We start from the raw sequence: 53,899 nt of genomic DNA on the forward strand, positions 1-53,899 counted from the left end.
CCTCTGGGCTTGCCTGCCCCGGCCCCCGGCTCCGTTCCCCTGTGCAGGGCTGGGCTCCGCGGCTGCTGCTCTGGCAGGACGGGCACAGCCCGCGTGGGACCTCGGCGCTGCCTCCGTCCGCGCACATTCTTGGCTCCTCCGAAAGCTCCTGCTCTGGCAGCTAACGAGGTTTTAAAAGTGAGATTTTTGCTGTTGTTGTGCCCTGTGCCAGGCTCTGGTTTTGCTGCGGCTCGGCGCCGAGGGTGAGCGAGCAGCTCCAGCCCGCGAGGTTTCCCGCTGAGCCCGTCCTCCGCAGCAGCACCACAAACCCTTGTTTCTGCAGCGCTGTTTCCAGGGATTAACCACAAAAGGTTTCTGTACAAAGGGCCCCCGGGCTCCTCTTTCAGTCAGCCTCAAGAGCCTCACGTTTTTAGCCAAAAAAGGAAATGACCCAGCTGCACGTAGCACTGGAACATCTGGATTTTATCCCTGTCATGAATGGGTCATGGCTACGCATGGCCCAGAGCCTGATTTACAGGAGGGGGAGGGTGATGTCATGCACAAACATCCCCCGAGACTCCCAGAGTGTGGGTCTAAAACAGTCATGAAAATATTATTAAGCACAGGCGAATGGTGTAGGGGGAGGGCAGGGCTGAGGCTGCGCAGGGAAACTCTCTGGGGGTGTAGAAAGAGCCCCTGGCATTAACCAAACGTGCCCGAGTTGCGCTGCCAGCCACTGCCTCGGGCTGGCGGGAGCTCAGCACGGGACCAGGATGGGCTTTACGGAACCAGGGACGGGTTTTATGGGACCAGGATGGGGTTTACAGGACAGCAGACAGGCTTTACAGCCCTGACAGGCAGAGCAGGTCTGAGCTGCTGCCTGTCCCGGCCCCGTGAAGTCCCAAAACGGCCGATTGCTCCAGGTCAGGGCAACTGCCGGCGGGAGAGCAGGGCCCTGCTGTGGGCTGGTGCAGCCACGGGGCTCGGGCAGGAATGGGGATGGCATGAGGACGGGACATGATGCTCCTTGGTGCCTGGGAGCAGCCCCGTGTCGCGGCCCAGGGCACCAGCTCCGCAGTGATGCCGGCTGCTCGCTGCTGGGCACGTGCCGGCCGTGTGCGTCCTGCCCTGGACACGGACCAGGTGCTCCCGGCTTGGGCTCACCGTGGGCAGCAGTTTCACTTCCAGGGGTTTGTCCTCTTTCCAGCCAGTTTCCCCGGCGGGGAGATGAGCCACTGCTGGGCTGGGTAGAGTTTGCGTGGCAGCAACGTCTTGTCTGAGCTCCCCAAACCGAGCACGGACCTGCCTTGGCTGCTCCTGTGTCCCCGGAGGGGACTGGGCGGTGGCTGAGAAGGGCTGGGGGAGGCGGGGGGCTCCGGCTCGGCCACACAGCAGCCACAAGCTCCTCTCCAGGGATCGCTGCAGTCCCAGGGCAGGTGTGAAGGGGTGAAGAGCTCTGCTTTGTCCCTGGTGTCAGGCGGTGGGGATGTGGTTACAGCCACACTGAACCCCACGGGTGTCCTGTGAATGCTCTCCCTGGTCTCTGTTGTTGTCCCTTTGTCCCCACCCTGCCCAGGAAGCAGTTGCAAAGGTCCCAGGGAGGTGGGGAGGGAACAGTAGCTCAGCTCAGGTGAGTTGCTGCCATCATCCCACCTTTCCTTCCAGGAGAACTGTGCCATGACCCCCCAGCTCCATCCATAGCTGCAGGCACAACGGCTGCTGTGGCACGAGGGGCTCCGGGGCAGAGCGGCACCTCCCGGAGCAACCGTCCCCAAAACCATCCCCAAACCATCCCCAAAACCATCCCCAAAACCATCCCCAAAATTGTCCCCAAAACCATCCCCAAACCGTCCTCCAAACCATCCCCAAACTGTCCCCAAAACTGTCCTCCAAACCATCCCCAAACCGTCCCCCAAACCATCCCCAAACTGTCCCCCAGTGCGCAGCCCCACGTGGGGAGCAGGGGACAGGAACACCGCAGGGACAGGGACACTGCGGGGACAGGGACACTGCGGGGACAGGGACACCACGGAGGCTTCTCTGTCCCAGCTCAGCTCTCCCAGCCCAGCAGCCCAAAATGAAGAGGCTGGAGGGGACACTGCTCCATCTCCACTCCTTCCCTTTCCAGGGATGAAGTTTCACGCAAAGGGAAATGGAAGAACACGACGTTCAGAGTCTTATCTCCGTTTTTATTTTTAGACGGGCATTTGCGAGGCAGAAATGACGTACTTTGGGGCAGCGTGTAGTGCAAGGGAGCAATTAAAGCCAGTGTTCTCACCATCCCACCACTGCGCTCTCCGCAGTGAAGCGGCTGTTCCCAAGGCAGGATCATGTTTGTCTGCCATAATTAAGCTCAATTTTGCTGTTGTTTCTTTTGGCTTAGTTTATCACGCATGGTAGAAAAATACGAACAATTTATTTACGAGATAAAATTTAATTATAGGCTTGCGCTTGGCCAAGTGGGGGCGAAGCGCCGGCGCGATCTCTGCTCGGCGCCCAGGGCGGGTCTGGAGAAGGGAATGGACGCCTGGGGAGCGGGGAGCGGCCGCCGCGGCTCCTGCGGGGGGATTCCCACGGGACGGGTCCCCCGGGCACGGCCACGGTGCTGCGAGCCCGTCAGCCCGGGGCAGCCGCGGAGCGAGCCGGGCGGTGACCCCGAGAACCGGGAGGAACCGGGAGGAACCGGGAGGAACCGAGGGGAACGGGCGCGGGCGGGCCCGGGGCCTTCCCGCAGGGCACCGGCGGAACCGGAACCTCCCGGCGGGCGCAAGCGGAACCGGAAGCGGGTAGCGGCGGCTTCCGGGCGGGCGCGGGAGGATGGAGACGATTCTGGAGCAGCAGCGGCGGTACCATGAGGAGCGGGAGCGGCTCATGGACGTGATGGTGAAGGAGATGCTCACCAAGAAGTCCACGGTGAGCCCGGGGCCGCGGGGCTGGGGGGCGGCCGGCCCGGGCCCGCGCTCATCGCGCTCCCCCCGCTTCTCTCCCCGCAGCTCCGCGACCAGATCAACTCGGACCACCGGACCCGGGCCATGCAGGACGTGAGTGCGGGGCGGGGACCGGGCCGCTGCCCGCTCATACCGGAGCGCCCGGGAGGGGGCGGCTCTTGGCCCTCGTAACGTCCTCGGGGGTATTTGGGGTTTTTTTTCTCTTTTTTCAGAGGTACATGGAAGTGAGCGGCAACCTGAGAGACCTGTACGACGACAAGGACGGGTGAGTGCTTGTGCAGACACCGCTGTGTGTGCCTGCACATCTGCGGGATGTGTCCTGCAGATGAATTCCAGGGCTCTTTTAAGTCAGTTGTAAATACATGAGCAGTAATGCTGGTATTTGGGACAGGAACCTAGTTTTGGAGACCAAACCTGCTGGAGCAGGACCCAGGCTTCACATTGGGTTTGCACACGTTTGGTTATTTTCTTGATTTAAGTCACCAGGGAAGCCGTGAGTTGGCTTGAAGGTTTGTAAGCAGAGGCCGCGACACCCAACGTGACTGTCTGAGGTTTGCAGTCGGTCTCACTGCAGCTGTACAGGATCAAAATGCAGCACTAGACCTGGAAAAAGATTCTATCAGGGTCAACGTGTTTTTCTTCCTACTTGTAATCTGTCCTTTTCCTTTAACTCGCAGTTTACGGAAAGAAGAGCTCAGCGCCATTTCAGGGCCAAATGAATTTGCAGAATTCTACAACAGACTGAAGCAAATTAAGGAATTTCATCGGAAGCATCCAAATGAGGTAAATAGTTACCTTCTTTTTTAGAACAGGTGATTTGTGGTCTGTTTGGCCTCATCCCTACAATAAACAGGGTTTTTTTTTCCAGTGTCATTGCATTAATATACAAGTATTAGGTACACTAAACCGTCACCTGAGATGATGTTCAAGGTTCAGAGTGCTGCAGGGGCAGCGTATGAGCTCTGGTGGGAGCAGTGAGGTAGGAGAGGGTGTGAGATGCTGATGTTGTTCTCTCCTTGCGGGGCGTCAGCTCCAGAGCATTCTGCAGATGAGCTGACAGTTGTTCCTGCCTTCCTCAGGCAGGCTAGAGTCAGACTTTTTTCCCTTGGTGCAAAAGTAATGGTGAAAAAATGTCTTGGGTAGCTTTTCAGTTAGCAGTTCTATTGTTTGCAACTTATTGTGATTTTATATTAATTATTCTGGGACATTAGCTGAAGTAATCATTCTTCTGTGCCTTCTGTCTGCTCTTGCAGATCTGTGTTCCGATGTCCGTGGAGTTTGAGGAACTGTTGAAGGCCAGAGACAACCCAAGTGAAGAAGCTCAGAGTAAGTTTGTAGCTTTTCTCTGAGGCCAGTTTAAGGGAAAATATGGTGCTGGCTTGAGAGGCATTATTTGATGAGTTGTTTGATCTGTTTTGTAGACCCCTTTTGTTAAATGACTTCTGAAAATTGTTCTTTTGTCATTTAAATTCTTCTGAACTGCAGCCCCTTGAATAATCTGCAGTAGCGGTGCAGTCAGGTGTCTGATCAGTGAGCATCCCACCTGCACTATGAACACCTTCCTTAAGCGTTAATTAGTCCACGGTTAATCCTTTTCAAGTTCTAAAGCATAGGCGTAATAAGTAGGGAAGATTAAGCACATCATAAAGCTCTTCACGATCTTTCCTGCAGATCTGGTGGAGTTCACCGATGAGGAAGGGTACGGCCGATACTTGGATCTGCACGATTGTTATCTCAAGTACATTAATCTAAAATCATCAGAGGTGAGTGGCTGCAGCTGCAGACTGGATGTTAATTTGGCTGCATGCGTGTAAAGTCTGACTCCAACTTTTTCTTTCTTAGAAACTGGATTATATCACTTACTTATCTACATTTGACCAACTCTTTGATATTCCCAAGGAGAGAAAAAACGCTGAATATAAAAGGTGAGCCTGTTTGCCTGCCTGCTGCTTTTATGACAGTTGATGAGAAGGAATTTGCTTCTTAGGTGTATAGCTGCTAAGAATATAATTAACAGTCAAGCTTAACTCATGTAAATTGGGTCACTGAGCTATAGTGACTCAGTCGTGTGTCTGAGCCCTGAGACAACGTGCAGTGCAGCAAAAATGTGGAAAGCCACATTCTACTCTGTGGAAGGACCTTTATCCTTGTAACTGCTGCATCTAGAAATTGTGTTGAAAACTGTCATCGTCTCGATGACTTCCCTGTGGAGCACGAGAGGGTAATTACTTCCCAAAGATGTGGTTAGAGAAACACGTTTGAGGCTGATACTGAACTACCTGTGCTCTTGGTTACTCTGCCAGGTACCTTGAGATGCTTCTCGAGTACTTGCAGGACTACACAGATCGAGTGAAACCATTGCTGGACCAGAATGAACTTTTTGGGAAAATTCAGACTGAATTTGAAAAGAAGTGGGAGAACGGGACGTTCCCTGGCTGGCCGGTGAGCAGTCGCTAAGCCCGTGTGGATGGGTCTGTGTTTGGGATGGGTTTTCTGTGAATCATTTCTGTAAAGTCATCACTGAGGTTGAGTCTAATAGCAAAATGTCACAAAGATGCAATTTAATGCTAACTCGAATTTGAAAACCAATGTAGCCAGCTTGAAACAAACCCATTTTTAAGGTTTGCTCCTTTTGTCTCTTTTCTATTGTTCTGGTGCTCAGTTTATTGAGATAATTTTTCTCTGTGAAATGAATGGCTTTTCTTGAGGTTAGAATATTAAATTGCATGAAGTGTAGGATGTCATAACGACCTTGCGTGTGTTTTTTCGTGGCAGAAAGAGACCAGCAGTGCCCTCACCCACGCTGGAGCTCACCTGGACCTCTCCGCGTTCTCCTCCTGGGAGGTGTGTTTTCACTGAGGAGTGGGGCACTCTTGACAGTCCTTTCTTGAATGCTTTTCATTGTTTGTTGTTTGTTTTTTTTTTTTTCTTCTTTAATGAGTTAAAATGGACATACATCCATATTGCGTTTGTTTGATAGCTTCTCTCTTATTGTGGTTTACTTTAATTGAACAGGAATTGGCCTCCCTGGGACTGGACAGATTAAAATCAGCTTTACTGGCCTTGGGACTAAAATGTGGCGGGTAAGGTGCAGTCTTTTTGTAGTTCTTTTTCAGTTTTCGAGGTGTTCCTGTCTTGCATTCCTTTATGGGATACTTGTTTTGTTGTCTCTTCTGTACAAGAATTACTTTAATGATGTTTGAAAGACAAAACATTGAGAACCAATCGGGCAATGCTGCGATCTGCTGGTTCGAAAAGTGTCCTGTACTGAAGTCTCTTGTGTAGAATAATTTGGCTTAAGGAATGAAGACAAAGATAACAGGAAATCTCATGAACTTTTAAAAGCTAAACTTAGAAATTTGTTGTATGAATTCGACTAGTTGTCAGGAAATGCGGAACTATGGTTTGGACTTGTCTCTTCCCTTCTCCACAGGACTCTGGAAGAACGTGCTCAGAGACTGTTTAGCACTAAAGGCAAATCCCTGGAATCACTCGATCCTTCATTGTTCGCAAAGAACCCAAAGACAAAAGGAAGCAAAAGGTGAGTTCTGAAGGTGGTTCTGAGGTCAGGGGTGTGAGGTGTTCTGTAGATGTCATCTTGTGTAGTCACCGCAAGAGGTTCTTGGAGTATTAGAAGCTTTTCACGTTGGACCAAGAGTCCTGAACCAAATGGAGGAAATCGGAGCTGGACTGTTCGTGTGCAGTTCAGCTCACATGAACTGTTTGGTGCTTGTTTCTGTTTTCTTGCTGTATACAAGTCACACGTCTTCAGGCGTTCAGTGTACACATGATGTTTGCAGTTCTGGAATGAACTCCCTAAAGTTTCTTTATATCTTTCCAGAGACACTGAAAGAAATAAAGATCTTGCGTTCCTGGAAGCTCAGATTTATGAGTACGTGGAAGTTCTTGGGGTAAGGATTTAATTTTGTCTTGGAGCTTTGTATTTCAGAACTGCTAAATAGTGACTGGAAGATCATCCACATCTTTACCTGATACTTTCATAGAAAGCATGCCCAGAATTATTTTCATGTCCAGAGTTGTTATGTTTTAAAGTGCATGTTAGCAGGTAGCTTTTTCTGTCAGTAAGTAGAATATGACGGATTAGACTTATTTTTCCGTTAGCTAATTATTTGATGGGCTTCTATGAACAGATCCAGATACAGAGGCTGCCTGTTCCCTTGAGGAAGCCATCAGCATCAATAATTTCTGTTTCATGCCTAAGTCACAGGGTGTTGCAAACCTTTATTTGTTCTGCCTCGATGCTCACCCAAGTCCTTGCTTCAGGTTGGGGTGGCTGTTGCTGTTGGCTTGTCCTGGAAGTGCTAATGGTAGTACAAGTTCTCATTCTTTGGAAGTAGGAAATGTTATACTAAAAACTTAAGTTGTTGGGTTAAATAAAATGAGAGTTCTGTGCTCCATACTAGTCTTCCATTCCCCTCCCTCCGTGCCCCGAGGAAGCATTTCACGCTGCCAGTTTGCCCTGATGTTGTTGCTGTCGTGTTGTGTGAACAATTCCTCCTCTTTTCTCACACTATAGGAACAGAGACACCTCACGCACGAGAATGTGCAGCGTAAGCAAGCACGGACAGGGGAAGAGCGGGAGGAGGAGGAGGAAGAGCAGATCAGTGAAAGTGAGAGTGAAGATGAAGAAAATGAAATAATTTATAATCCTAAAAACCTGCCTCTTGGTTGGGATGGCAAGGTAACTGAGATCGTCAGGTCTGGAGAAGTGGGAGGTGTTGCTGACCCCACACTACTCCTCTGGTTGAACCTGCCTTGTCGTTGGCCTGATCTTTGTTTCTCTTCCCTTGTCAGCCGATCCCCTACTGGTTATATAAATTACATGGTTTAAACATCAACTACAATTGTGAGATTTGTGGTAACTACACCTACCGAGGGCCCAAAGCCTTTCAGCGTCACTTTGCAGTAAGTAATGTTTTGCTACAAAACCATCAGTACTGTGTTCAGGTAATCTTTACAGTAAGTAACCAGGAAATCACTGGAATGCCCAAGTTGCACTTCTTCTGTTTCCAAAATGTGGGTCTGGGCTGGTGCTGCAGGGCCGTGCGACTGGGACTGTCGATTCCGTAGGGCACACTGAGATCTTTCTGCAAATTTCTGTTCTTGTTTGAGCACTAATTCTAGTATGCAGGTCTGATTGGTGCAGAGTGTCTGTTGGCTGCCAGTGTTTTGTTACTGTCTGAAATACAGAAAAAGTATTTTTATAAAGGTTTTTAGGACTGATAGATTTGTAGTTTGGTAGTATCTGTTTCACCCTGCCCAGATGTTAACATGTCCTTTAGTCCCTGGCCTTGCGGACGTTCCCTCTCCCCCCTGACCTCCTGCCTCTCCCCCAGGAGTGGCGACACGCTCACGGGATGCGCTGCCTGGGCATTCCCAACACCGCGCACTTTGCCAACGTCACGCAGATCGAGGACGCCGTCTCCTGTGAGTAGTGAAATGTGGCATAAGAACACTCATATCAGCTCCTGCCAAAAATGTGTCTTACCTATGACCAGAGACTAGTTTCAGGGAAGAGAGTAAGAAACATGGTGCGTGTGGGATGATCCTTCCCTGGGCCGTCCCTCCCGGTTCTCACAACGAGAGCGGCTTTTTTTCTGTGGGTACCTGTGAGTAGCCGCTTGCTGGGATTGCAGCAAAGTGTTCATTTGTTGCCAGCTGTTCTGTCTGTGATATGGATATTAGGTACATTCCTGGGCTGCTGAAGTGAGAGTGTTTAACAAGAAATTTAAAAAAAAAAAAAAAAAAGCTTGTGTATATTTTACTAGATTAAAACCTATTATCTCAAGGGAGGTGGCATCAGATCCTGAATGACTTTGTATTTACAGTGTGGGCAAAGCTGAAACAACAGAAGGCTTCAGAGAGATGGCAGCCCGATACAGAGGTGAGATGTTACACATCTGGGTGTCTCTAGTCCTGCGCACGTGGGAACCCCGTTTTACCATGTGTGAATTGTCTGGCTCTGTCAGGAGAATTTCTAAAGTCCCCTGCACGCTGGGGAGAGAAACTTCCCAGAGCCAGTGTCACCTTTGTTGTGTGAGAGGAGAAGGGAGCTGGCAGGACATCGTGCTCAGCAGGCACTGCCGCAGCTAAAATTCAAATGCTGTAGTACAGCCGGAGTCAGACTGTCCAGGTGTCCCTACACTGTTCATTTCATTCTAGGAGGAGTACGAGGATTCCAGTGGGAACGTGGTGAATAAAAAGACCTATGAAGACCTGAAACGCCAAGGGCTGCTGTAGCTTTTCCCAAGTGAAGGGTTTCACACCTGGAAAGCAAGTGGAGATGTGTCAGCAGCTCTGACTTTTATTCAGTTTCTGGATTTTCTATGTGCATGAATATAGATTTCAAGGATACTTTATAGAATCTCTTTCTAGTAAGCCCCTTGTGAAATGCAGACTTGTGATGTTATTTTATATTTAAAAAAAAAAAAAAAAGAAAAAAAAACTTGAAAAATAAACTGGTTTTAATTTAGGAAGTGCTGAGAAACTGGTCTCCTTTTGTATGCTGGAAGGAAGAGATTTCATTATGGTTATTTTTAAAATGCTTTTTACGCCGTTTGAATTGTTAGAAACAATTGCTTCTCTCTTATTCCTGTTCTGATTGAGATTTTTATGATGAGGATTGACTTTCTGTACAGCAAACAAGAACATTGCATGCTGACAGCAAGTAATGGTCCTGTACTATACCTCGCTGTAATGTCATTGCTTTCTTTGGGCTCCTTTGCAAAACAAATTTATTTGGCTTGTATTGCTGCTTTTACCTCAGGTCTGTCTCCCTGTGGAGGTTTGGCCGCTGGGATTTTTCCAGGGAGTTAATAACAGAGCTTGATTTACGTTGGGCTGTGCGGGCAGTTTGTGGGGATTTCTCCAGTGCTCTGGCAGCTCCTCGTGCCCCCTCCAGCCCCTCAGCTGGGGTTTCGTTTTGGTACGGAGTTGGCTGGTGTGACATCTCTGGCCTCGAACAACCCTTTTTCTCCTGTCGCTGCGCTGGTTGCATCTCCAGCTGCCACGGAGCAGCAGGTGACACCCCCCGGTGAGGGTTTGCGCAGCGGCTGTTGGCAGGGGTGGGGCTGGCAGCGGCTGTGAGCCCGTGCAGCAGGTACGGCGGCTGCAGTCTGTGCCCGGACACCTCATCGTGTGCCGGGGCTTCAGGGCGCAGCTGGACGGGGTGATTCTGGGTTCCTTCCCTGCCCTGGGGTGAGTTGTTCTCTTCGGGATGGGGTCGTGTCTGGTGGGTCCTCGTTCCTCGCCTGCCCTAGGGCTGGGCTGGGCTGGCACCCTGCGCAGTGAGGGTGTCCAAACCTGGCTGGGGTGATGGCTGCCCCGGTTTGGAAGGGGAGAGAGACCCTGGGCAAGAGACACATCTGGAAATGGGCATTTTTCACACCAGACTTGGTCCCTCCACAGCAAGAACTGTTACGGAGAGTCTCTCTTGCTGCTCTGAGGGCTGGTGGGTTTGGGTCCTGCCGTGGTGGGTGCTGCTGCCAGTGGGTCACATCTTCATTTGCAACAGCATCAGCAAACGGGTGCCAGGTGTCATCCGTAACCACCCTGCAGCTCTGCGTGCTCTGGGGAGGGTAACCACACCAACCGCAGCACCGGCTCCCGCGGGGCTCCCGCTCGCTGGCAGACGCGCTGTGCCCCTGGGCCCGTGTCCTGGGGGACTGTCCCCTCCTGCTGCCCAGCTCTGACCGCGGCTCTTCCTGCCAGGTGGTGGGTGAAGTTGCAGGTGGATGAAGATGGCCGGTCGCCCATGGCTCGTCCCCCCTGTTGAAGGTAACGGGGGTTCTGCTGCAGCATCCATCCTGGCGCGCCCGGCCACAGTGTCGGGGCTGTGCCAGCGGCTCCCTGGGGCTCTTGGTGGGTGGGGGGTCTTTCTGCAGCAGAGCTGGTCCCCTGGGTCCAGTGTGGGTCCCTGAGCTCAGGTGTGTCCGTGGGGCTCCCCACGGCCTCCCCAGGGGACGTGGCCACCACCTTGCTCCAGGGAGGCTGGCGGGGCTGGATTTGGTGTTTCGGGGATGAGCTGCTCCTGCTGCTGGGGAGCCTCTTTGGGCAGACGTGGTCTCAGCCATCCCCCTCTTTTCCAGGCCTGCTGCTTTGCATCTTTGCTCTGCACCTCTGCAGCCAGGACCCTCTTGCCACTGCAGGTGAGCTCTACGCCCCACGGGAAACTCGGGGCTCCTGTGGGGAGCGGGGTAAAGGCAGCATGGTGCAACAGGGACATTGTCCCTGTCCCCTCCAGGCTGTGTTCTGTAGGATGGAGCTGCACTGAGGAACCTTTTTTCAAGGTTTTGATCCCAGAAAAACCTGTTCTTCACATGCAGAGGGGCTGGAAGGGGGAGGGAGAAGCTGTTGTGACATCTGTCCATAGCGCTGCTGCAGTGACCTGTTGTCTCTGACGGGCTTGTTGGGCCGCCTGGTTGCTGGCTGCAAACGGACCTTGTTTTGGACATCCTGTCACTTAGTGCCATCCACATCCCAACCACAGTGTGACTGACGCTTCCTGCAGACGCCTTTGGACCGTGCAGAGGCTCAGGAGGCGATGCAGGGCTTGCTGGGAGTGAGGTTGGTGTTTCCTTCACCAAGGGGAAACTTTGTGTCTTCCAGAGCACAACACGGTCGCCAACGCCTCGGTGGTGGCCAACACCTCAGTGGTCGCCAACGCCTCGGTGGTGGCCAACGCCTCAGTGGTCACCAATGCTTCGATGGTCACCAGTGCTTCAGTGGCAGCCAACGCTTCGATGGTCATCAACGCTTCAGTGGTCACCAAGGCCCCGGTAGTCACCAATGCTTCAGTGGCAGCCAATGCCCTGGTGGTCACCAATGCCCTGGTGGTCACCAATGCCTTGGTAGTCACCAATGCCCCGGTGGTCACCAACACCCCAGTAGTCACCAATGCTTCAGTGGCAGCCAGTACTTTGGTCACCAACATTCCGGTAGTCACCAATGCTTCAGTGATCACCAATGCCCTGGTAGTTGCCAATGCTTCAGTGGCAACCAATACTTTGGTGGTCACCAACGCCCCAGTAGTCACCAACATCCCAGTAGTCTCCAATGCTTTGGTGGTCACCAGTACTGCAGTGGCAGCCAACACTTCGGTGGTCACTGTTGCCTCGGTGGCAGCCAGTGCTTCGGTGAATGGTACAGCAGAAACACCGGTAAGGAAAGGAGAGGCAATGGCTGTTGGCCGGGCTGTTACAGCCCCATGGACACAGTGTCTGGCCTGACTGGTGTCTTGTGGGAGCCTGGAGTCCCATGAGAGCATCTCCTGGGTGGGAGGGGAGCAGCTCGGGCAGGCTGCGCAGGGTCAGCCCCTCCAGACAGCGCGGCTGGGCTGGGCACGGCACCGCGGTGACACCTGGTGTGTTGTCCCTCCAGCTCACCTGCCAGAGCTTCCAGTGTTCCGGGGAGAGGTGCTACCAGGATGGAGCCCACGCCAACGAGACGGTGACCTGCCAGAATGAGACTCACTGCGAGGTACGGCGCTCACCGAGCTGGAGGCGCAGGGACTGTGACAGGGAAAGCCTTTTTTCCCTTTATATCAGGAATCCGTAGTGCTCTGCTCAGTCTGTGTCAGGCTCCTGTTTCCCCTCTCTCTGTTACACTCTGTCAGTTATTTTTGCTCCTTTGTCATGGAATGTCTTCACACTCCTAGTATGTTTTCCCTTGGCTCTGCTGTTGCAGCTTTACCGTTTCTCCAGCACGAACTACACGGCCCGGTGCAGCAGCGCGTGCGGTGCGGAGATGTGCAGCACCAACGGCACGGCGCAGCGCTGCGTCCTGGACTGCTGCAGCTCCACGCTCTGCCTGCGGCTCAACGCCAGCGCCTACGGTAACGCCCCAGCCCGGGCTGTGGGGTTCACCTGCTGCGCAGGAGGGGACACGAGTGGACACAACCCCGGTGCAGAGGGCTGGCTGTGCCATCACCGCGTGTCCTTCAGCGCTGGGGCAAGGGACAGGGTGGTCCAGTGGCTGCGGCCGCAGCGTGAGCTGTGCTGGTGGAGCTGCCCTGGGTGCAGCCTCACGGGCTCCTCCTGTGTCTGCAGGTGACCTGCCACCCGCCACCGCGCCGCCCACGACCACCACGGCCACCACCACCCCGCGAGCTCCCCCCCGAAATGTAGGTACTGGGACAGCTGAGCTCCCGCCTGAGCCCAGGGGAGAGGGAAAGGTCCCTCCTGCATCTGTGTTATGGGGTCAAAACCTGCCTCTGGAAGGGGAACAAATCCTTAAGGAGCTTTGAAAGGAAGGAGTCCGTGCTGAGCCATGTCAAACAGGCCTTTTCCCAAGGCCAGCATGGTGAGCATCCTTGCAGCCGCAGGGATGGTGTAGGGACCACGGGGCACTGCAGCCTTTCTCCTGCGTGGAGGGGAAGGTGCTTATCTTTGCAGATCCCTGTTAAGAGGAAGGAAAAGGAGGTTTGAAACTTGTTTGCTATGCCTGTGTTTCACTAAAGTTTCCTGCAGTTTCAGACAGCATCCTGTTAGTCTTTATCTCTCTGTATCTAAAATGCCTGAGACAGCACTGGCCAAGAGAGGCGGATGGAGAAAGTAGCCCCAGGAAGGAAGGGCTGTCTGAACTTCAGTTCTTGTCCTGGGAGCTCTGGTCTCTGAGCCGATGAACATAGAGTGTCTGGTCCTCTCTTACAGGGGAAAGTGTGTGCAGCGTTCTCCTGTCATGGGGACGGATGTTTCAAAGGCAAGAAGACTGTTGCTAGATGCATCGTTGGCCAAGACTTCTGTGAGGTAGGGCCCTGGGGCTAAAGAGCAGGACAACTTGTGAGCTGGGACGTGCCCAGGAGCCTGGATGCATCCCTGTAATGCGAATACTAAAGGCTTGGCAGGACCCCAGGATAACGACTCTCTCCTTCTTCCAGATGAAGAAAACGGGCTTGAATTACATGGCGGGATGTAGCAGAGCCTGCAAGGCTGCCAAACCAGTCTGTGCCAGTGGGGTGAAGGCTGCCTGTTACCAGGAGTGCTGCCCCGCTACCATGAAAGCCAGCTGTCTGAAACTGGACGGCAAAGTTCACATCAACGGCGCAGGGCAGGTGACTCTGGCCCCGCTCGTGAAGCTCGTGGCGTGGGGGGTGGTTCTGCTCCTGAATCACGGGGTCTGGGCTTCTCTCTGGGGGTGAGCAGCAGCCCGGGCGCTCCGCAGCCTGTTCTCCTGCAGCGCTTGGTAGGATCCCTGTCTCTCTGACTTCAGCCCAGGCTGCCATCCAACCCCCTCTGGTACGTCCCTGTCCCAGGAACAAGGTGGCCCTGTGGCAGGTGGCTGCTTGTCCCACTGTGCAGGTGCCCCCCGCCCACGGGGCCACCCCAGGCCTCTGAGCGAAACACGGTGGCGACGGCTGCCGATGGGCTCCGGTCTGGCTTAAAAACTAGAAAATTCTGCCTTGACTGAAGGCACAGGGTCTGTTCTAGTTAATAATCTGCTTGCAGCGCAGCCTGTTTTGATACCCTCTTACTTGTTAGTTTAAAGCCACTCTGGTATTGAAATATCTCTTATCAGGGTTGGTAAAATGAGTAACTCTATGTTTCAACCCCCAGCATTCCCCCAGCCTGTTATTGCATCGCACGGAGCTGGTACACAGCTCGTTGGGCAGAATTCACCCGTGTCAATGGTTATGCAAACGCACACTCTGCTGTCTTCTGTCACTGTCGTATCTTTAAATAAAAGATTGCAAAGATAGCAAAATCCGTGTGTCAGTCCCCCTGGTCAGCAACGGGGTGTTCCGAGGCGGGAGGCGGGTGTGCTGGTTTGAGGAGCCTCGTGCCCCCCACAGCAGAAAGGCTTCACTCCGGGGCTGCGGGCTGGGATCTGGTGCAGCGGATGTGGGACTGGATGAAAAACGCCCGAAACACCGACCAACTCCGTCCTGCCGCAGGGCAGCTACAACCAGCCTGCTGCTCTGGTGCAGCAAAACCGCAGCACGGGGCTGGGGTGTGTTTTTAGTTTGCTTCAGGCCACAATGTCAGCATATCCAGAGTGAGTGAAAACAGGATGAACCGAGTTTTTCTATCTCAAAAATACCATGCAGCACCATGTTCCTTGCAAGAAGAAGAGGTTTAGCATCTACAGCAGATATTTCAGACTTCTCGTTTCCTCTTTGCAGTTGCTCATCCATTCTGCGTGGCTGTGGGAGTGCAGAGAAGGGAGTGGACAGGCAGACAGCGAAGTGGTTACTTTAACAGACTACCTGCTTTTTCCTAAATATCTTCTACATCAGCGGAAGGAGCTGACTTGGGCTGAACTCTCCTATCTCTACTATGCAAAAGACAATGGTGATATTTTAGCACCTGCTCACATGCTCTGCAGTAATTAATTTGCATGATAACCCGGCAGTTCAGAATCTGGCTTATGCCAGATGGATCTTCCTGAAATCCAACGAAAAATTAATTCAGGGTGCTACTGTAAAAAAAAGAAAAAAAAAAAAAAAAGAAAGAGCATCTCCTGATTTTACCAGGAAATTAAGTTTCTAACTTCCTGCTGCCCCCGCAGCTTCCTCCTCCCCCCTTGCCCTCGGGGGGGCTGCGGGGCGCTCCCGATGCTGCCCCCGGTTCGTGCCGCGCCGGTGCAGGGACCCCGCCGCTTGTGAACCCGCCCCCGAACCCGCCGCCCCGGCCGTCCCGCCCTGGGGTTTCCGGGCTCAGCTGCCCGCGGCGGCGGCTCCCCCGGCCCGGCCCCGCCGCGTCATCCGGACCCGCCCCGAGCGGAGCGGCGGGTAACGGGGCGGCCCGGGGAGCCCGGCCGGGCGGGGCGGCGGCGGCCCCGGTACCGGTAACGGCCCCGCCCGGGGAGCGCGGCGGGGGCGGGCGCGGGCGCGGCGCCGCAGCCGCGCGGAGCGGCCGGGCCGGGGGAGCCCCCGCGCCGGGGGAGCGGCACCCGCGGCGCTGCCGGCGCGGAGGATGGACCAGTCGGTCGCCATCCAGGAGAGCCTGGAGCAGGGAGCGACCTGCCGCATCGTATCCTTTTCCTCGGCTGGGGCGTGCGGGGCAGGGGGGGCCGTGCTCCCGGGTCCCTCCACCCCGGTGCGGTCCCCCGGGGCTGCCGTCTCTCCGCAGTTCCTTGACGCTGGGCTGCAGGCGGTGCAGGGTGTCCTGGCGGCGGGGGACAGCGTGGAGAGCCGGCTGCTGGGGCTGGTGGAGACCTGCGGGGAGCACGCGTGGGTGCTGCGCTGTGTGCGGGACATGGGGAGGGCAGCGGGTCCGGGCAGGGAAAAGCCAAGAGCTCTGCGGGTCTCACAGGCCTTGGGAACCACGGGGAAACTCCTTCCTATGACAAAGACTTTCTCCCGTGGAGTCCAGTAAGGCAGTGGTTTGAAGGCCTCGTGCCTTGGCATTTCTCCTGCTGTATGTTACGGGTGGTTATTATTGAGAAAAGCCCAGAGGTTTTGGTCTGCTGTGCTTTGCCAGTAACATAAATACATTCTTATTTAAATGACAGGGTAAGCAGGTGGGTGGGCACATGGTCGAGAAGTTGCTTTGGGGTCTGCATGAGGCTGCGCTGGCGGGCGCTGCTGGATGGGACGGGGTCTGTCTGAACCTGCAGACACACCAGAATTGGGGAGGCATTAACTCCGCGTCTGCTCCATGCTTGCAGGATCTATGTGTACACCCACCGGCGGATGGCCATAACAGCTGAGGATGTCTGCCTGGAGAAGGTCATCCCCATCACAGAAGAGTTTGCAGTGGAAGAAGGTATGAACACAGCGTGGTGGCTTAGTGGCCACCTCCAGGGAAGGGGATGAAGGGGTCTGGAGTCCATACTTTGTTGTTCTGCTTGCTGAAATTTGGGATCTATTCAGCCTTCCCATCTTTTCTTCAATTTGTAATCCCTGGTGACACTTGTGCGTCACATGGCATAGCAGGAAGGGCCCTGCTATATCCCGAAGCATCGTGTGTCCTACCAAGCACCAGCCATGGCCTCCTACCCTGGCAGATTTGTTCTGCCCGTCTCCGTTTGTACAAGGAGTATTTGGGGTTTGAGGAACTCACCAAGCTCGCTAACCTCAAAGTATCAGTGCGGTCTGCAAACCCATTAGTTAGCTTTGTAACTGAACTTTGTTTTGCTTTTACAGTTGTACTTGACGATGACCTGCGTGTCGTCGGTGAGTTCTCGTTGTGTTAATGCTCGTGTTACAGGTGTTCCTGGGCCCTGACCCCCCGCACTCGGGCAGGCAGGAGTGGGGGCTCTTGTGACGGGGCTGTTGGCCGGGGGGATCTTGTCTTGCTGCTCTTGGGGAACTCGGTGTGCTGTTTGCCATGGTTCAGTTCATTGGTAGTGAGTATTGTTACCCCAGGTCAACCAAAGCAATGATTTTTCCAAATGCTTTTAAACTGCTACTGAAAATTAATTATTGTCACTGAGTGAGCAGAATAAAAGATTATTATAAACGCTGAGTTTTATATTTTTAAATTGCATTCCCATGTGGAAAAGGATGATGATAAGGCAGGATGGGGAGACTTGTTGCTGAAGTCTGCCTGTGTGGAAGCAGATGCTCAGTTCCCGCGGGCTCGGCAGCTCTGAGCTCTCCACCCCGTGTCTCCAGGCTCTGACGTGACGGTCCGGCTGGGCTCGGAAGCCGATCAGCTCACGGTGCGGCTGCCCTTCGGCTCGCAGACGCGCACGTTCCTGCAGGAGGTCGGCGGCTGCATCCCAGGTACGAGCCGCGCGGGGCCGGGCGGAGCTGCGGCGATCGCGGGCGGGCGGCCCCGGGGGGAGCGCGGGGACCGGGCGGGGGCGGCGGGGCGGCCGCGCCGCCGGCGGCTGTGCGGAGACCCGGCGCCGCCTCCCTGCTTGCGGTTGCGGGAGGTCGCGGTTCCGCGGGAGCGGAGCTGCCCGCACCGCCCCGGAGCTGCGGCGGCTCCGCCGGCCGGTGCGGGGCTCCCCGGGCCGCCGCTCCCGGGCCGGTGCCGCCGGGCTCCCCGAGTCGGTGCGGGGCTCCCCGGGCCGGTGCCGCCGGGCTCCCCGGGTCGGTGCGGGGCTCCCCGGCCCGGTGCCGCCGGGCTCCCCGGCCCGGTGCGGGGCATCCCCGGCCGGTGCGGAGCTCCCCGGGCCGCTCGGTCACACGCCGCCTGTTGCTGTTCCCTCTTTGCAAAGCGCATGGGTGAGAAGGTTCGGAGTTCCTGGAAGTCAGTTTGGGGTTCAAAGTCCAAGTGACACCATTACTCGTTTACCCACCTTCGTTTAGGCTGGGCTGCTCTTAATTCAGGAAGGCACAGCTTGGTATTGCTGGCATTCCTTCTTTTTATTTCTGCGTTCGCCAATAGCATATTAAAAAGAAAAAAAAAAAAGGGGGATGAACTTTTAAACTCAGGCAACAGCACAGCAGAGTGGAGCCGGGGGGGATCTGGGAGCATCCCTCAGATGTGGGATTTTAACTGGTAGCTTAGAACTGACTGGAGGAGACTTGGGCATATCTGCTGGTGTGAAAGGAAAAAGATGCTGGATGGAACACAACCTGGCTCCTTTGTTGGTGTCTTTTTGTTGTATCTGGGACACAGTAACACTCTTTGAATGGTGAGCTCCCTGGGAAGTAGTTCTATCAGATCATGCCTTTGAGCTTTGACAAAGTTGCCTTTTCAAGGCTTCACTTTGTTTCTCTTGAGTCAGAGGAGTCGAGGAATCTCTCTTTCTTCTCTTCGCCCCCGCCCGCCTCCACCTTGTATTAGCAGAGGAAAGTGCTGTCTGCCATCACTCGGGGTCTTTTGGAACATAAATTGATATAGAATGAAGTTTTGTCTGTCGTTTTCCAGGAACAGCTGTAGCTCATTCTGTCCTTCAATGAAATTAAAATGTTATTTTGCCACTTGTAGGAGCAGAATGTTGCAACTGAAACTAAATGCTGAAAGGCTGGTCAAATTTTGCTAACGTAGTGTGATGTATTTAGTGTCACACCTGTATTTAGTTATATTTGCGTGGTAGCTGCCCTGTTATTTTTTTAGGAAGGTGTTGTTTGCATTGAGACCCTTGTTTCTGCTGGGTTCCCATGGTGACTGTACTGCCCTGCCTCGTGGGCGAAACGCTTGTGCTTTGCTGTGTATTTGCAAATAGGTAGAAACGCTTTAAATGGTAGCGTGTTTGTTTGTTTTTCCATTTTTCTTCCATTCTTTGTATTTCCCGTCTTGCTTCAGAAAGGAAAGACCTGTTATTAACGTACGTTTTTTGCATACCCAGGATAAAGTCCTGGATTTTGTGCTGCTAAATCCTGACGCACGCTCACTGGCATAAATTCTTCCTCTAGAGGGGAAGCTGCATCGTCGCAGAACGGTCCTGTCAAAATCAGCTGAATCTATCAGATAACCGAAAGAGAGACTGTGGGGCACTCTGTTTCTCCACACAAATCTAAATTATATTCTGCTCACGGATTTTTTGCCAGTGTTCGCATAAGTGTGTTGATGAACGAAAGAACACTTTGTGTTTAACATGAAACTTTTTTTTTTTTTCGCAGAAGTGGTTGACTCTGAAGGCGTCGAACAGAATGGAAAGGAGCTCACAGATAGTGAGAACCAAAGCCACGACAGCACCGATGAAAATGTTCCCGGGTATGGGATCTCCCTGGCTTCTTGAAGGGGTTTGGTGAAGCCGTTGAAGGGACAATTGTGCACGTCACCTCTTTGGGGAAGGTCTGGTGAGGAGTAAAAGTGGTGGCAATGTTTCTTTGCCAGTTTTGTGCTTCCCCTCCACAGGGGATCTCTGTGTAGTGACAGTAAATATCTACAGAACAAAAGTTCTGGGTCCTTCGGGGTGGTTGCGTATGGATGGAATGAACTGTGGTGAGCAAATTGTCGGTGCTTTGATGTCTAGAGGAAGAAAAAGAGAGTGCAAAGAGCTTTCTGCCTGGGTTCTGGGTTTCCAGCTGGAAAGCGAGTGGGGAAGGCGATGTCTGTGGTGCCAGGTCTGTGCACGCCCGCTGCTCGAGCGGTCCTGCCCTGCGTTGTCTGGTTCCATCTGCCGGTGACTGTCTTGGTTGCAGTCCCCAGGGGCGGTGGGATCTACAGCAGAACTTGGCAGCTTTTTGAGAAGAGACTCTGCAGATTCTAGTTAGGAGAGAAAAAGTTCAGCATAAGCATGCTGTCAAAACTTCACTGGGAATTCCAGCACAGTCTCTCAGAGACAGTCCTGCTAGTCCCCTATTTGGGCATATTTTTGCTGTTTAGTGGGACAGGACCTGGTGGCCTTGTTTATTTTGAATTCAGACAGCTTTGGCTCCGGGCCACCATGTCTCATAGATACGCTCTTAAAATGTTACAGTTCCGTTTTTCCAGTTCCCAGGACTTGTGGACCCTGCTGCATATCCTTCAAAGTCTGTCTGTGTGATGTCCTTGGCACTGCTCTGCAGGTTGTTGACCTCAGATTTATACCACACGGCTTGCGGGAACTCCCAAGCTGCGGCATTATTACCATTGCAAAAGGAGTGTTGTGTAGCCACGAGATGCTAAATAAAACCACCTCTACCTCCACCCACTCTGTGCTGCCAGACCTGGGAGTTTTCCAGCAAAAGGCTTTTAAACAAACAGAGTTTTTCATTCTTCTGCTGAGGTCAGAAGGGCTGAGCAGAGGCAACGGGAGAGGAGATTTGCATTTCCTTGCTCCAGTGAGCAGGGAATGTGTACAGGCTTTGCATCCACATCCAGGTGTAAGGCCTGCTCTGAGTTAAAGGCTGCACCAGGTTGGTGAAAACCGTTTGTTATTTCAATGAGTTAAACTGGTTTTATCTAGAGATCTGAACTGTTCTAAGAAATGCTAATTTCAGTCGTGTTTGCTTATCCCAAACACTGATTATCTGTCTTTACGGAAACAGGCAGATAAGTGTGAATCAAGTCCTCGTGACAGAAATAAGCTGTTTCGGGTGTGCGTCTATCCTGGGTTTCATAATGCAGTTTTGCTTTCGTTCGCAGGCAAGACGAACTCCAGCCTGAAGTGACAACTGAAATGGTACAGTCGTCCAGCACCACAGCTTCCGACAAGGCTTCAGTCTTATCGGAACCAAAAGTTGCAGTAAGCAATACTCAGCTTGAAGAACTGAAGAATTCCTACATAAACATCCAGAGCTTCAGGTAATGGTCGCTCCTGAGGTGAGCTCATTGTTGCAGGGAATAAGTTAGCACAAGCTGTCAAAATAACTTGGTTATTTCATCCAGTGTCCCTGCAAATAGGAAATGTTGTAGAGAAGTATGATCCATACTCTCCAGAACAGCTTTCTTTCCTCATTTAGGCATTTGCAGAGAAGAATTCCGTTCATGTCTCTCTCGAGGCTTGCCTCATGGTTCTTGTTGAGAACATGGCCTTTCGGAAATGACTTTTTCCTGTGCTTATTTCAGACTGTGTCTGGAAATGCCTCAATTCTGTGCACCTCTTTCTCACTGCTTCTGTTCCCTACTTATCCATGTGGTTGTTCTAATAATCTCATTAAGAGCTTGGGCGAAATATATAATTAGGACCAAAAGCTTTACTGGGATTAAAATCCTTTTATGCACATCATTCTACGAATTTGTCATTTCAAGCTGCTACTGCACAGCTCTAGTCTTTTTTTAATATTATATGTAAAAATGTGTATTGTTCTGTAAAACATGTCTGTAAAGATGCTACTGTTATTAAATCATTTTAGGGATTTGAACTTTGTCACTTTTTCCTAATTAATCCCTGGAAACGTTGCTCCAAAACAGTTCTATGTAGTATTAAGCACATGGGTTAATAACAGTGGTATTTCCATCAGCTCTGCAATTTGCAGCTCTGGGATTCAGTTAATTTCTTCGCAGATTTTTCATCGGAACATACAATGTGAATGGCCAGTCACCCACAGAAAGCCTCCAGCCCTGGCTGAGCTGTGACGCTGACCCGCCGGACATCTACTGCGTGGGGTGAGCGTCCTCCCAAACCTGGCCGGGGGTCCCTCGCCACTCACTCTGTAGCACGGGACTGTTTTGCTGAGCAGTGTCGGCATTGCCTGGCTCCATCGCTCAGCTTTTAGAGCATTTGCGTAGCCCAAAAGGGCTGTTATTCTGGTAATGTTTGGACCCTCCGGCACTGCGGTGTTACAAAGTCTTCAATGCCATTCAGTTGAATACCAACAGGAATTTAGCTTTATGTTTAACATGCCTCTAAAATCAGCGTAACTGAATTAGAGTTTGCAGTTGTAAATCTAGTGAGTATAAATCGACTTAGTTCTTTCTCAGAAGAAAAGGCTGGAGAGTTATAAACAAGTGCATGCATCCATGGGTTCCTTCCTCTAACACAGTTTCCAGGAGCTTGATCTAAGTAAAGAAGCCTTCCTTTTCAATGACACACCGAAGGAAGAAGAATGGTTTAAAGCTGTAACTGATAGTCTGCATCCAGATGCCCAATATGCAAAGGTAAATGTGGCTTTTGCGGAGGTTTGAGTGTGGAACCATTCTCCCCTCGGGCTTCTTTTCCCTTCTCCTTGTTCTCAATTGCCGTGTCTTCCAGAGGCTGCCTGTCTGCAGGCTTTGCTCTGAGGTGACGTGGTGGCATCGCTGCGCAGGGTGCCCAGGCAAGGGACAGCACAGGAGGCAGAGCTGGGCACCCAGGCAAAAAGGGAGCCCCTTTTCTCTTGGAGAAGGGAATAGGAAGTATCTGAGCTTCTTCCATCTCTGTCTCCACAATGCGTGGCAGAACAAGTTGTGAAGGGATCCTGCTAGGAATACTGCTCATGTTTCGCCTCCTGCTCCTTAGCTCTGCTTTGTCCCTTGTCACTTGCTGAAGGGAAGCTCCATCCATGGGCTGCGCCTGTGCTGTAGGTTTTGCTTTGGGCTTCAGCTTCATTCGCTGGGCTGTTGGTCCCTGGCTGCTCCCTGCTCTGTGTGCCGGGAGCCCGCTGGTCCCTCACATGAGCCTGGAACTCTCTTTTTCTTCACCTGTATCTTGGCGACCCATGTTCTGCGCTGGGGGTGACGTGCCTTCTCTCATCAAACCTCTCCATTGCAGTATTTAACAACACAGGATCTGTTTTTCAGGTGAAGCTTGTGCGGCTCGTGGGAATCATGCTTCTGTTGTATGTGAAAGCAGAGTTTGCGTTGAACATCTCCGAGGTGGAAGCTGAGGCTGTGGGAACTGGAGTCATGGGGAGGATGGTAAGAACGGCAGCCGTGCGGGAGAAGGGCTGAGATTTAGCAGGGCCCTGCAGATGCGGCTGCCGTTGGAAACACACAGACCCGTCCCCGCGGCAGCCCAGGACGTTGCCGGAGGGATCTGCCATGTGCTCTCCCTTACCAATTTTAATTTCTTTTTTTATTAGGTAATTCCTGAATTACAAATTGAGATCCATGTGCTTGCTTGCTGTGTTCTGTTGCTGTGTGCAATCCTCACATGAGTTACTGGCTTGAGTTCATTAAGTAGTTATCACTAATTGGTGTTTTCAGCCCCTTCCTTCCCCTGGAATTAAACAGTCTGCCTCAGTGTCTTCTGGCTTCTCCGCTGCTGTTAGCTCATTTGTGGATTCACCTGTTGTGTAGAAGCTTCTGACTAATGTTTTATCTTTCAGGGTAACAAAGGTGGTGTTGCCATACGGTTTAAATTCCATAACACCAGTGTGTGCATTGTGAATTCTCACCTGGCAGCTCACATGGAGGAATACGAGCGGAGGAACCAGGACTTCAAAGAAATCTGCTCTCGGATGCAATTCTGCCAGTCGGCCCCAAGTTCGGGCCCTCTCACTATTGCCCAACACGAGTACGCATCCCGTCTGACTGTGAATCACCGCACGGGGCAGGGAAGAACGTTGTGACCGTCCTGGGGTGTGAGGTTCCCTCAGCAGGGGCGCGAGGAGCGGTGCTGGTGACCCAGTTGTCAGCCTGGAAGGGACAGAAATGCTTTACCGTAACCCTGGTTTTGAGAGCGGTCACCTGTACGGTTCTGACAGGTCACTTGCCGCCTTATGCTCTTCTGGGCCTTCTTTTATTTTCAAGCGTGAAGTGGGAATGGGGCAGTAACATGCATCGATTCCCCCAGGGAGTTGTGGGATTCAGTGTGCGATATTAAAAGCACCGCTTGTGAAATAGTAGTGACAAACATGCGGAACGGGAACTAAAAGCAGCAAAGTTAGAAGACATAGCTTCTCTTTGAAGTTCTCACTCTTACTCGCACTCTCAGATGGAGGAGCAGACACAGCATCCATCTGGTGATGGCTTGGAAGAGCTCACGTGTGCATTCGACAGGTTGAGGCCGCTGCCTCTCTGCAGACTTCTGCTCTGTGTTCTCTTTCAGCGTCGTCTTATGGTTGGGCGACCTCAACTATCGGGTGGAGGAACTGGATGTGGCGAAGGTGAAGCAGCTGGTGGAGGAGAAGGCGTTTCTGGAGCTTTGCCAGTATGACCAGGTACGGCTGCCTCACCTGCCTGCCAGGTGCCAAGGGGCTGCTTAGAAACCGTGCGCCCTTTCAGCTCATCTGGGAATTGGCATTGAGCTTACTCGAAATGCATTTTTTCTTCTCTTTTTTTCTTCGTAGCTGAAGAGGCAGATGAACGAAAACGCAGTGTTTGAAGGCTTTACAGAGGGAGAGATTTCTTTCCAGCCAACATACAAATACGATGCTGGCTGTGACGACTGGGACACAAGGTACGGTAATCACCTCATATGTGGTGCTGCCAATGGCTATTGTTGTTGTTGAAGGGAGTCAAAACAAAGCACAAAAGAACTGCAGATCTAATGGCTGTAAATAGGAACAGTTCTGAGATTATTGCTGTTCTTTTCCTGTGGCTCCAACATCCATCTGCAGTTTACATCTATTTATGTTGCTTTTCTTACGCCGCTATTTGTCAGATATTCCCAGTCTTTTTCTCAAGAATAATCCATTGGGTTTTCTCTTAGTTAGAGGTGTACGAAATTAAGGAATAATTTTATATTAATTCTTTTTCTTTGCTTGGTTTGTTTCTTTTCTCCAAGCAAAATTTTTAAGATTTATTTCCCAATTCCCTACCCACTCAGGTCAGACAGTAAGGGTTTGAAATGGTGCATTTGTGCTGCCTGTAGCTGAGTGCATTCTCCAAAAGACTGCAAGAACCATCGTGAACTGAGCCTGGAAACCGTGGGGTTTCGCTCTGTTTTAGCGAGAAGTGCCGTGTTCCCGCGTGGTGTGACCGGATCCTCTGGAAAGGGCAGAACGTCACGCAGCTGAGCTACCGCAGCCACATGGCCCTGAAGCTCAGCGACCACAAGCCCGTGAGCTCCGTGTTCAGCATCGGGGTGAGTGCGTGGGGCTGGAGGACACACCTGCTGACCGTGCGGGGAGCGGGGACGGCGAGGGGGGCTCTGCCGGGTTCCCTCCGCTCCTGCTGCCGTGGCATCCACAGAGAACAACGGCTCGAGGTGGGCTAGATAAGAGAACAAGAGGATTGCTGTTCATAGTTTGCTGGGGTTGTGTTCAGCGGTGCTGCAGTTGAGCAGCATAATATGTGAATATCTGTAGGTGTTCCTTCAGAAGCGTTCTTTTGCCTTTTTTAAAGTTTTCCACAGAAACTTGCAGTGCGGGAAGGCTACATCATTCACAAGGCAGTGGTGTGCTGTCAATTATTTTTAAAAAAGAAAAAAAAAAGCTGTTTGAGTACTAACTGGGTGACTCTCTTGCTGGTTACAGCAACGTTCTTTGCTGTTGGATCCCGAGCAGATCTTGGACCATTAGTGCTCCAGGTGGCTCTGCTCATTCTGTGTGTTGTATACACTGGTGTGCCGCTAAAATCAAATCACGTTTCCAGCTGCGTTACAGCTTCTGCAGAGGCACAGCTGGTGCAGCATGTGTCCTTTCCAGGTAAAGGTTGTGAACAAGGAGCTCCATCGAATAGCCTTTGAGGAACTCCGCTCCCTGGATAAGCTGGAGAACGCCAACATCCCCTGGGCGAACGTCTCCTGCAGAGAGGTAGGGCCTGTTCACCCACAAGGGTGTTCCAGCGGTACACGTACACTGGATGGCTTCTAGACCCCAGGGTCTGCTTCCAAAGAAGTAGAATATGTTCACTTCCAGCTGTTCTCTGTTTATAAGCCCTAGAAATATTCGTTTCCCTGTAGATGCAGGTGAATGCCAGGCTGAAACGTAGGGCGTGTTAGTCCCTGAGGTGGGGAGAAGGAGAGCAAAGCGGGGGTTTGTGGCCTTGCTCCGGCTTGTTTGAAACACAAAATGTAAAATCTGAAGGATTTGGAGAAGGCCACAAAACCGGCATTTGCTTTGTGTGTTGAGGACTGAAAAAGGTAAGCAAATGAGACGGGAGGCTACAGCTGCCTTGTTCTCCAGTTTCACTGAGGTCGTTTGAGGGGAGCGTTCGTTTGAAAGGGCCCCCTGGTGCAAACGGCTTTAGCGCGCAGAGTAAGCAAACGTAATCCTGTGTAATCCTGGAAGAGACGGGGTGTGGGAGCAAGAGGGTTAATCTGGGTATTTTGCTGCTTAATGATTAAACCACGGGACAAGAATCGCTGCTGGTGCTTGGCAAGGGGGAGCTGGCTGATGATGTTGACTGACGTTTGTTTCTAGTTCCATTTTGCGGATGTTAAATACATGCAGCTGCGGGCGGCGAAGTTCACAATCCACAATGGCCAAGTGCCCTGCGAGTTCGAATTCGTCAGCAAACCAGATGGAGTGACCTACCACAAGCAGTGGCTGACTGTTAATCCCAGCAAGGGCGTTCTGCTGGCAGGTGAGCTCCTCCTCGTTCATCCCCTGTTAACCACCAACTTAATTGTCACCTTCTGGCTTAGTTTTCTGTGCTATTTTGAGAACGCTGTGTCTATTTGCAGGCTTATTGGTTTAATACGTTTTTTTTTAACTGGGTACGGGGTTTTTTATCATCTTTTGACAGATGCTGAGATCACAGTTGAGTTGGAGGTGTTTGTTAATAAATCAGCAGCTACACGCTTAAACACTGGAGATGAAAAACTTGAAGATATCTTGGTCTTGCATCTTAAGAGGGGGAGAGATTATTTTCTATCTGTAACAGGCAACTACTTGCCAAGTTGCTTTGGGTCTCACCTTCATATGCTGTGTTACCTGAGGGAACCGATCCAGGACATGTCAACAGAATCCATTCAGAAACTTGTGAGTTAAAGTTAAGGTTCCCTTCTGAACCCATGAGAACCATTAAAATTGGCTATTAAGTCCTGTTTATTTCTAAAGAGCCTTCTCCCACTCCCCTGGTCCATAATCTGAGAACACTGATACAGCTTGTGCTCCCCAGTGCAGCATCCTCACACCTTTTGTTAGTTCTTCACACAGATGAACCGGCCTGTTTCATACAGAGAGCACTGGAAGTACGATCCCATTTGCTTTGCCTGCACATTCAAAAACGGTGTGCAACTTCTAAATGTGCACCAGCTGCTAAATGTAGACCTTTTCCTACAGCCTCTGGTTTCTCTGCATTGGATGGAGATGTGTGCATATATGTGAGGCTCAGTGTAACGTTTCCATTGAGCTGAGTGTACGTGAAGCGTGTTTATGAGAGCAGCTTCTTTCTTCTGTCTGGACTTTCCATAGAAATGTGCCTGTTGTACTAGTCTTGTATGCAGACTGGTGAGTGAGGCTGCACAGCTTCTTAACAAGTCTTAATTCCCAGGTATAAGCTCTGTGAAGCGTTTTTGCAGAGTTGGATACTTGGCTAGATACGTTTTTTCCACCCCCCCGCCTTCCTCCCACACCTCCCTCTCTCAGACCAAGATGCCACTGCAGTGGAGTGGTGATGATGAAGCTGAAAAGCCGATGGACATTCCCAAGGAGCTGTGGATGCTGGTGGATCACCTGTACCGCAATGCTTCCCAGCAGGTGGGCGGTGTTTGTACTGGGAACACAAAATAATTCGTTTGCGTTAGGTTTTGTTTTGAAGAAGATGCTGGCAATGGCAGTCATTGCTAACTATGGATGTTTGGCCAGTGGTAAAGAGAGACAAAGGACAGTGGTGATGAGTGATCCTGGTACCCTGGGCCGCACCATTTCATGACGGTGACTTGTTCTGTGTGTGGCACCCGTCACAGCTGTCCGTCTGCATTGCTCTCCATTGTGGTGCCCAGAGCTGCTCGTGCTGGGATTTGTGCTAGTAACTATCAATTTGGAGAGGTTTTTCCAACCAGGTTTTGACAAATTGCTCTATTTACCCAAATAACTTTTATTTTCCTTGGAACTAGCTAATGGTCTGCTTTGCAGGAGGACCTGTTTCAGCAACCAGGTGTCAGATATGAATTTGAGCAAATCCGAGACTGTTTGGACAAAGGAATGCACGATACCCTCTGTATCCTTTTAGATGTGTCTGATAAAGCTCACTGTGCCTTAGTGTCAAAGCTGAAAAAGATTTTATCAGTCATCTATGCTCCCCCATGGTTTTTGAATTGCCATCTCTAAGGGTAACTGAGATCTGCAGTTCCTCGCTACTCCCTGTAATCAGCCTCTGCTAAGTCCTTGCGATGTTAATGAATGATTGTTGGTGAATTACCGAAGTGTCCGACTGCCAGGAACAGCTCGCTACGTGGAGTCAAGTGATTTAACTCAAAGCTGGCACAATAGGAGTCCTGGGAGACCTAAGCAAAGACTAATATTTCAGCAGCGATGTGGCCAAACCAGATCCCGCTGCACTCGCCTCTTCCTTAACGGCCATTGGGTCAGTGGGCAGCAACCACTCGGTGGCAGAAGCGTTGCTGCTGTTCCTGGACAGCCTGCCCGAGCCCGTCGTCTGCACCCCATTCTACACCCGATGCCTGTCCACTGCCGGCAACTACGAGCTGAGCAGCCAGGTATGTGCTGAGCGACCAGGTATGTGCTGAGCGACCAGGTACCGCTGGTGCCGGGGATGTGTCTCTTGTTCTGGAGGGACGGGAGGAAAACTGAGTTACACCAGACCAGTAACGGGTTTTTGCTCTCGGAAACGTCACCATCTGATAATAAACAGGGTCTGGAACTGATGCTGCTTGGCTGTTGGGAGCTGTTGGTATCTGCAGATGTTGGTGGGAGATAAAGCTGCTAAGCCATTGCCATGTCTTCCATATAAATGTTGGGGTTTTTTTTTCCCCTCCTCAGATTATCTCTGGCATGCCGGAGTGTCATAAAAATGTGTTTGAATATCTGATGGCATTCCTACAAGAACTACTGAAAAATTCAGGGAGAAACCACCTGGATGCGAATATTCTGGGTAAGGCGAGCAAAATGACCGTTCTGTCCTAGGGGCTTTGTGGACACATTTCCCCAAAATGACTGAGTGTAGTCATGGCCTCTGCTGTTTTGAAGCATTTAATAATGAGCAAACTGCCCAGAGAAAAACAGTCGTTGCAGTGGCCTGGAAAAAAATGCACAGTGTCTCAGAGCTGGGGGGATCGTCAGCTTTGCTGTCACATCAGCCAGACCCACCTGGGTTGGGGTTGGTGGAATCGCCCTCGATATCCCCTGCTCACGAGCTCTTACTGGATGTGTGTCTCACCTTTTTAATTTTATTTATTTTTTTTTAATTTTTTTCTGCAGCCAGTATATTTGGTGGCTTGTTACTCCGGCCTCCTCGTGGAGATCCTGAACCTGATCTAACCGAGAAGAAGCAAGCTCAGAATTTTATCCTCGCGTTCCTCCTGAGAGAAGATGATTTACCGTGAAGTTCAGATGCAGCTCATCTGATTTTTAGATACCGAATTAGTGTAAAAAATACCTTTTGTACAGTACATTAGCTTTTTTTTTTTTTTTTTGATATCGCAGTATTTTATATAGTCTGCTGCTTTTGGAGGCAGAGTTTGAATCAGCTGTCACTGTTGAAGCTGTAAATGTATCAAATTTCTAAATAAGTTGTATGTAGACAAGCAAAAAGATAAAGCTGATATTCCCACTGTATTTTATTTAAGTCGTATTAAATTTAGACTGTTCTTGTTATTTAAATAACGCAGCCCCGGTGCGGTTCCCTCGAGGCCCCGCCCCTTTCCCTCGAGGCCCCGCCCCTTTCCCTCGAGCCCCCGCCCCTTTCCTTGAGGCGGGCGCGGCGCTCCCGTCGGGCCGTGCGCGGCCGGAAGCGGAAGTGAGTGGTGCTGGTGATCATGGTGCCGCCGGGGTGGGGACGGAGGTGCCGCCGCTGCCGGGAGCTCGGTGAGGGCGGCGGGGCCGGGCCGGGGCGGGTCGGGGGCGCTGGGAGCCGTTCGGAGCCGCTCTGCTCGGGGCGGCGCGGCCGGGCGGGGGTAGCGCGGCTCTCGGGAGGGCACGCCCGGCCCGGTGTCTCCGCCACCGCCCCGGGGCCGGGCTGGGGGGGGCGCGGGGCCCGGCCCGGCAGAGCCGCCTGACCTCCCGCCGTCCCGGTGTTACAGATGAGCCGCTCCGGTGTGACCCCGCGGGATCGCTCTGAGCGCTGAGCCATGGGCGAGAACAGCCCCGACGGCAGCGCAACCTTCTGCGAGGGGGAGGAGGAGGATCTGGCCCAGGATGGCAACATGATGAGGTTTGGTGACAAAAACGGGCTGGTTTCCTCATCGTCCGGGACAGTGTATGACAGGACGACTGTTCTGATAGAGCAGGACCACAGCGTGCTGGAGGATGATGAGGACGAGGGACAGTGCGGTGATCACTTGCCTTTTCTGCCGGAGGGTCACGAAGAAGGATTTCATTTAATAGCAGATCATGAAGGAATGTCCCAGGGTTACGTGCAACACATTATTTCACCAGATCAGATCCATCTAACAATAAATCCTGGTTCAACTCCTATGCCAAGAAATATCGAAGGAGCAACGCTCACTTTGCAGTCCGAATGCCCAGAAACCAAGCTTAAAGAAGTAAGTAAATGTGATGCTGCATTTTATACTTTTCATGAATGTTTTTCACCTGGTGACCTTAAATGCTTTGACAATGTGTTTTTCTAAAACTATTTGCTGTGAGGCAGCCGGAAGTTTCTTTTGTTCCTAAAGGTTCCTGTATAGTGGGGTGAATTACACAGCATTAAATCTGCTGTTGCTTTAGCGATAGTGAAGCTCTGTGCTGGTAACAGGCGTGTTTCCCACAGTCGCTTGGTGGGCCAGCAGCAAAGCTGTGAGCGTCATCGCTTTTCACTCTGTATCCTGCTGCCTTCTTCCAAAGCAGCCAGGAAGCGCTTTTTGACACTCAGTAGCGCACTAGATAGCAGGAGAACACGTGCTGATATTAGTAGTGCATGTGATTTTAGTGGTCTTTTATTTTTCTCTTGGTTGGACAATTATTTCCTGAGTTCAGAGATAACTAAAGAACATGAACTCTCTTACGCTGTGGTTAACCACGTTCTTGAGAAACATGCATCCAAGTTACAGGTTAAATTCCAGACTGTTGATGGTAGCTAAAGTATGAGACTTAAAATGCCAAACTTAAAATGACTTGTTTTATTGTGTTGCTCACAGGGAGACTGTGAGAAGAAAATAAGGGACACTTTAGGTTGTAATCTGCTGTATTTTGAAAGCTTAAGTCATTTTACGTATTTAAAATGGCGATTGCTTTTAATTCTGTTTCCCTAGTGAATTCCACCTGCATGCAAAGTGATGAGGGTCTGTACAGACTGACTTGGGATTCTGGCTTTCTGAGCACAAAAGCAATGCAAAGTTGACTGAAATACCAACACAGTGACAACTTTGTGCCCCTTTTTTGGCCCTTCTGAGTTACATAAGGGGTGATCTACACAAGTGTCTGCTGATATCAGTGGTGCTATGTCAACTGCTTGTGTAACTGATATTCGGTGTAAGAGAATTGCAGAAACGAGCCCTTGCTTAGAAAGGGAGCTGGTTTGAACTCTCTGAATAATTTAGATTAGCAGGGAACCTTCGTTACCACCCACACAGTGGTGGGGAGATGGGGCTGTGGGGGGTCAGCTCCGCAATTAATTATGAAACTTCTGGGCTGACATTTATTCAATGAGCCCATTTAAGTCTAAGGAACTCCTTTTGCTCAGTTGTTATTCATATTAGCAGCTGTTGTATCCTACCTTCTTAGCTGCTAAAATATTTCATTTTCGTATGTCAGTCATATCTACTTTCTTTTCTTTTTGTAGGATAATCAGTGTGCAATCTGCAGTGTCTGAGAACAGCGTGTACTCAGTGTTGATGACTGCACATGCAATTAAGCTGATTTTATTTCTTTACTCCTCCTTTTTAGAAAAGGCTCATTAGACCTGGAATTTCCTAATGCAATCCTTTATCTGAATTTATTTTCCATCTCTTGAATTGATTTTTGGGGGGAGGGGAGGAGTTACACCATAATTTGAGTGCAGTGGAAATAAGCTGTAAGCATATATGACACTTCTGTCTTGTAAAAACCCTTTTTGTCCTGCTGTTTGAAATGCTGATAAGTTGTCTGGAGGGGAAAGGGGAAGGGAAAGCTCTAAAACCCCCAAACGTTTGGGCTCATCTCTCAAAGTCAGCAGTCCAGTTCTTTGGTGCTTCGCAACATCCATAGCAGTTCTAACACTTGAGATGACAGTTTTAAAGTGTTAAATTTTCAGGTCAGTCTTAGACATTTATGAAACGAGAGAGGGTTTTACACTTCATTAATTAACTTCCTTTTTTACGTTATACTTCTCATGCTATAATTCTGTCTGTAAGAATCCATGTGACTGTAGTCTTCTATTTCAAATTAATTTTTTTTGTTCAGTGATGACATGGGAAAAATAGCAATTGAAGTGGAATCTTGTAGACTCCAGATGAGTTAAAGGCAAACCGGCCAGTTGAAGCAGACTTTGGCACAGAGCGTCAGGCTCAGCTTTTGTCAGTCTTGTTGCTCGTTGGGCAGTTAGTTCCAACTTGTAAGGTAAATGCTTAACTAGGACTCTTCCAGCTTCCTTCTCGTGGGACAGGCAGCGTGCTACCCTTTGCCAAAACCAACGGGCTGCGGCCACAGCCTTGGTCGTCCCAGCAGCTGCTGTGTGTGCACTGTGTCCTCTCGCCATCTGTGGGTTTCCTCTCGCTCCGCGTTGCTTTTTGTTGCTGCTGGTGTGTGGCCGCGACCCCGCACACTTGCTGCTGTGACTCAAGTCTTTAATCGTCAATAGCCGTGTGAATTGCTGTGTGCAATCAGTGCCTATTTGATGTGCTAATGTGAAAAGAGAATTAAATGCTTTGCCGCTCTACAGAAAGTTCTGTTTTGCTTAGAACATGGTGGTAGTATTGCTTCTGTCTGCAGTATCCTCAGAGTAGTTTGCGAAGTGAAGATTTGGTCTCTAAGGAAAGGGGATCCTGGCGAGGCCTCTGTCGTAGTTCAGGCCATTAAACCGAAAGTGTTGCTGCCATCTTCCTTTGAACGTGTGCATCCGCAGCTGGGAGCCAAACCACCTATAGCAAATATTCTCCTTTTCTTTCACTTTCTGGATCTAAATGTAAGTGCCTAGAAAGCTTGACAGACTCCTCAGTGGTTGTTAGGTAGTTCATGCCAGTGTCGAATCGCTCGTGTGTCACGGGAAGTACCGGGGAGAACAGCCTGTGATGCGGGATGTGAACTGCTAATTTCCAGCTGCACTAAAGCTCTGACAGGGACATTGACTTCAGTGCTGATATAGAAATCATACTGGATCTGGTGATCCCTGGTGAAGATAATGTACCCCTGCTCCTCTGATAAAAACTGCTTTCTGACCTTGGGCCTGTGTTTTATTGGTCTATGCTCTGTGTTTTGGCTGACTCAACACAACCAAACTTCTTAATCATGTTGTAACTGTGTTATAATGCTTGGATATTTATTGATAACTTTTGTCCGGTTTGAACGATAAATTAAGTGCAAACTGCTTTACAGTGGAATTGCTGTTTCCTGCTCTGTATGTGCTTCTGATAGTGCTAAGTGACTAGATAAAAACACGGAGACCTCCAGAATATCTTCCTCTTCAAGTTACTGTTGGTCCTATTGTCTAGATCATCTGTGCAACTTGAACACTTGATGTTTTCCGTCTTTTTACTGTCCTCTTTTATTACTATTCTTCTATAAGGTTGGCCTGCTTTCCAATGTGTGCCACTCCTTCCTTGCATAGCACAGCAGAAATATTAAGTTATCTGATAATTAAATGGCAATAACTTTTTTTTCTTTGAGGTAAAAATCTATTCCGTTGTCTTTTGATGTTTAACTGCAGTTCTACCCCGTTTGGATTCCAGAAATGCTTACAAATTTTTAAGTATGCAGCATTTTGTCTCTTAGGTTAAGAGATACCAGTGCACCTTTGAGGGCTGTCCGCGCACCTACAGCACTGCCGGGAACCTGCGCACTCACCAAAAGACGCACCGTGGGGAATACACTTTTGTCTGCAATCAGGAAGGCTGCGGCAAGGCCTTTCTTACCTCCTACAGCCTCAAAATCCACGTTCGAGTGCACACTAAGGAGAAGCCGTTTGAATGTGACGTGCAGGGCTGCGAAAAGGCATTCAATACACTGTACAGGTAGGAAAGCGGCTGCTACTGTTCTGCGCGTTGTGTCTGCTTTGTGTTTGTGTCTGAACACAATTGTTACGCTTCTGCCGGGTACAGATATTAATATAAACCCCCCAAAATGTGGGAATGCTGTGCCAAGAGTAGGATGACAGAGCCTCCGATGACATACTTAGCCTATTTATGTTACAGTAACATTGAAGATGGTGCACAAGGAATTCTCAGATTCGCTTGAGGGCTTCAGAAGTGATATCAATTACTTTGATAAGCTAATTACCTTCAGTTCAAGTTAAGCCTTTCATCCTGTCCTGCACATTTGAATGAATGTCTCGCTTGCCTCAGGTAGGGGCTGTCTCATACTACAAGTCATGAGAGGGATTTTTTTTGGTGTGCTTTTTAGGTTGAAAGCACATCAGAGGCTTCACACAGGGAAAACATTTAACTGTGAATCGGAAGGCTGCAGTAAATACTTCACAACGCACAGTGACCTGAGAAAGCACATCCGAACACACACAGGAGAAAAGCCATTTCGGTGAGTTGCTGGACGGTGATTTTCACTTCTGTGGGACTTGTGTGATGGGCCACCTGTGCCAAAAGGCAGCAGTTACTGTCCTGAATGAAAAGCTGTTCTCAGGAGAAAAAAGCAAAGGCAGCTAGCATTTGAACGTGTTTGTTCTAGAGCTCCCTCAGGCACCCGTGACGGGTGAAATGACTGCCTTAAAAGACAAGAATAGCCAAGCTGGTTTTTTGAACATAAACGTGTACCGCGATGAACATGTTCTTAAAACACAGTGCTGCTTCTCTGCTGTGCTGTGATGTTTATTCCATGAAGGGGCCCCCGCCAAATGCCAACTTCATCCTTGAGTTTTACCATCCTGTTCAGAGCCCTGCTGCAGTCTGTGCAGCTTGTGTAGCTCCTGGTGGGAGAGACCTGATTACTGACTCAGATGAGCACTAGACCTGCCGTTCAGAGTCCTGGGACTATTGCAAAGCATGCTGAGGTGGTAACTAATGCATTGGAGCGGCGTGGTGCTGACTCTCGTGTGATGCCTCATTCAGGTGCGAGCACGACGGCTGTGGGAAGGCTTTTGCTGCAAGCCATCACCTTAAAACACATGTTAGGACACATACTGGTGAGTCCCAAGGGTTTGTTTTTTCTTTAGTTGAGTTTATTCGGTTTCTACTAACTCTCAGAATCCTAATATGTATTTATACATACATATATATGTAATATGTGGGTGACACCAGGCTGCATGGTGCAGTCGATGTGCTGGAGGGAAGGGATGGCACCCAGAGGGACCCTGGCAGACTTGGGGAGTGGGAACCTCTTCAGGTTCAACAACGCCAAGTGCAAACTCCGACACCAGGGCAAACCCCAATGTTCTGCTTATGCTTGACAGGTCTTTAATTTCATGAGTGTGTTTCATGAATATATCAGTAATGATGCATACAAATTAAATTTTGTGTTCTTGTGTCAGTTCACACGGTAAAACAGAAGCTTTTATATACAAGACTCCCAAGAATCGTGAACGCGTGAAGTGGCATTAAACGGTCTTGTTTGTGTAGAATATTACCACTCTCCTATATGCTTTAAAGGTGTTTGTGTGTGTTTTGTGCTGCCTGTAGGGGAGAAACCCTTCTTCTGTCCCAGTAACGGCTGTGAGAAGACTTTCAGCACACAGTACAGTCTCAAGAGCCACATGAAAGGTCATGAGAAAGGACATTCCTATAACGCACTTCCCAATAACAGCGTCTCTGAGGTGGGTAGTGCTTCTTCCCAGTGCTTCTGCGTTAGATGGAGATAAAACCATACCTTGGGAAAGAAATGATTTGGTTTGTAGTGTGTTCTAAAGGTGTAATATTTAGGGCTGGGATTTTCAAAGGGAATTGTAACTACTTGATGCTGCATTTCCTGTGAAGGAGCCCATGGGTGAGAATTCAGTTTCAATTCTGAAATTGCTGGTGTTGAAGGTGGCAGCAGCGGGCTTATACAGTGGGATCAGTATTTCTGAAGCTTATAGCATGGTCTTTGGTGTTTTATTTGGAAAGGCTCATCTAAATCTGTCTATTTTAAATCACATTAAAATGAATGCTTGGTCTGCGTCTGCTTTGATGAGTATGCTGAGTACTGACACAAATTTATAGGCAATGATATATATTATCCTGTTTTCCCTGTAGATTCTATGTAATAAGCGCGTGAAGTAAAATAAATACTGTTAGGGCTTACATTTTTTATTTTCTATAGACTGATTTGTTCCAGTGCTAACTTAGAATTCTAGGTTATTTAATTTTTTGGAAGTAGTGTGAAAGAGATGTTGAGAATCCTTGATAGCTACAAAATATCCTTTGCTTAGTAATATTGCACCTTTGATTTTAGAACTGAGACTTGGGTCACATACACGTAAAAAAAATTCTGCATAGACAGAATTGTAGTGACTGTAAAAAGTAATTTAAAATGTTTCCGATACTATTATTTTAATATAGAATTCAATTTATTTTTCTTCCTTACAGGATACAAGCCACTCCCTTTGCCTGAGTGACTTAAGCCTCATATCAACAGATTCAGAATTGCGGGAGAACTCTAATCCGGTGAGTTACTGTCCCGGAATTGCCTCACTCATGTTTTGAGTTTTGCTTTTTTCCGGCTGTGTGCTTGTCCTGTCAACTAGAACGCAGCAGATTAAATATGTATGGCCGATTACTTCTGTTGCGCTTATTCAGGCAAATGAGATATAACGTTATCTGATGTCTTGCTCTTTATTTTGTTTGCCAGACACACGGACAAGACCTTAGCACAATCTCACCAGCCAGCATCTTCGAGTCGATGTTTCAGAGCCCGGACCGCACTGCGAATCCGGACGACTCTCAGCAGACAGGTACAACTGTTACCTGCGCTGGTTTAGGAGGGCGCTTTTGACAGTTTTTGGGTTGAAACGTGCTGTATTCACTGAGGGTGTCACACTGGGACACTGACAGGGAACTGGCTGGGTGTCTGCAGCGTGCCCTCCTACAGTGCTGACACTGATGCTCTTGGACTTTCCACATCAGTGTCGTTCTCAGCTTCCTCTCTCCATGTGCTGATAAAAAGGCTTCTTAGAGCTAACGAGGCTGATCAGCTGGTGTGTAGTATTCAGTGTTACTGGCTGCCTGAGTTTGGACCTAGTTTTATATTTCACAGTCTAGTGTTACACGGTTTTGAAGATGTGAAAGTGGCAATGCTTTACTTGACAAAAATCCATCAGCTAGCTGATAAGTTCCTTGAAAAAGTTGTTTATTCAGATCTTATGAGAACTGATGTATTTCTGTTTTTTCTTTGTTTCTTTTGGCAGCTGCCTTGATTGAAGGTTTTAACGGCGATGCAGACTCGGTCACTGCTGTCCCGCCTTCTGCAGGAGACTCAGCATCGTTGTCTCTTCCACTCGTCCTGCAGCTCGGCATCCCGGAGCCGTCGCACTCAGCACTACAAGCCTCAGCAGCGCCCGCTGCACCCTCCTCCATAGGAACCAGCTCACAGCAAGCTGCATTCGGGAATCCTGCAACTGTTTTACAATCCCCAGAAGTGCCTGTTCCTCGCAGCACACAGTTCGCAGCCAGTCACCAAGACTTCCTGCAGCACACTCAGACCCCGCCGCAGCCCGTCGTGCAGGGACTTTCGGTGGTTGCTGGGACACCGGCCCCGACAGCCCCAAGTGCCGCTGAGCCCCTGCCCGCTGTCGTTCAGACTGTGCCTGTTGCAGCCAACCCTGTTCTGACCAGTAATCCAACAATAACCATTACTCCTTCTCCGAGCACCGCTATTCTGCAGTCCAGCATTGTCATGGACGAGCAGAACTTACAGTGGATCTTAAATGGTGCCACTGGTTCTCAGCAAAGCCAAGAACAAATGGTGAGTGTATCCAGCACGGCTTTAAAACAGCTTGAGTCGTCCCTCTTCCTCCTAGAGTCCTGAAAAGTTCTCCTGGAAAACGGAATGTTTCTGATTCTCCAGTGAATCTGGATCGCTGAGAATTTGTGTTTTATTTTGAAGAATACTGGTGCCACCTTTAGATTTTCTTAGTTGCAATTGGTCAAGAGTAAATGGCAGCGGGTACAAGCAGTATGAGCAAGCACAGCAGGTTTTTAAGAGCTCAGTCATTCAGTTGTCAAAAACCACAAGCTGTGTTAACAAGTGTGTATGGGGAGGATGATTAATGGGGAGGGTGATTACTCCCCATCTTTAAGACTACAGAAATAATACTCTGAGTTTTGGAATAGCCAGACTATAGCCCAGAACCAAGCTAAATGTTTTATTTTTTTAATTAGTTTTCCCATGTGTTCTCTTTGGAATGTGTGTATAGCTGTTTCTTTTGATTGCAACTGTTTAGAATTCGAACAGTAGGAGTTTGATTGGAATCAACTGACACTTTTTTTTTTTTTCTTTAAAGCCACAAGTTCCAAAAGTAGTAGAAAAGGTCTTTTTTACCACTGCGTTACCAGTAGCTGGCAACACAGGTAAGCTTGACACTGAACTTGCATTTCTCTCTTTCCGTGTTGTAGTACTGTTAGCCTGACTGCGATTTGCAGTGATTTCATTGCTTGCAGGAGTGTTGAAGACAATCTTTTAATTGTTTTTAATCTTCCTGGGGTTTTAAGTGCAGTCTGCTGTAGACTCATGGGTTTGTGCTGAGGTCTGTCCTGTAGCTGTTTCTCTAACAGCTTCTAAGATGATCAGGTTCATAAATTGGATCCAGTATTCATGAAAATGGTATTTTAATGGAACTTACATAGAGGAATAAAAGGCAGAAATGCAAAGGCATAGTTTGGTTTTTGTTCTTTTAAACAAAGACATGAAACAAGTGGTAAAGTAGTAAACTAGATCAGTTCTTTACCCATTGTTTTTGGTATTTATGATCTGCTGGAGTTTTTACTGTACTTAAACAAAGTAAGAGGTAGTCTCTGCTGCAAGGTACATACAGTCAAATTGAACAGAGGTGATCTGTCTCTCCCTGCTATGAAATGATGTAGTTCTGTTGGGTTTTGTCTTTGTTTCACCTTCAGGAAACCCTGTTCAGCAGATCGGTCTCAGTGTCCCTGTCATCATTATAAAGCAGGAGGAGGCCTGCCAGTGCCAGTGTGCCTGCCGAGACTCTGCCAAGGACAGAGCCGCCCTCAAGAAGGAATGTCCCTCACCCGATTCAGAGGCTTTGGAGCAGCCAGCTCCCCCGCTGCCGCCTCAGACCTTTCCTTCCTCTTCCCCTTCCTGCGGGCAGAGCAGGCAGATCGTTAACCCTTCAGACTCCCAGACTGAAACGTTAAGTGCCATGGATGTCTCGGACTTCCTGTCTCTCCAAAGCCCTGAAACCCCATCTAATATAATTCCAATCGAAGCACTACTGCAGGGTGAGGAAGAAATGGGTTTGAACAGCAGCTTCTCTAAGTGAAGATGTTCCAGATTTTCCTTTGCACCTGGAGGGTAAAACCCTTCTCCTTAGAAGCAGAAACTGAAGGATCAATTATTTTTCCTTCCTCTTTGGAAGTTTTGTGGCTTATTTCTGCTTCACAGATGTCATCTTGGTCACGTCCCAGGTACATCCATCTTTGAGAATCTATCTAAAAAAAAAAAGAAAAGGAAAAAAAAAAAAAGCTAAGTTATATATGAACTGTTTTGGCTGCACTGTCTGTCACTTTTGCTTGTCATATGTGAACACAGAAGTTAAGGTTACTCATGTGCAAAAAGATTTTTAAAAAGAAAAAGGGGGGTTAGTTTGTCTCCAGTTGCACATCAGTTATGTTTGGGATTAAGGTACTGGCAGTGAGTGGGTCTTTGTTACAACTCCTTGGGTCTATAATTTCTTCTGTCTCTTGTCTGATACTAATCATGCACTATAAGGGGAGCCCAGGAAAGGAATTTGCTGTTGTAGGAAATGGTGTTATTGTAGGAGATGATTTATCTGCCATTTTATTGGGATGCAGTTGTCTCATCACTGAGTTGGGAGCTGATACCTGAGTTTGCTTTGTTCTGAAGCTGTTACTAAAGCTTACAGAAATTTCGAGGAGTTTCTTTCAGATAGATCTGTTCGTTTAATGTCATTAGGACTTAGAAGTGTGGTGGCAGACGCTGCTTCACAACGTGGAGACGCGGTGGGAGCCCCAGCTTACTGGGGCTCAAGCGTCTGTTCTTTGCCAGGCTGCGGAGGACGCGGCGAGTCCCCGGTGTGGTCAGGTTGTCCTGCTGCTCTGCTGGTTTCTGTGGCTCTGTTCAGGAACAAGTCACCCCCAGAACCCCCGCGACTGTTTAACGAAGAGCGTGGTGCCTTTGCTGGTTACTTTCATCTTTTGTCAAGAACAACTCTAGGAAACTTTTCAGAATGATTCAAGATAAATTCAGTTTGAATTCAGTGAGTCTGTTCCTTCAGCTGTCCGTAAATGCTTCTTTTTTGTCTGTTGAGTTATATAATTTCTGCCTGAATCTGCCTCCAACCTACTGCAATGCCAGCTTCTTGTGCACGGGGCTATTTCTTGACTAAAATATGTTACACGACGTAGTAGTTTTTCATATCAAACTGAAAGTCTATATTCTAACCTACTCAGGGTAAATAAAACACAAACCCCCCTTTCCACCAAAAAGCCTGTAATGTTGCAATAAATGCAGTCTCATTCTAAATGGTTTATTTATGCTGCATTATTTTAAAAGATGTAATTTTATAGTGTTTTATCCATCTTTCTGGCTTGGGCTGTCAGGTTTTTTGTGTTAAAGAAAAGAATATTAAATAGTCTTTATTCAGTTTACAGCGTTGTCATTAGTGAGATGCAAAGATAATGACTCTAAGCCAATAAACGTGGAGTGTCTCTGCACTAAATTTAGTAATGCAAACCTCTAGCGGGTAGAGATCTTTCCCTCTGTATCTGCTGAAAGCTGCTCTCTGTACCTGCAGGGGTCTTGTGGGACCTGGGGGTTCTGGGTGACGAGCAGGCGATGAACCCCCCGTGACGAGCGCTCTGTAGCCTCAGCCCCACGGCACTGGCCGAGCCGGGCCAGGCTGCAGCAACCTCGTCCGCTGTTCCTGCGGTGTCCGAGTGTGTGTGCATGCAAAAGTCCGCTAATGCAGGCATGTGCAGATGCCCCTGGAGTTGCGGGTTTTCTCCGATGGGGACAAGGGTACCAGATGTGGCCTAAAACCCGACAGCTGGGGGATTTAGCAAGCTCGTCAGAGCCTTTCTGTCCTTCAGAGAAGCGTTTTTCCATGCTACCTGTGATTCAGTCCATTTAAACTGCTTTCGGTTGGACCAGAGAGCGCCTTCAGGGACTCCGTTGTGACAGAACTGAGTAAAATCATCTGCCAGAGGCTTTGGAGTAGGAAGCTGATTTGGGAGTGTGGAGGTTGGCAGCGGTGAGGTGCACGCGTGCTTTCCGAGCGGGTGGCAGAGCTTCACCTCCGCTGTTCTCGCAGCTGCTGCTTTCTGTTGGTGTGTTTAGGAAAAACAATGTGCTCCAAGTTTATGCTGACTTTAGGTGCGTTGGGTTTGCCATCACCCTCTTGTATGTGCATCAGGTGGGCTGCGATTCAGGTGAAACTAATTAGAGCTTGTAACAAGGCAAGAGCAGCAGGGTTCTGTGAGCGCACGGGCTGCCGCACCATGGGCTGTGCGTCCCACATGGCTGTGTTGTACAGGTATGTGCTTTTGCTGTTTAGTTGCTGGTCTGCTTTCTGGAGTGTTCCATGCTGTACCTGATCCCTGTCACAGACGTTTTGTCATCCCCAGGGCTGTGTGACCAGCCCCTGTGACGGTCACCGTGCTGGGACGGGAGCAGATCCGCGAGCAGCTGGCAAGAGGGCAGACACAGCACACCCCGGGAGAACGTCCTCTCCTCCTCCCCTCGTGTCCCCAGCATTTACCACAGGCACACTGACATTTTTAATAAAGGGAGGAGTTCCTGCCATTGTAGATCTGCTAAGATATTGGATTCCCAGAAAAGGGCATGTTCGGTTAATACGCCAGAGCCCCTGCGAACAGTGCGCCCTCCCTCTGCAAAATCTGCATTTCACAAACCCATTTAATTATCAGTCAGAGAGCAACACCGCACTGCTCTGGGTCGTTCTGTGTTAGAGGTTTTGCTGGTTTGTGGCATGTGGGGATTTGTTACTTAGAGTTTCTAGATGATGCAGAAGCTTAAACATGTAGATATAGGTCTACTTACTGACAGCAGTAGCTCCACTCCCCAGGCAGTGGCCCAGGCAAGCAGACCTGACATGCAGTCGAAGGCTGGAGAAGTTGCTTTTCATGCTTGTAGATGGTAGAGGGACGGAAAATCAGCACTGTTTAAATGCTGGTACTGAATTATATAGGACAAAGTACGAATTGGGCACTTCTGTAATGCTGACTGTGTCCAGAAAGACTAGTTCGCAGAACCTCGTACTGGTATCTAAAATGCACTTTAGGTTATTTTATCTTTAACCCAATTGCTGCAATTTATTTTGTATATACTTTCACAAAGTTTATTTTTGCTCTGAGTAAAAGTGAACAGGGGTGTGCAAAGATGAGCGTTTAACTTGGTGCAATACTTGTAGCTACAGATCCTTGTCCCGCATGGTCAGTCTGTGTCTGTCTAACGGAATAAATCCAGTAACGAGCTCAGCGATGTTCTGCCCCCCGTCTGCACCCCGGAGAATTATGCACCATTAGCAAACGTCCGATCTATGCAAATACTCACTGAGAGCACTGTGCTTTCGCTGGCCTTTCCTCTCGCGCTTTCTGGTAGCTGCTTGTCACTGCAGCGGGACACGGCTGTGATGTGGTGTGCGTCCTGTCACTGTGGCGGGACATGGCTGTGATCTGGTGTGTGTGTGTCCCCTCCCTTGTCCCCCGCTCCTTTCTGCCACGCCAGGACCAACAGGAGTGACGAGCTGCTCTGAACAGGCATGTTGCACCTTGGAAATGTGTCTTTGAGATCAGTTTTGATGTCATGTTATCTGCCTTACTTCATGCACCTGCAGCGACATTGTCAAAGCGTTTACAGTACTTTTCCCACACCAGTTTTAGATAAGGCTGCGAGAAGGAGCTGGGAAGCGGCCGGTGGGGCTGAGGCACCACTGACCTTGGAGCTGAGTGGGGAGGAGAAGCTGTTCCTGATCGGGGCGAACGCAGCTGAAATGAGGGGCAGCCGGGTCTGTGATGTGGAGCAGGCGGGATCTTGGTGTCACGTTCTCTGTTTGGCCGTGAGACCCCGCGCGAGTCCCCAAACCGCTGCGGGCCTCGGGGTCCTCCCTGGGAAAAGGGAGCAGTGAAGCCACTTTGTAACACGCTTGGAAATCTGTTGGCTTTAGGGATCTGACCTGGCTGGGCAGAACTGTTAGAGTCAGTTTGGACTGTAAGGCAAAAAAAAAGGCATGTCTTTAATAAACCCTACAAATTTCTGATTGCATAGTTTTTAATTGGTACACTATTTTTTCCATACCATATTTTGGAAACAATGTCAAGTTTTTATAAATGTTACCTGTAGTTGATACTCATGGACAGGGCTGAACTTTTAACTTTTTTGCGTCTTGTCTTGATATCTCTCCTATGTTCTAGAAGTTGGATTCTGTGTCTGCACTGAGAAATGCAAATTAAACTGGATATTTATGTAGTAGTGTACATAGTCTACGTGTGTGTGTTCTCAGAACTAGTTTAAAAAAATCCCACACCATGCTTTTGGTGGTGTGCAAGCTGGCCAAAATTTGGTTCATTATGCAGTGTACACTTTCTCAAAAAAAAAAAAAAAAAAAAGAAGCAGTTTCTACTTTTTCTTACAAGAAATTTTTTTCATAGGATCTTTTTCAGCAAAATCAAGGGTGTGTTTTTGCAGAACCATAGTTCCAGTAGCTGGTCTTTCTTGCTGTGTAGCTCTGTGTCCGTCCACTTCCTTTCTGTCTCGCTTGCAGAGTTGCGGGTGCAGTTCTAGTTCACACAGGCCAGCGCGGCGGCAGGGACAGCGGGGACAGGGACACGGGCACAGCAGCCCCAGTGTCGCACCAGGGAGGCCGGAGACCCGCAGGTGTCTGTGCTGCTTTTGGGTGGGGAGCCGGGCAATGGTCTTGGAGATGACAAAACAAAAGAAACCCTGGTTTTTCGAGAATGTGTGTGTGGTGTTAAAGGAATTTATTTAACTATGAAACATGGGAACAAATGTGCTTACATTGAGCAATGTGAATATGTTAGTTACAGGTACAGTACTTCCAAAGGAAGAGCATCTCCAAAACCCAAAAAAAGAGTAAATATGAATTTGTATTTTTTTGAAGAATGTAAAATGTGAAATAATGGTGTTTGCTTAATTGCTCATTTTGTATGAAGTTAATATTGTACTTTGAAATATCTGCAAAGAAGTGGAAATTAACTTTTTTGGAATTGAAAGCAATATTAATACTAATGGAATCCTAATTAAATGCTTATTTAAACATGGTGTTATGATAGTCTTTCCTCAGAGTATTTATAAATTATTGGGGAGATAAGCGTGAGGATCCTTCCCCTCCACGCAGACACAGACTAAGCCAAAGTTGCTTTATTTTAAAGTGCAAATTTAGTAAGATAAGGTATCAGTGCAACAAGAGAGGCCGCAGCTGGGGAGGCGCTGGCGCTCAGCGGTTCCTCAGGCTGCGGGTTCCCCCGGCACCGCCAGCGGGGCCGCGACCGAGCCCGGAACGCAGCGGAGACCGTCGGTCCCCCGGGCCCCGGCCGCTCAGGGCTGCGCGGCCCCCGAACCCCCGGGCCCGGAGCTGTCCCCCGCCGGGCCGCTGCGCAGGGCCGCCCGCAGCGCGGCCATCTCCGCCGTCAGCTGCTCGCAGGCGGCGATGCGGGCCCGGAGCTGCCGCTGCCGGGTCTCCAGCAGCCTCCGCACGTCCGGCTGCGCCTGCGGGGGGACAGCGGTCACGGGCGGCGCCCCCCGGTACCCACCGCCGGTGCCCCCGCCCCCCGGTACCCACCGCCGGTGCCCCCGCCCGTTCCCCCGCGGGCCGCCCCTCGGGTGCCGCCGCCGCCGCCGCCTCCATCCCGGTCCTGCCCGCCCCGCGTCGCCACGGCAACGGCCCGCTCGCCACGCCCCCGGATGTGCGGTGCGGCCCCGCCCTCTTCGGCCCGGAAGCGGCTCCTGCATGCGGAGCGGGCGGCGGGCGGCGCTGGCGGCGCTGGCTCGGGCCGGGGAGGACGCGCCGGGCCCGGGGCTGGGCCGCGCTGCCGCCCGCCTGCTGCTGCTGCCCGGCGGAGCGGCCCGGCCCGACCCCACAGGTGCGGGCGAGGAGGAGGCGGCGGGGGCGCGGGTGGCGCGGCGGGAGGCGCGGGGCCGCGGTGGGTTGGGCCGGGAGCGGGAGCGGGGGGCGCTGGGCCGCCCCGCTCACCCGCCGCTCTCGGGCAGGCTGGAGCGATGCGGTGGCGGCCGCCGCCGGGGCCCTGCGGGCGGGCGGGCTGGTGGCCGTGCCCACGGACACGGTGTACGGCGTGGCGGGCCTGGCCCAGGACTCCGGCGCCGTGCGGAGCATCTACAGCCTGAAGGGGCGGAACGGGAGGAAGCCGCTGGCGATCTGCCTGGGGGACGTGGAGCGACTGTACAGGTCGGTGTGAGCTCCGGGGCCCGCGGCGGGTTCCCGTCCGGCCCCCCGGCCCGTGTGTGAGCGGCTGCCCGGGGCCCGGCCGCGGCTCCCGCGGGGGCTGCGCTGCCGGTGCTCGGTGCGTCCGTGGCGGGGAGCGGCCGTTCTCTGCAGCCCCGGGGAGGCCGCGCAGCCGCCTCTGACACGCTCCTCTCACCGTACAGGTACTGCCAGGTGAACGTGCCAGACGAGCTACTGCGGGACCTGCTCCCAGGGCCTGTGACCCTGGTCTTAAAGCGTTCAGAAGAACTAAATAAGGACCTGAATCCTTTCACATCGGTAGGTCTTCGGCACAGGACACACCTCTGTGTTTTTGAGGGACAATGTGATATTTTCGCGTTTCTGCTCTAGTGGTTTTTATTATAACGTGTGTTTGCTGTGCTCAGCAGTGAGTGGCGTTTTCCCTGTGCTGTTGTGCTCCCCGTGACTTATTTGAACACAACAGCCCAACCTTAGGGGTTGTCTTATGACGACACATCTCTCGTTATTCCTAGTTCAGTGAGCGCTGACGTTTTGATGCTCTGGAGTATCAGCTTTAAGTCCGAGGGTTTTAGGCAACACAAGGTTAAAGACAGTCACTGCATGTAACACCGTGTTCTCTTCTTCCTCACAGCTGGTGGGTGTTCGGATCCCAAACCACCCTTTCATTAGGGAGTTGGCCCGAGCTTGCCCTGGACCACTGGCCCTGACGAGCGCCAACATCAGCTGTCAGGCCAGCACGCTGACGGTTTCGGTAAGGCTGGGTTTGCCGCTGAGTGACGTTACTGTGGCAGTCTGTCGGAGAACCAGGCTCTCAAACTGGGAGCCAGCTTTAGCGATAAAACATTAATTTCTCTGCTATTGTATTTTTAAAAATTATATAATCTCTAGTTGAAGCAGCCTGCCAGACTCTTATCTACAACTCTTCTTTTCAGGAATTCCAAGAGCTGTGGCCTCAGTTGTCCTTAATCATTGATGGAGGCCCCATAGGGGACCTCCAGAGCCCCGAGTGTCGCTTGGGGTCAACAGTGGTTGACTTGTCCGTGTCAGGGAAGTTCACCATCATTCGTCCTGGCTGGTGAGCACTGCTCAACATCACTGCAGCTTTATTCTTGATTCAAAACGCAGTACTGCGTCTAGTTGATTGGTCTGTCCCAGAAAATGCAGTTTAATCCATTAAACCCCTTTTTCTGATGCTTCTGTTTCCCCCCACAGTGCACTGACTTCTACGGTTGAAATCCTGAGGCAGAAGTATGGCTTGATACCAGAACCGGCTGGAGAGTCGGGGCACTGAGGAGGCTGCAGAGCTGGTGGAGCTGGGCACCGTGTGCCCGTGCGGTCGGGAGATGGGTATTTGTGGCTGCTTTTAGTAAGGTCAATGGGTTGTGTTGAGGTTATAAACAAATTATTAAAAAAAAAAAAAAAAGAGCAACAGTTGATGGGTGTCTGGGAAACCAGCCCTTGTGTTTGCTGACCTCTTTGTGCTGCTGCACCCTTCTCAAACTCCTGTCTAATTACTGTGATTAGCCCTTTGAAATACTGAAATACAACAATTTGAACGTTGGACTGTTCTCGGGATGGGATGATGAAGACAGTGTCTGGTCCCCCCTCCCCGTAACGCTTATTTGTTTATTGTATCTGCACGGAAGGAAAAGCAAAGGTGGAAAGGAGGATATTTGAGCTCTCATGGTGTTACAGCTGTGGGTGGTTTTCTCTGCTCGAAGTGTAATCAACAGCTACAAGGGAGATTCAAACAGTTCCTGTGTAGACACGAGCTACTTAGAGCAGAACAAGCTCCGTGCTGACCCGTTTGCATGGGGGTTCCCTCGGTTTGTCCAGAGAGCAGCGCAGAGCTGGGGGAGCAGAGCGGCTGGGAGTGTCCTCGGTGTCTGTTCCTCATTCCAGTGAAGCCCCAACCGCCGGGTTCTGCACAAACGCTGTTTTGAGGCCTCACCCGTCGTGTCGGGCGCTCAGCGGCGCAGCCCGGGAAAGGAGCGACCCATGAGGGACGGGACTGACCCACGGAAGAAAAATGCGCTCCAGCAAACACCGTGTGACCGCCCAAGCTGGTAAATAACAGTTTAATTGGGTGAGTCTGTTACACACAATATTCCAGGCGATAAAACTGCTAAATGTGAACGCGGAAAGGAGTGGAACCTGTCGAGGGACAAACGGCTGCAAACCAGCGACGGGCCCGGAGCTGCTCCCCCAGCCCCGGCTGCGGTGCGTGGGGGGGACAGCCGTGAGTTTGTCTTCTGGAGCTTTCTGAGGGTGTTGGAGGAGCTGCCTGTGTGCCGGGTGTGGGAACCGCAGGACGTGCAGCTCCAGCCACCCGGACGGTAAAGGAAGGTTAGTATGAACATGACCGTCTGGATGGTCAAAGAAAAAATAATACTAACATGATTAAATCACAGCAATTAGTCAAAATATAAGGAGGCTTGGACAGGTTATACAGAAGTGTGTTTTTTATGAGTGTAAGGAGTGATAGCCCAGGCCAGTGAGAATGATATCTCGGGCCGGAAAACCACCCCTGTATATAGGATGTGCGAATGTTGGGCCTGGGCGTGTGAATGAGTGGGTCGGAACGGCGCCCACAAGATACGCATGAGAACGTGACTGAAAACAGTCACAAGACAAGTCACAGTGTGCTTGGAATAACATCTTTTTGAAAGAACATCCTGTCTAACTCATTGGTCCAGGCCCGTATCTGTAAACCTATGAATTGAGAACTTAATTAAAGAGGGCTCAGCTCTGCTTGGCTCTGCTCTCGCTGCTTACAAGAACAGTGTGTCTCTGTATGTGTGTCTGTACGTGTCGTTCTCATCACCGCACCTGGTGCCGGTGGGACGCGGGGCCGTTGGGGCGCCTGGCCTGGCCGGCCCCGCTGTGACCGGGTGCTGCTGCGGCACCTTTTGTGTGCTTGGGCCTCTACGATCCCCATAACAAGTCCCACCTGCATCTGGCAGAGAGGTTTGGCAAAGTTCTCCCGTTGCTCGTGCACCAGCCGTGCTCTGGGTGACACCCGCCCCTCTCTGGGGACAGCAGCGTCATCCTGGTCCCCGCTGTATTTCCTGCTTCACCGTACATGGCTGCCACAAGCAGCACAGAGCCAGTTCTGAAAGAGCAGCAAGAAACATCCGCTTGCTCAGATGGGCATTTTTTGTAAAAACAGGGAACCTTGTCTTTGTCCTCTGTCTCATTTCTGTGTAAGGGACAAGTGCTGCTGGAGCCTGAGCTCTGCATGCTGGGACTTGCTCTAGCAATCCTTCATCCCTCTCACGGGCTGTCATCTGCTGGCGAAGGGGACACGTTTTAATCTAATTTTGTGGGTGCAGTGAGCGTTGTGCTGAGCCAGCTAGCTCAGGGAGCCGGTGGTGCTGTGTTCACAGGCTTTTTCCGAGTCATTTCTTTCATTTGCTTATGCAAAGGACGCTGCCGTGGTGACCTCGCGCGGGCAGACCCTCGCGCCTGACCGCCAGCGGGGCTCAATACCGCTGCTTTTTGATGGACACTTCTAAATCGCTCTGTTCAGCCCGTCATCCCACAAGTATATGCTGTCATTTTCTCTCAGATCGCTACCTTCAGGCGGCTGGCAGAGGTCAGGCTGCACAGGGGGGATGCTCCAGGGAAGTGGGAAGAGCTTTCTGTTTCTGTTCCTGGTGCCAAGGACAAGAGTACTGGACAGGAATCTGCAGACCAGTGAATATGCTGTCACTCTTCTCCCTCTGCGAGTTCACTGCCTCTATAAACTGCCTTTCAGGCTTAATTTGTGAACTGGCAGCTGAAGGAGCTGAAGGCCGGGTAGAACCAGCTAAGTAAAAACTATTTGGAAGCGATGTGCATGGTGTAAGTTGGTATAAGGGACCCTCGGAGCCAGCTGCCGTACGGTGTGTACGGTTGCTTAAGCGCGTTAATAACGGCGTGCCGTGCAGGGGCCGTGCCGTGGCGCAGATGGCAGCAGCGTGCCGGGCTGGCAGGATGCGCTGCCGCTCTCCTGCCCGCACAGGGGTGGTTTTCCCAGTGTCCGAGTGCCAGGGAGGGGTTATGTGTCTTTGTTGCTCCATGAGCAGCTGTCGCAGTTGCTGCTAATGAACTGTAATACACGCAGAGCTGACCCTAAAATGATGTCTTCACAAAAACAGCCTGTCTGCGGAGCTGCTGCTGTGCCGGCTCACGAGCAGCCGGCGGGTGAGTCGCTGTCATCCGCAGACTGTGCGTGAGGGGTCTCCGGGTGCTTCCCCTCTCCCAGCCTCTGCTCTCACCTCGTCCTTCCAAACTGGAAATCCTGCAGGACTGAGGGAAATAAAGGCAGGATCATCACCCTGCACCCCTCCTGTGGTGCTGCCGCGCGCTGCTCCGAGCAGGGGGTGTCACTGGGGGGTGTAGGGGCTGTTGGGGCTCACGGGGACGTCTCAGCACAGCGAGCGATTTCCCCGCTGCTGCTGCTCCCTCTGTTTGCACAGTGAGCTTCCCCCGCGCCTCGTCCCCCAGCTCATCAGCTATTCATTGATCTCTGCCGGGCTCCTCCAGCGCTCATTCATCACTCTCGCGTCCGCAATCCACTTTCCAAATGTTTCCTATTTTTCTGGTGATGTATTTCTCTGTTCAGACAAGCTAATCCCGCGCCATCAATAACCGGGGTGCAGCTGCGCTCCTGACCTGAGCGTTGGGAACGCTGCAGGCTGTCTGCTGAGAATGTGCTCGTACCGGGTGGGACGTGCTGACCAGACAAACAGCTTCTGCTGGAGCGGAGAGAATCGCCTTTTTACATCTTCTAGGTGGAACCATAAACACCTTCACAAGCCGATTCACAGGAGCAGCACAGATCAGGGTGACTCTTGTGTTCGCAGCCCTTCTTGAAATCACATTGGCATGAGCGCTTGGAGCAGGAAATAACGTGGTTTGCATTTTAATTAGCCCTTGCCCTCCAAATAAAAACGGATCTTTAGAACCTCATTAGCAGAGCCACTTCAAGCTGGTACAACGACGATTCAAATGAGCAGCACCGGAGCAGGCGGGCTCAGTCCGTGCTGGTGTCAGAGGTGAAGCTGCTGAGTGTCCGACCCCTCCTGTCCCCGTGAAGCCGCCGGGGAAGGACACGCTCAGCGGTTTGTGTTTGGAGGTCTTGGCCGAGCGACCGGGTCTGTCTGACATGGGGCAGTTGCTGGGTAACTCTCGCATCTCAGCTGATCTTATCTGCCGATGTGTATCGAGTGCTTCCCGTCCACAATGTCATCCTTGCTGCTGCAGTCGGCAGCTGAAAGCCTGTGGCTTTTCATACCCTTTTTTATTTTGCGCAGCTGTTACATGGCAGAGGTGGCTGTGCTGAGAACTCTTCACAGCTGGTGTAGCTGGAGCAGCCCTTATTGTGGAATTTTGGTTTTCCTTTGGAGTACTGTAAGAAGTGGAACGTAAATTAGAGCAGCCCAGGAATAACTCTCGTTATGGGAAGCTGCCTCAGAAAATGTATTTAATTGCTTAAACTTTTTTTACACATTGTTGGCCATCTCTAGCTGTAGTTGGCTCTAGATTTGTTCCTTGTCCTCAATCTGGAAGGCAAAGCGGCCAAGTCCAGCTCTGGTGGGTGCAGCGGCAACGCGCCTGCGAGGCTGGAGCATCCTCCGTGTTGCAGAGCGGCACAGGAGGCCACTGCAGCCCCGTTCTGGCTGCAAAAAGCAGCTTTTTCCCCGAGATCCTGCTGCCCGAGGCATCTGCTGGTCCCGACCGAGAAGGAGGTTTCCTCCGTCACCACAGATATCTGCAATGCCACTTCTAAATGCCCTCACTCTACTTCACGATACAGAGCAAAGAAAACCAGGCTTGGGCTAATTAAGCTGGAAACATAACATTGCAATTTGTAGCTGATTAAATCTTTCAAACAATGTTTATGTTAATCTCCTGATTTATTTTCTTATAATGCCTTGACTAGGAGATAGTCCAGTGCAGGGGAAACACGTCCAGATGGAGCACAGGCCGCCGTGCCAGATGCTTGAAGCTGAGAGTGAGGATTTGTCACTTGCTGTGGTTACAGCCGGGAGAGATGATTGTGTCCGTGCAGGCCATTTTGGTACGCAGAGGCGGCCGCTGAGCTGCAGGTCTTGTTTTTGCTGCAGGAATGAGTCTGCCTGTAGCAGGAGAGAGGTGTGGAACAGTGCATGGGAAGGGGCATCCAGGAAACTGGCGCTTTTCCACCTCTTACACGCGCTCCTGAGCCAGGGCTTTGCTGTGGCATGAGGAGGCTGCTGGTAAATGCTCCTTTGGGTTTATCTCCACAGATTGGAGGTGTCTGTTGCAAAAACCCAGTTTCCTTTTACATGCCACACATGCATATCTGTTCATACTGTCCTCCAGCCCTTCTCCCAGCTCCAGGGTTGGCAGGATGCCTGGCACATCTCCACGGGATGCTGAGTTAAGGGATTAGTTTGCAGAAGCAGAGACGATAGAGACAGAAGGGACCTCGGGGCCATCTGGAGAGTTCCCTTCCCCAGACAGCGTTCCCTCTCCCAAGTCACTCAGACACATTTGTCAGATTTGCTCTCAGCTCCCTTTTCTGAAGGAAATTCCACTTGGCGGCTGCACATCTTCTTTTCCAGGTCCTTAAAAAAAAAAATGTTTATTGGGACTGGGAGTTTTCAGGGGCTTGAGGGTCATCTGGTCTGTGTGCGCCCATCTCTTCTCGCCCTGTTTCAAACAGGCTGCGATTTACCCTTTCTGGTCTTGACACCTCGGCGATGGCTGTGGGGTGAGTCCCTGGGGAAGGTGCGGATGGGACAGGGGACGAGGGTCCCGGGGGTGTCACCAGGGCCGGGTGGACAGCGATGGACAGCCCACGCGTGCGGGGAGGAGAGCTCCAGAGGTCAAGGGATTTTCACTGCGGAATTGTTAAATTAACTATTCATTTAATTATACTTCGATTAAATGAGATTTTTTTTTTTTTTTTTTTTTAATTTCACCAGCAAATGATTCTCTGCATAATTAATGCTGCCTGATTCTGCTAATTCACTGAGCGCTGCTGAGGGGACAGAGGTTGCGGGAGCAGCCGGAGCCGCGTGCTGGTTCCCAGAGCTCGTGCTGACCCGCAGGAGATGGGGGTCCCCGAGAACTCCTGTCCCTGGGGTCTCCGGGACAGGGGAAGCACTGGATCAGTCCCACCTTTGCAGCAAAGCCATCGATTTCTGCTCGTGACCCCGCTCTCCATTGACTGCCCGCACACAGTGGGCTGCTGCAGCTCTGTCAAGGGCAATGACTTCGTTACGCTGTGACACAAATCTTCGTGTAATTGCCCATTACGATGAGATGCAGGAGGTCCCGAGCCTGCGGGAGCTCACTGCCTGATGAGGGCTGTCACCGGACCCTGCTTCTTCTTGGGGACAAACCCCAAAGCGTCCCCTGCTTCTGAGGGACACGCGGGAGCTCCCGGAGCTGTTGTACTGTGGGCCGGGCTGATGTGCTGTCTCCTGGTGAGACACAAATTTAGTTAACCTTAGATTAGTCAGGAGAATGGGAGACTCTTCTCCGAAATGCTGTCACTCGAACCGTTGCACCTGAAATTATCCCCACTAGAAAAGCAGGTGGCGAGAGTCATTAATTCCTCGTGCTCCCATGTTAATTCTGCAGCCGCTCGGGTCCAGCGTGACTTTGACACCGTGTCCAGCGGCGGTTCTGGGCAGGGAGCCCCGGGACAGGCTGCCTGCTCCCCCTGGTTTCTGCATAGCTGACTGTCAAAAGATAATCAGTTTTTTCCCCTTGGTGAGTAGTCATGTTCTTTAAATACCCTTCAGACTCTGACCAGCTCCCCGAGCCGTGGAGAGAGCTCCCCTGCCGCTGGGTGTCTGAGGGGAAAACAAGCGGCGAGTCTACCGGGATTTGGGGTTTTAATTGTGAAAGATCATCTTTTAAAACCTGCAGTGTGAGCAGGACAACGGGTTTAATTATTCTGTGCATATTTGGCCAAAATCCCGTGCCAAGAGGCCCCTTCCCCTGCTCCTGCAGCCAGGACGATGCCGGCAGCGCCGGGCGGCTCGGCCGAGATGAGCGTTCGGTGCA

The 53,899-nt window shown here is 50.8% G+C and overlaps 4 protein-coding genes across 4 annotated transcripts; all 4 read left to right on the top strand.

The window, feature by feature from the left end:
- The first annotated feature begins 2,591 nt into the window (after positions 1 to 2,591).
- Positions 2,592 to 9,370, top strand: SF3A3 (splicing factor 3a subunit 3). Its single transcript, XM_065650586.1, has 17 exons — positions 2,592 to 2,892; positions 2,973 to 3,020; positions 3,140 to 3,192; positions 3,605 to 3,710; positions 4,181 to 4,253; positions 4,599 to 4,690; positions 4,770 to 4,852; positions 5,231 to 5,369; positions 5,703 to 5,771; positions 5,943 to 6,010; positions 6,361 to 6,468; positions 6,769 to 6,838; positions 7,465 to 7,629; positions 7,743 to 7,853; positions 8,285 to 8,375; positions 8,777 to 8,832; positions 9,111 to 9,370. The coding sequence occupies exons 1-17, from the start codon at positions 2,797 to 2,799 to the stop codon at positions 9,186 to 9,188; spliced, it is 1,506 nt and encodes a 501-aa protein (XP_065506658.1). The 5' UTR covers positions 2,592 to 2,796; the 3' UTR covers positions 9,189 to 9,370.
- A 6,428-nt stretch (positions 9,371 to 15,798) lies between these two features.
- Positions 15,799 to 29,746, top strand: INPP5B (inositol polyphosphate-5-phosphatase B). The gene is made up of 22 exons (XM_065650502.1): positions 15,799 to 15,916; positions 16,037 to 16,116; positions 16,554 to 16,651; positions 17,032 to 17,061; positions 17,503 to 17,613; positions 19,405 to 19,498; positions 20,855 to 21,013; positions 21,716 to 21,817; positions 22,195 to 22,309; positions 22,931 to 23,047; positions 23,458 to 23,645; positions 24,180 to 24,291; positions 24,421 to 24,530; positions 25,022 to 25,157; positions 25,720 to 25,827; positions 26,437 to 26,599; positions 26,762 to 26,997; positions 27,607 to 27,717; positions 28,096 to 28,180; positions 28,552 to 28,679; positions 28,963 to 29,074; positions 29,401 to 29,746. Exons 1-22 carry the CDS (start codon positions 15,860 to 15,862, stop codon positions 29,523 to 29,525), a joined length of 2,577 nt encoding a protein of 858 aa, XP_065506574.1. The 5' UTR covers positions 15,799 to 15,859; the 3' UTR covers positions 29,526 to 29,746.
- A 184-nt stretch (positions 29,747 to 29,930) lies between these two features.
- On the top strand, positions 29,931 to 44,595 carry MTF1 (metal regulatory transcription factor 1). Its single transcript, XM_065650741.1, has 11 exons — positions 29,931 to 30,006; positions 30,222 to 30,683; positions 34,048 to 34,286; positions 34,675 to 34,806; positions 35,334 to 35,407; positions 35,901 to 36,034; positions 36,786 to 36,863; positions 37,048 to 37,150; positions 37,604 to 38,160; positions 38,699 to 38,765; positions 39,312 to 44,595. The coding sequence occupies exons 2-11, from the start codon at positions 30,270 to 30,272 to the stop codon at positions 39,692 to 39,694; spliced, it is 2,181 nt and encodes a 726-aa protein (XP_065506813.1). The 5' UTR covers positions 29,931 to 30,006; positions 30,222 to 30,269; the 3' UTR covers positions 39,695 to 44,595.
- Positions 44,596 to 45,373: 778 nt separating this feature from the next.
- Positions 45,374 to 48,613, top strand: YRDC (yrdC N6-threonylcarbamoyltransferase domain containing). Its single transcript, XM_065650633.1, has 6 exons — positions 45,374 to 45,515; positions 45,643 to 45,838; positions 46,039 to 46,153; positions 46,488 to 46,607; positions 46,789 to 46,931; positions 47,069 to 48,613. The coding sequence occupies exons 1-6, from the start codon at positions 45,383 to 45,385 to the stop codon at positions 47,145 to 47,147; spliced, it is 786 nt and encodes a 261-aa protein (XP_065506705.1). The 5' UTR covers positions 45,374 to 45,382; the 3' UTR covers positions 47,148 to 48,613.
- The last annotated feature ends 5,286 nt before the right edge of the window (positions 48,614 to 53,899 follow it).

This window comes from Caloenas nicobarica, chromosome 23, assembly GCF_036013445.1.
Source record: "Caloenas nicobarica isolate bCalNic1 chromosome 23, bCalNic1.hap1, whole genome shotgun sequence".
NCBI classification, from domain to species: Eukaryota; Metazoa; Chordata; class Aves; order Columbiformes; family Columbidae; genus Caloenas; species Caloenas nicobarica.

Coding starts and splice junctions, on each gene's coding strand:
- SF3A3 (XM_065650586.1), top strand. CDS start 2,797: ATGGAGACGATTCTGGAGCAGCAGCGGCGGTACCATGAGGAGCGGGAG. Junction 3,193..3,604: donor CTGTACGACGACAAGGACGG/GTGAGTGCTTGT, acceptor TTTAACTCGCAG/TTTACGGAAAGAAGAGCTCA. Junction 4,853..5,230: donor AAAAACGCTGAATATAAAAG/GTGAGCCTGTTT, acceptor TTACTCTGCCAG/GTACCTTGAGATGCTTCTCG.
- INPP5B (XM_065650502.1), top strand. CDS start 15,860: ATGGACCAGTCGGTCGCCATCCAGGAGAGCCTGGAGCAGGGAGCGACC. Junction 22,310..22,930: donor CAGATGCCCAATATGCAAAG/GTAAATGTGGCT, acceptor TCTGTTTTTCAG/GTGAAGCTTGTGCGGCTCGT. Junction 24,531..25,021: donor TGTGACGACTGGGACACAAG/GTACGGTAATCA, acceptor GCTCTGTTTTAG/CGAGAAGTGCCGTGTTCCCG.
- MTF1 (XM_065650741.1), top strand. CDS start 30,270: ATGGGCGAGAACAGCCCCGACGGCAGCGCAACCTTCTGCGAGGGGGAG. Junction 30,684..34,047: donor CAGAAACCAAGCTTAAAGAA/GTAAGTAAATGT, acceptor TTTGTCTCTTAG/GTTAAGAGATACCAGTGCAC. Junction 36,035..36,785: donor CCAATAACAGCGTCTCTGAG/GTGGGTAGTGCT, acceptor TCTTCCTTACAG/GATACAAGCCACTCCCTTTG.
- YRDC (XM_065650633.1), top strand. CDS start 45,383: ATGCGGAGCGGGCGGCGGGCGGCGCTGGCGGCGCTGGCTCGGGCCGGG. Junction 46,154..46,487: donor ACCTGAATCCTTTCACATCG/GTAGGTCTTCGG, acceptor TCTTCCTCACAG/CTGGTGGGTGTTCGGATCCC. Junction 46,608..46,788: donor CCAGCACGCTGACGGTTTCG/GTAAGGCTGGGT, acceptor TCTTCTTTTCAG/GAATTCCAAGAGCTGTGGCC.